Genomic DNA, 72,089 nt, shown 5'->3' with positions numbered 1-72,089 from the left:
CAGTTGGACTCAGAACGGACGACGACGAGAACCGGCAACTACTAACGAATGCAAGTTTTTGAAAACTGGCGGCAACGGGATGCCGATGCAATGCTGATGATGCACATGATGCGATGATGATGCAACCAAAGAAAATAGACACGCGACAAAAACGGAAAGAGAGGGGAATCTTCTGGAACGTCGGCATCGGGCTGTCACACTGGTGTAGCGATGAGGCGGAGCCATGGCAGGTTGGCTCACGCCTATCGGGAAGGCGCCTTGCCGGGTCTTGGTGAGGATGATTGCACCTTCGCCCCAGGAAGGTGCCATGGGTTCTTGGCGCATCTTGAGCTGTTTGGAGTTGGTGGTTTCTCTTGAGATTGGGGATGCTCTCAACGCCCGTGCATAAGTAAGTGGCACTAGGTACCCCATTATTAGTGCACCGTCACAAACCCTCAAGGACTATGGCATCAACATGAAGAATGTGCCTCCCTACTGCGACAATGAGAGTGCAATCAAGATTGCATACCACCCAGTACAACACTCGAAGACCAAGCACATCCAGATTCGTCATCGTTTTCTTCGTGATCATGTCCTCAAGGGAAACATCGTCATCGACAATGTGAAGATTGAAGGACAGCTAGCGGATATCTACACTAAGCCCTTGGATGAAAAGATATTTTGCAAGTTGCGGTGTGAGCTAATTATCTTAGAATCTTCGAATGTTGTGTGAAAAGGACACACATCCTAACAGTTATGCAAATTTGATGACTTAGATGTGCAACACACGAAGTAACGTTATTCTTCAATTCAATGAAGAATAACTCTCTGAGTGTGAAGAAATAAATGAAGAATTTGATTCTCAGGACCATACAACAATTGTACATGGTGCCTAAAATCATCATTCTTATACAGTGGGTCACGCCACCAACCCAATTTGAAATTCTTCAAACTTGAGATTTTTGCAAATTCTTCAAATCTTCAAAGTCTTCAGAATTTGAATTTCCTCAAAGTTTAAATTCTTCAAACTTTTCAAAATGTGTTCTTCATTGATTATATTTATTGGTGATATTTTAAGTCCCCAACAACATTAACTTATATCTAAGTCTTCATGCTATGTTTTTCTTCTAAGTGAATGTGATCGGACCCGATCCCCCTCTATGGTAAGCTCAACCTAGTCTGTTATCAAATACTTCATATGCGTTCTATTTGAAACTCATTCAAAGTCTTCATTGAATCCTTGTCAGTTGATGAATTTGCGAACAAAGTCCTCAAAAAATTATTTCGTTTTTAGCCCTTACTTCTCAAACCACACCCACTACCCACGATTCGATAAGCACGATCTCCACTAACTCCACTACTTAATACATTCGTGCCACGTGTCGAGCGAAGAGGAAGGGTCAGGGGCATTCTGGTCCGAAAAATTCGGGCCAAGACATTTCTCACCTGGGATATAAATACCCCCACTCTCACCCCCACGGTCACTTCTTCCTCTCGTTCCCACTTCTTACTGCTCGAAGCCATACCTAGAGCCACCACTAGAAATCATAGCCGTCGGTGAGGAAAATCTTCAGTGCCTCGACCTCATCGTCATCGTACTCACACCGGCCGTGGATCTTCTTCCTCCTCCGTCGTTGTAGCTATCTTGAGCCGCCAAGTTAGGGCGCTGAAGATCTGAACCGACGAGCTTCTCTTTTCATAGTCTACAGTTTGTCGTAGTCTACGTGTTCTTCAACCAGGGTAATTAAAATCTAATTTTACCACCCCTATTGATCTCCATGTTTCCATACAATCTTCCAAAAGTGTTATTCCTCAGCAAATTCATCAAATGGACACTTTCATGTCTAAGAACACGTGATAAATTTCACTAAGTTACTCAATTTTTCAAGAGATTCCTTAATTGTGTAAATTTTCGGATCTCCACAACTCTGGAACCCAAGTCAAGGACACTTAGCAAAATTCCTCAAAACACTATTGGTCAATTTCCTCAACTTGAGTCATTTTTGAAAATCTTCTAAGAACACATATGACCTCTTCAAATTCTTCGCACCTATACTCTGTTCACAGGTACAAATGTGTGCTGAAAATCTCTAGTTTCTCATCAACTTAACTTATTTGCAGCATTTCTTGTAGAAAATTTGCATACCTCATCAGAGTCCTCAAAATTACATATTCCTCAAGTGAAGAAAATGGTTAATGAGAAGAAACAGAAGGGTGGAAAGAAGGCAGATCTCAACACTGCTTTTGAGATTCCTGATGACATCTATGGTGAATATTGTAGTCCTGATGAAGCCGTTTGCGTAAAGGAAATAAAGGATAAGCACAAAAAGCGCTTGCAAAAAATTGAGTGGAGATGGGCCAAATAATGGCGGGAGTACATGTACGTGACTCCCAAATACATGAAGAATTCGCCCTTAAGCCTCCGTGCAAAAGGACTCCTCTGGGCACTCAACAGAACGCTGATCCAACAAGTCTTGCAACCATTCATGACATTTCTCTATGAAGAAATTCAATGAGGATTCTGCTGCTGCACCTGCTGCTGCCTCCTCCTCTACTGCTAAGGCCTTTGGTACTGAGACTGCTCCAAAGCGAACTATTCTAAAGAAGTTTGCTATCAAACCAAAGTCCTCAACAGCTCAAACTTCAGAGCAAAATCCTCAGACAGCTCCTAAGGTGGCAGCAAAATCCTCAACTGCTGCCACACAGTCTTCACCACCACTGAAGCTGACGACCAATCAGAATCCCTCAGGGCCATCTTCTTCAAGCTCTGCACATACTTCTTCAAGTGCTAAAGTGAAGAAAAAATGACTGTTGGGCGAAGAATAAGGCCCAGCCCTAGCAAAGTCCTCAATGTTGCTTTTGCGCCAGAAGAAGACGATGAAGTTGATGGTGAAGTACTTGAAGCATTCATCAGAAAAAAGCAACAAAGGGTCGCACAGGCCAAAGGCACCACCATTCCCCTCATGATGGATCCAAAGGTGATACTGGACTTCATAGACACGTGGTATGATAATCCTCAAACACCAATTGATGACTTGAAGCTTCCACCTAGACCAAGTCACATGTTGATAGCCTTCATCAATGAAGAAAACTGGAAGGTGTAGAAGGTCAAGCAAGCTAGAAAGGATCAAACTTAGAAAGAGAGATTTATGGAGAACAACATTCTCACTATGACCCCTGATCAGCTCCTTACTACTTAGACTGAGATCAAGAACCTCACTGAAGAATATAGTCACTTCAATGCTGACTAGAAGGGCGCAAAAGTCAGATCCGTCAACATTGCCAACAAAGTCATCACTGAGCACAACAAGCAGGTTGCCGTCGAAATGCAACCTCCACCTCCAAATCCTAAGGAAAACTACATAGTTGAGATGCCTGATGACTCTGATGAAGAAATTCCTCCACCTGATAAACCTGCTAGGGCAGCTGAAGAAATGGTTGCACCTAAAGAATCTGTTACAGCAAGGACGACTGCATCAGCTGTGCCTGAAGAAAATGCCCCTCCTGCTCCAAAATGTTCACAAGTGAAGAAAGTGAAGCTTCCTTCTACAACAAAGGTGAATAAAACTAAGGCTGTTGAAAAGGAAGCAACAAACAAGAGAAAGGCCTCAATGAGCTCAGAGTCCTCAAAAGCGAAATGCTTGAGGACTTTGACAAATTCTTGAACTACTCCAACTAATGCCGCGCCAATCAACACGGTACCCCCCTATGTCATGGTGCCATTTGGTTCCAAGCACGTCATCCAAGAAGGGGATGAAGAAATGGAAGACACTCACCCTGCTGCTTCCACACTGATTGATGAGGAAACTGAAGCTGATCCAAATACTGCAATTCCTCAAGCCTCATCTCCTCAGCCATAACAGAACACACATATGTGAGATGAAGACAAGGATGAAGATGTGGAGGTAGCACAACACCTGTGATCAATGACGACTATTGGGAAGAGGCTCATCCCAATTCACCATTGACCACTCCAATTCCTCAAGAGCCTTTGTGTCACGCCTAAGATGCGACCCTATCCTCAATTTGGCACGAAGGCCTCGTCAGGGATAGAAGCGCATCTCGTCATGTCGCAAGAATGGATATCGTTACAAGTACATGTGCTGAAAAGAAGATATATATATATAGAGAGAGTTGGCTTACACTCGCCACAAGCTACATCAGAGTCACAACAGTACATTACATAAACATCAAGAGTAAGAGCAGGGTCCGACTATGGACGTAAACAAACGAGAAAAGAAGAACGGCGTCCATCCTTGCTATCCTAGGCTGCCGGCCTGGAACCCATCCTAGATCGATGAAGCAGAAGAAGAAGAAGTAAATCCAAATGAACAATCAACGCACTCGCGTCAAGTAATCTTTACATGTACCTGCAACTGGTGTTGTAGTAATCAGTGAGCCACAGGGGACTCAGCAATCTCATTTCCAAAGGTATCAAGACTAGCAAAGCTTAATGGGTGAGGTAAGGTTAAGTGGTGAGGTTGCAGCAGCGGCTAAGCATATATTTGGTGGCTAACTTACGAGTACAAGAAATAAGAGGGGGAAGATCTACGCATAGCGGACGTGAACTACGGATGATCAAAAGAATGATCCTGAAGACCTACCTACGTTAGACATAACCCCACCGTGTCCTCAATCGGAGAAGGAACTCACGAAAGAGACAGTCACGGTTACTCACACAGTTGACAAGTTTTAATTAAGTTAACTTCAAGTTATCTAGAACCAGTGTTAAACAAAGTTTCCACGTTGCCACAAAACCGCGCGGGCACGTCTTTCCGAAAGATTTAACCCTGCAGAGGTGCTCCAACTAGTCCATCACAAATTACCACAAGCCGCATAGAAATCCTCAATCACGAAGCTCGCGATCTCGTCGGATTCCTAGTGGAAAACCTCAACTCTAAGATTGCCCAAAGCATCACCGGAATCCCGATGCACAAGATATCTCGTCAAAGATAAAACTAATCCAACAAGGCCACCCGGTGTGTCGACGATCCTGATAGGAGCCGCGTATATCATTCTCAGGACACGACGGCTAAGCTATGCATACGAGTGCCAAACCTCGAGTTTCCTCGCGGTGGCCCCGCACAGTGCTCTGTTTTGGACTAGCACCACGAGCACTGGCCCTCCCTGTATTATGTGAAAATACTCCTCGGGTTCATGACGCCCTATGCTTTCAGTATTAACAAGTTATTATGTTGGGCAAATGTAGTACCAATGTTGGGCCTTGCCAGACCAGCTTTAATCTAAAACGAATTATCAAGGGGGTCCCCATAACAACCCCGATCGTGCTAGGAGCACTCAATTATGGAACATAACACCGGTAGCCGAAACTAAGGGGGGCAAAGGTGGAACAAAACACCAGGCTAGAAAGGCCGAGCCTTCCACCTTTTACCAAGTATATAGGTGCATTAAATTAAATAGTATTAATATGGTCATATGACAAGGAACCCATGTTTTCACATGGAAGCAACTGCACCTACAACTAGCAATGGTAACAACATGGTTAAGCAAGCGGTAACATAGCCAATTAGTGGTTTGCTAGGTTGACCAGTTGAAGGTTATCATGGCATTGTTGAGAGGCTCATATATAACAAGTGGTAGGCAACGAGACGTACACGGTAGAAACGGTAAAACTAGCATGGCAATGATAGTAATGCTATCTGGGGAAATGGTCATCTTGCCTGAGATCCCGCTTGGAAGAAGAATGACTCCGTGAAGCAGATGAACCAACGTGGACGAACGGGTCCTCACATTCCGACACGCTTGCGGAACTCTATCGGAACGGAGCAAACCAGAAACAAAGATCAACACAAATATTCACCACACGTTGCACAACACGATGCATAACCTACTATGATGCATGAACAGATCAATGATGCAAGTTATGGCATGGCAATTCACCTCACACAATCTCTACACATTAAGTGAAGCTCGATATGCAACGGGTTGCATATCGATGAAACTCCACGTTTTATTATTTAATTCACTCCCGTTAATTTACACGGCAATATTAAATTGTTGTTAACATGGCAAGGGTGAAGCGAGTGATTCTACCTGACATCCTAGTCGGTTAACACGAGGGGCTTAGAACGGAGCTACGACACAAGAGGCATGCAACACAAGAAATATTATGCCATGAATGCGTCATGCATGCAAGATCATCAACACCACGGCAAGAAGAGAAAGAAACACATGTCGCCACGGCGAGCGAGAGGGAACCATGGCGGCAAGACGGAAACGATGCCACGACAACGCTCCTATCCCGATAACTCAACGGGGTATCGGAGCCAACGAACTGGGAACGCGTGCGGGAACGGTAAATAAGATGGGGTGATCCCGGTTACCGGGTTCCCATGTGTCGGGCACAACATAGAGGAACACAACGTGCAACGGTCCAACATACGGTGCATACATACATACAACTCATACATCACTTGTACACGATACACAACAACGTCTCGATGTTATACCTTTGAAGCGTGCACAACGGAGCGGTTCGGTTCGGTGAAGGGGAACAACGGTCGTCGTGGACGTCGTGGAAGTAGTCGTACACGGTCTCGTCGACGGTAGTCGTTATCTCGGCGTCGGTAGACGATCTTCGGTGTCGGGAGTCGAACACATTTCCGAAGAGGCCATCGAGGACGACGTGGTACTCATGAACTCGTCGAATCCACGGCGACGGGGATGGTGCACACGGCGACGTAGGCGGCAGCACGAGCAATAAACACGGCAAGCAGGGCAAGCAAACAACTAAACATATATGGCAGCTACATCAAGCACTATAGCAGGACACGGCAACCTACAGCTACAACAGCAAAACGGCAACAGCAATAGCAAGGGCACAGGCAGCAGGCAAGCAAGAAAGCTAGCGGCGCAACCGGCAAGCAGGGCAGCAGCAAAGCAACAGCTACACAACAGCAAGAGCTACATCTATGCTACAGCAGCAAAACTACAGGCAGCAACAAGCAACAGAATCAGCAGTGACAGGGGAACGGCGGCCATGGCGAGCACGAGGACGGAGGAGCTCGGCAGCGCGGCGACGCGGGGAACGCAGCTCGGCAGGGCTCCATGGGGAGGAGGAGGCCGGCCACCGGCGGATGACCTCGGGCCGAGGAGGGCCATGGCAGGGCGGCGCCGGTGGAGGGGCTGCTGCAGGCGAGGTGCGCGGGGCGCCATGGGGAGGCGAGCAGCGAGGCAGGGGAGGTCGGCGGCACGGACTCGAGGAGGAGGAGGGGCAGAGGGGCGAGGCGGCCGGCGGCGGCGGTCCAGAGGAGCGGCGCGGCGGTGGGAGCACGAGGGGGAGATGGGGAGGTGTAGCGCACGGGAGGGACAGAGGGACGAGGGAGATGAGGGTTGGGAAGGCCTGGGCCTGGGCCGGCTGGGCCTTGGCCTGGGGTCCTCCCCCTTTTTATTTAAAGAATAAAATAAAAGCCCTTTAAAAGAGAAAAGAAAATGAGATGGTTTTAAAATAAAACAAAAGGAGAAAATAAAGAAAACCCAAGGGTTGCCCCCACATTTAATAAAAGGGTTGTAAAAGAAGACGAATCTTTTGACGGGGTTAAAACGGAAACTTTAGCAAACCGCAAAACAAATAAAAGAGGGGTGAGAAGGTTTTAGGTCCGCGGTGCAACAGGGTTTAGCGGTGGCTCTCACGAAGCCTTTCTCAACACTCCAATAAAACAACGCCACTCACAAGGCACTAACACCCAACAACACGGCAACAAGCAACACCGACAAAACACAGTTGACATGATGCCATGCATGATGCCATGATGCGCAAGATGAATGCAACAAACAAAATATGACACTACGAAAACGGAAATGACAGGGGAATCTTCTGGGGCGTCGGCATCGGGCTGTCACACTTTGTCCCCTGCAACAACTGCAATTCAGATAGGTTCTGAAGAAAGGAGCACTCCGGTAAAGTCTATCCCGGAAACTGCATCAACTGCATCAGCTGAAGACGCTGCAAATCAAACAACTACTGAGGAAATTGTTTCGCCAAAAATTGATGAATCTCCACAACATATTCCTCAAACTGAGAAGAGTGTCGCTGAAGAACATGCTCCTCAGACTGAAGACACTGCCTCTGAACCTCATGTTGATAATCCTCAGTCGGCAGTACTCGTGGCTGAAATTCCTCAAACTGAAGATCTTCGAAGACTTGTGGGCCACTTCAAGCCAAATCTTCAACCCTAAGAGTCTTCAACCTTTCACTAGAACAAAAAGGCCAAAGTTTGACAAGGCAAAATTCTTTGATGAACATCACTATTTCATCGACGCAAATCCTTTTGACTCTCTAAGGATCAAGCGCAACAGATTCTGGACCCACAGTTAGATGAACTACTATTGTGTTGTACTCTTCAAGAATGGTAAGGTTTTTCATCACTCGCAAATTCATCACGTAGATATGGAGGATATTCCTTGCTTCACTCGAGTTCTTCAAGTTCTTCAAGAAGTTGGACTACTACAATTCTGCATGGACATCTGTGACCTGAATAATGAAATCATTCTTCAATTCTATGCTACATTACACATCTCAGGAGATGTCTGAGATGTCAACACTTGGGTTCTGAACTAGATGACTCAAAATACTCACTACACAACCCCTACCACAGAATTACTTTGGGCACTCCCAGTTCCACTTCATTCGGAAGGATCCAGATGCATCTATGAAGAAATTGAACTGCCCAATCACATGATACAAGTACTCATGAAGCCTTTGGGTCATGGAAAGCCTCCAAGAACCAAAATCCTCGTGAAGGAATTGATCTATGTGCCCACGACAATGTACCGCATTTTGGCCAAAACCTTCTGTCCAATCAAGGGTCATGACTCCAACGGTGAAGAAATTGTGGGCATCGTGAACAACTTTCTCTTTAATACCATCCATGGAATTCCCATCAATTTTCATGATTTATTCATGAGGATCCTGACCAATACATCTCTGTCACCTTTTGATCTGAAGCCTTATGTGCCATTGATCATAAGATTCATTTCACCACATCTAGAATCCCTTACAAGGCAAACATTCTGAATCATCATGCCTATCTGCCTCCACTTGACGTCGCCACGAAATATTTTGAGATGATTAAAGGCAAAGGGAAATCTGTAATTGATGAAGGATCTCGGCCACTTGATGGCCAATTTCGCAAAGGTGTGTCATACTCCACCAATGACGACACTATCTCACAAGACTCAGCTGCCATAGGCGAAGCCCCTCGTCCATCTGTACCGCGTGTGATGAATGACCGTGAGCGCTTGCTAAGTCTTCACCATAAGGTTTATCACAACCACAAATGGGTAAAGCGTTAGTTTTTTGCCATTGTGAAAGGCCTCAATGCTACTTAGAATGCAGTGAAGAAAAATCACTATTATCTTCATGAGATCCTTGATCGCACATGGGCCATTCTTTCTCACCTCAAGACTCCTGAGAACTCACTGAAATGGAGTTCTAGCAAGACTTCGACTGGTCCTGTCCACCAAAGAAGAAGTTCAAGAAGATTCCAGTTCTCAACTGGTGGCCAGCTCATTTTCCTCAACGCGCACAACTGATAACGCTGAAGACCTTGACGACACTGCTGCAACGAATGACCCCAATGCTCCTCCTCCACCAACGAAGTGATATTCTTCAAGGGTGTTAGTCCTTAATTTCGTCCATTTTCGTCACTTGATGACAATGGGGGATAAATATGAGTTAGTCTTGAAGTGCGTCTACTTTGTTACTGTATGGGCTTTTGAACTATGTTCTCTTTAAGTTACAACTCTCGTTCTTCTAAAGTGTTTGGTTGTATGAGTTGTAAACTTCTGCCCGGTGGTGGTCTGACACTTTCGAACCATTTTTCCTCGCATGCTTATTCCTCGTGTTAATTAATGCATGCATGCTGAAATTCGTCAGACTCCACTTTCCATCATGCATTTCAATTTCCTGAAGATATATGTCACATGCATGCATGGATTCCATGTTATATGGGGAGATCTCCATGGCATAAATCCTCAATGTGCATTTGCAGTCCAAAGCAAATTCCTCAAATATGCACATCTTCACGGGGAGTCTCTCTATATCTTGATTTCAAATTCCTTAAACTCTGTACTTCCACTTCATATTATTATCCCCGTTGAAAACTTAACCTATTTATCATCAATCACGAAAAAGAGGAATATTGTAAGTGAATCTAGTGCCCCTTAGTGATTGTGGTGTATTGAAGACTTATAGGTTAAGAGACTGGTATGTTTGTGAGTGTACACAAGCTCTATAAGTCGCTGAGGGAGTTTGAGTTATTCGATGAATATCGACCCCTACAAATGTATGTCTTCAGCTGAAGACTTTGGTATTTCCTCTAAAGACTTTGAAAGTGAGGAAATTGGTGTGTCCGTGAAGAAATTTCATAGTTTCATTTTCCGTATTATGTGTCATAGGACCACCGTACTGTTAAAGGAGGTAGAGGTAAAACTAAGGAAAAGTTTCCAAGTGATGCTCATCTCAAAGCCTACACATACAAACCTATCGGATGAAGCCTTTGGGAAACTACAACAACTTAGTCAAATTCTTCAGTGACAAAGACGAAGTTCTTCAGGTCTCTGAGGAATTTGCTCTAATTAGGGAGTTAGGTCTTCTTGAGTGTGAATCACCTATCTGTGAGGATCATGAGTGACATGAGAACTTTCATAGCTAAAATGTTCTGACCGAGGCTGTGTTGTGCGCCAGTTGTCCCCAACCTAATTCACCTAACAATCATATCACTGGGGCATTAATGTCAATTCATGTCAGGATTGCTCCCCGGCTATAAATAGCCGCCCCCATAACCACTAGTTGGTTGGCTGCTCAATGAGAGAAACTGACACTTGCCATTTGAGAGCAACCCAAACCTCAAAGACTTTGAGAGAAATTCATCAGTGAGGAAAAACACCAAACACCCAAACCAAAACCCAAAATCGAAAGTGATTGAGCATGGCTCAAGAGATTGTTCCTGTGTGGAACCAACGCTTGTTACCTTTGAAGATTTTGCATTCTCCACACGGTTAGGAGTCATGGTCCAAATCATTTGGCGTTGAATTGTGGATCACCGAGTGACCAAGTTTGTGAGGGTTTGGAAGTATGTCATGAACACTTACCACGAGTGTTGGGCGAGGACTGTGTGTCCTTAGCTCAAGGAGAATATGGTAAGGACTTAGTTTCCTGGGACTATGTGTCCTTTCGTTTAAATACCAAGCTGCTCCAAACCAGATGTATGACTGTCACACTAGTTGGAACTCGGTCACCACATCATTGTCTTCATCGAGCACCGGGTTCGAATTCCTCAACCCTTTGATTTCCTCAATTGTATCATGATGACTTTGTTATTTACTTTGTGAAGTATTTGACTGAAGACTTTCTCAAATTCCTCACCTCAATTTCTTCACTTAAGTAATACGTCACTTGCTTATCCTCATCAGGCTACTTGTGCAACATGAACGTTTCATTTTACTCTGACGACTAAGCTATCGTTGTTTTGCACATCTGTTTGAGTACTTATTCTGCTGCACTTAGTTCGTGATTGAGGATTTTCCTCACGAGGAATTTTCTCAGTGACGAATTCATAAAAATTTCCTATTCACCCCCCTCTAGTCGTTATAATGCACTTTCAATCTTGCTATCAAACAACTTGTTACCGCTCTTTCAGTGCTTGCAGAAATTACCTTGCTAAAAACCACTTGTCATTTCCTTCCGCTCCTCGTTGGGTTTGACACTCTTACTTATCGAAAGGACTATGATTGATCCCCTATACTTTTAGGTCATCAAGACTCTTTTCTGGCGCCATTTCCGGGGAGTGAAGTGCCTTTGGTAAGCGGAATTTGGTAAGGGAAAATTTATATTACGTGCTTAAATTTACTGTTACTTGTCACTATGGAAAGTAATCCTTTGAGGGTTTTGTTCGGGGTATCTCCACCTCGACCGGAAACACCAAGAATTGTCCCTCAACCAGCTGAACCTACTAAAAGTGTTTTTTATGAAATTCCTTATGGTATGATAGAGAAACTACTAGCTCATCCTTATGCAGGAAATGGAAGAAAACATCCCGATATGCACCTAATCTATGTGGATGAAGTTTGTGGATTATTTAAGCTTGCAGGTTTATATGGAGATGTAGTCAAGAAGAAGTTTTTCCCTTTATCTCTGGGGGGAAGCATTGACACGGTATAGGCTATGTGATGATAAAGGATCTTGGAACAGGAATCGATTACAATTGGAGTTTCACCAAGAAGTTTATCACATGCATCTTGTCATTGTGATCGGAATTTTATCTATAATTTTTGGCCTCGTGAAGGAGAAAGTATCTCTCTAGCTTGGGGGAGGCTGAATTCAGTCCTACATTCATGCCCCAATCATGAGCTCCTGAGAGAAATTATTATACATAATTTTTATGCTCGGCTTTCTCATAATGATCAAACCATGCTTGAGACTTCTTGTTCTGGCTCTTTTATGAAGAAGACTATTGAATTCAGGTGGGATCTTTTGGAAATAATTAAATGCAACTCAGAAGATTGGGAACTCGACGAAGGTAAGGAGTCAGGTATAAAAATTAAGTTTGTTTGTGTTAAATCTTTTATGAATACCGATGCTTTCCATAACTTTAGCACTAAATATGGAGTTGACTGTGAGATAGTAGCCTCATTCTGTGAAACCTTTGTTGGTTATGTTGATCTACCTAAAGAGAAATGGTTTAAATATCATCCACCTATTAAGTAAAAAAGTTGAATAACCAATTAAAGTTGAGGATAAAACTATCATTTACAATGCAGTTGTGCCTACTGCTTATATTGAGAAACCACATTTCCTTGTTAGGAGAAAGGAGCATGCTAAAGATTCAACCATGGTTAACAAAAGTTATGTTAGAATAGACAAACCCTCAAAGAAAATCAAGTTATAACCTAGTATTTATTTGGTTAAAGATCTCTTGGTCGATAATATTGATGGGCATGTTATTTATTTCTTTGATGAAGTTGCTAGAGTTGCCAAACCTGGTACTAAAGATAAAAATAGACCCGTTGTTGGCATGCCTATTGTCTCGGTCAAAATAAGAGATCATTGCTATCATGGTTTATGTGATATGGGTGCTAGTTTTAGTGCCATTCCTTTCACCTTATATCAAGAAATTATGCATGAGATAGCACCCGCTAAAATAGAAGACATAGATGTTACTATCAAACTTGCTAACACAGACACCATCACACCACTTGGGATTGTTAGAGATGTTGAAGTCTTGTGTGGAAAAGTAAAATACCCTATTGATTTTCTAGTACTTCGCGCACCACAAGATGATTTTTGTCCCATTATATTTGGTAGACACTTCTTGAACACTGTCAATGCTCAGATAAATTGCAAAAAAGGAAACCGCGAGTGTTAATTTTAGTGGTATGTCTCATGAGTTTCATTTCCACAAGTTTAGCAAGCAACCCCATGATAAAGAATTGCCTAGTAAAGATGAAGTAATTGGTCTTCCTTCTATTGCCATTCCTCCTACTGATATATTAGAATATTATTGCTAGACCATGAAAATGATATGCATATGCGTGAAAGAAATGAACTAGATAATGTGTTCTTTGTGCAGAATCCTATCCTTAAACACAACTTGCCTCTTGAAACTCTAGGAAGTCCTCCTCCACCCAAGGGTGATCCTGTGTTTGAATTAAAGCAATTACCTCACACTTTGAAATATGATTATCTTCATGAAAATAAGATATGTCCTGTTATTATCAGTTCTAACCTTACAGAGCATGAAGAATAAAGATTGTTAAAACTTTAAGAAAGCACCGAGCTGCTGTTGGGTATACTCTTAATGATCTTAAGGGCATTAGTCCCACTCTCTGTTAGCATAAGATTAATATGGAACCAGATGCTAAACCCGTTGTTGATCACCAACGAAGATTGAATCCCAAAATGAAAGAAGTGGTAAGAAATGAAATATTAAAGCTTCTGGAATTAGGTATAATTTATCCCATAGATGATAGTAGATAGGTAAGTCCCATTCAGTGTGTTCCTAAGAAAGGAGGTATTACTGTTGTTCCTAATGATAAAAAAGGACTTATTCCACAAAGAATTGTGACTGGCTATAGAATGGAAATTGATTTTCGAAAATTAAACAAAGATACTAGAAAAGATCATTATCCTTTACCTTTCATAGACCAAATTCTAGAAAGATTATCGAAGCACACACATTTTTTCTTTCTAGATGGTTATTCTCATTTCTCTCAAATACCTGTGTCACAACCTCATCAAGAGAAAACCACCTTTACTTGTCCAGTTGGAACTTATGCTTATAGATGTATGCCGTTTGGATTATGTAATGCACCTGCTACCTTTCAAAGATGTATGACTTCTATATTCTCTAATTTTTGTGAAAAGATTGTTGAGGTCTTCATGGATGATTTTTCCATTTATGGAACTTCTTTTGATGATTTCTTAAGCAACCTTGATTGAGTTTTGCATAGATATGAGAAAACTAACCTTGTCCTAAATTGGGAGAAGTGCCACCTTATGGTAAATGAAGGTATTGTCTTGGATCATAAAATTTCTGAACAAGGTATTGAGGTGGATTAGTCTAAAGTTGATGCAATTGAGAAGATGTCATGTCCTAAAGATATTAAAGGTATACGTAGTTTCCTTGGTCATGCTGGTTTCTATAGGAGCTTTATTAAAGACTCATCTAAAATTTATAGGCCTCTTCTATTTTATTACAAAAGGATGTTCCTTTCTTTTTGATGATGATTGTGTAGAAGCCTTTGAAACACTTAAGAAAGCCTTAACTTCTGCACCTATTGTTTAACCACCTGATTGGAACTTGCCTTTTGAAATTATGTGTGATGCTAGTGACTATGCAGTTGGTGATGTTCTAGGACAAAGAGTTGATAAGAAATTAAATGTTATTCATTATGCTAGTAAAACTCTAGATAGTGTCTAGAGAAATTATGCTACCATTGAAAAGGAATTTTTCGCAGTTGTATTTGCTTGTGATAAATTCAGATCTTACAATGTTGCTTCTAAAGTCATTGTTCACACTAATCGTGCTGCTATTAAATATCTTATGGAAAATAAAAATGCTAAGCCTATACTTATTAGGTGGGTTCTTTTGCTACAAGAAATTGATTTGCATATCATTGATAGGAAAGGAGCTGAGAACCTTGTAGCTCATAACTTGGCTTGGTTAGAAAATGTTCTTGATGACCCACTACCTATTGATGATAGCTTTCCTGATGAACAACTAGCTATGGTCAATGTTTCTCATAACACACCATAGTGTGCTGATTATGCTAATTATGTTGTTGCTAAATACATACAACCTAGTTTAACCTATCACCAAAAGAAAAAAATTCTTCTTTAATTTAAGACATTACTTTTGGGATGACCCACATCTTTATAAAGAGGGAGTAGATGGTATTATTAGACGTTGTATACCAGAGCATGAACAGGAACAAATCCTTAGGAAGTGTCACTTCGAGGCTTATGGAGGACACCATGCGGGGGATAGAACTGCACATAAGGTATTTGTGGATTTTATCGACCTACTCTTTTCGAAGATGCTCGTAAGTTTGTCCTCTCTTATGATGAATGTCAAAGAATTGGTAATGTTAGTAGACGTTAGGAAATGTCTATGAATTATTCACTTGTTATTGAACCATTTGATGTTTGGGGATTTGATTATATGGGGCCTTTTCCTTCCTCTAATGGGTATCCACATATTTTGGTTGTTGTTGATTATGTCACTAAATGGTTAGAAGCTATTCCAACCAATAGTGTTGATCATAACACCTCTATTAAAATGCTTAAGGAAGTTATTTTTCCATGTTTTGGAGTCCCTAGATACTTAATGACTGATGGTGGTTCACACTTTATTCATGGTGCTTTTCGCAAGATGCTTGCTAGATATGATGTTAACGATAGAACTACATCTCCCAATCGTCCTCAGTCTAGTGGTAAAGTAGAATTAACCAATAGATAAATAAAATTAATATTGCAAAAGACTGTAAATATGTCATGAAAGAATTGGACTAAGAAACTAGATGATGCATTGTGGGCCTACAGAATAGCTTATAAAAATCCTATGGGTATGTATCCTCATAAAAAGGTTTATGGGAAAGCATGCCATTTACCTCTTGAGTTAGAACATAAAGCTTATTGGGAAATTAAATAACTCAACTATGAATTCAAACTTGGTGGTGAAAAGAGGTTATTTGATATTAGCTCATTAGATGAATGGAGAACCCAAGCTTATGAAAATGCCAAACTATTCAAAGAAAAAGTTAAAATATGGCATGACAAAAGAATCCAAAAGCGAGAATTTAAAGTTGGTGAATATGTTCTATTGTAAAATTCTCATCTTAGATTTTTTGCAGGAAAACTTCTCTCCAAATGGGAAGGACCAAATATCATCGAAGAGGTTTATCGGTATGGAGCTATCAAGATCAACAAACCTGAAGGCACTAATCCGAAGGTGGTCAATGGACAAAGAATAAAGCACTATATTTGAGCTACACAAATTAATTTTGAAACAAATATTATCCAAACCATGACACTCGATGAGAACATTAAGGAGACCTTCCAGAACACTCCAGAACCCTTAAAAGGAAGAAGTATGTGATACGATAAGTAAACGGACTCAGAAAAATCCGCAAAAATATTTTCCGTCAGTTTTGGAATATTAAAAAGTAGGAAATTGAGAAACACACGGGAAGGCAACCCACGTGCCCTCTAGGCACCAGGGTGCGCCAGCCCCCCTCGAGCAGCCTCATGTCTAGTGGGCCCCTCGGGCATCTTCCTGGCTCTGTTTTCTTGTGGGACACGTATTTCCTTGTAACAAAATTCTCTCCATATATAGACCTCCCGATGATTTTACCCCATTACCACGAAGAAATCCTCTGTTCTTGTTTTGTGTTGCTTTCTGTCAGAACTATCAAGACGGGCATCATATGTTTTCCCTCTTCCAACCTCATAGAAGAGGATGCTTTGCTAAAGAAGATGGAACTGAAGGAGGAGGAACTAATAGGGCAAGGAATTCAAGGGGTCAAACTCTAGAAGGGCAGGTCATGCCACCAAAAGAAGAGGAAGAAGAAGATTACCTCCAACCCTACTATGAGCATCTCACCCCTATTGCAATCGAAGCCTTTAAAGCCTTCAAAATGGTCCGTGTTCAGAATAAATATCTTACTCGTGAAAATATTTTGTAAAAGTACCAAGTCATCAATGTTTGGAGCGTTATTGAACATCTCGAGAACCTCATGAGGCTACACTGTGATGCTACTTCATCATCCACACCATCACCACCTCCATCTTGATCACCAAAGAAGGAGACTTGAGTACACGGGTATGGGCACTCCCCTTGGCTTGTGCCAAGCTTGGGGGAGGTGCCCCGGTATCGTATCACCATCACTCTTATTGTCTTTATCCATCTTAGGTTGATATATAGTTATTTTGTGATTTAGTCAAATAAAAGTTTAGTTCGATCCTTTTCTTTTGAGTGCTAGTTTCATGATCTATCCATGTATCTATGTAATCGAGTGAGGGTTATATAATAAATTTTAGTTTGAGTTTTGCTTATTTACTCTCTTGCTCCAATCAAAATAAGGGAAAATAATGAAAAGATCATATGCCAATCTTATAGTAAGTAGTGACATCACATAAGGAAAAGTATAAGTGGTAAAAGAAATTGAAGGTTGACAAACATAGCATTGGTCTCTGATGCAACACATGAAGGAATTAATAAGGGAAGAGAAGATTTACATGCAAACACACTATCCTTTTCATCTTTTATGATTGTTAGCCCCCATTAATTATAATATGCCAAAATTGTTGACATTGGACAAGTAATACAAAGTATTGATTTATGCTTGTTCAAATTCACATAGAAGTTATATTGTTATAGATCCTCTAACATGTGGTTCTTGCCCAATATCTTTTCTAGTCAAAACTCCGCACTAAGTATAGATACTACTTGTGCATTCAAAACATTACACAAATCCATGTTTCAAGAGTCCGTCATACCTACCTATGGATTGAGTAAGATCCTTCAAGTAAGTTGTCATCGGAACACAAAGCAATAAAAATTGCTTCTAAACATGTTTGATCATTTAGTGTAAGGGAAATTAAGTGTTGTACAAACTTGTGATGGCGGTAATAAAAGTGACGGACTGCATAGTAAAGGTTGCCATCACAAGGGGCAATATAACGTAACGTTCCTTTGCACTAACGGATTTGGCATGAAACCAAAAAGCGCATGAAAACCTCTGCTTCTCTGTGCCAAGGGCCTATCTTTTACCTTTATGTATTTACTTTTGTGCAAGAGTCAAAGTATTCTCCTATATATTCTCTTTGGCAAGCATCATGTGGTTGGGAAATATCTAGACATATATATCCAGCTGAATGTGGGTGGTCATGAGTTATTACTGTTGACATCACCCTTGAGGTGAATACATTGGGAGGCGACTCTATAAGCCCCTATCTTTCTATGTGTCCGGTTGAAACCTTTTGCTCATATATATGCGGTGAGTGTTAGCAATCATAGAATACTAAATGATGGCTCAGTATGTAGACTTGCTTAACAGCTCTGATATGTGACCTTTCCTGAAAGTATGATGAATTGTGTTGCAAAGTTGACTGAAAACATAGTTTGTTAGTTTTCAATAAAGTTTGTGCTTCATACTTCGATGTTGTGATGAATTGCTACTTGTTTATAAGAAGCCTTTATGATGAAAGTTATCTGATGAAAATATAATTATGAAGTATTTTATAAAGTTCTATTTGTTGTTATAATAGAGCATGATGTTGTTATATCCATATTTTGTTTTCATCGACACCTCTCTCAAAGCATGTGGTCATGATTTTTGTTATCACCTTTCGCTTGAGGACAATCGAGGTCTAAGCTTGGGGGACTTGATACGTCCATTTTGCATAATTTTTTGTTACTATTATTTATAGTGTTTTTATGCATTTTTCCACTTGGTGGAGTAATTATAATGCCTTTTCTATCATAATATGCAAGGTTTACATCAAGAGGGGGAATGTTGGTAGATGAAATTCTAGACCTAAAAAAGCTACGTCGGAGATACCTATTCTGCACATATCCAATTGGGCTGAAACTTTATGGAGATTTATTTTGGAATAAATAAAAAAATACTAGAGCAAATAAGTACTAGATGACCTTCGGGACGAAGCGCAGCTGTCTCGAGGCAGAACCTGGACGGGAGCACTTTTGCCCTCCGGCAGAGTGATTCCGCTAGAGGAACTTCCCTCCCGGAGGGGGAAAAATAGGCCATAGTCATCACCAACAACCCTCTCATCTTGGGGAGGCCAATCTTCAGCAACATCTTCATCAACACCATCTCCTCTCAAAACCATAGTTCATCTCGTGTGCTCAATCTTGTACCCGAAATTCGGATTGGTACCTCGGGTGTGACTAATAGTGTTGATTATATCTTGTAGTTGATGCTTTATGGTTTATTTGGTGGAAGATCATATGTTCAGATCCAATATGCTATTTAATACCTCTCTGATCATGAGCATTTTTGTCACTTGTGAGTAGTTACTTTTGTTCTTGAGGCCACGGGAGAAGTCATGTTGCAAGTAGTCATGTGAAGTTGATATTCGTTCTATATTTTGATGACATGAATGTTGTGATTCCCTTAGTGGTGTTATGTGAACATCGACTACATAACAATTCACCATCTTTGGGCCTAAGGGAATGCACTGTGGAGTAGTAATTAAATGGTGGGTTGTGAGAGTGACAGAAACTTAAACCCGGTTTATGCGTTATTCCGTAAGGGGCTGATTGGAATCCCTATGTTTAGTGCTATGGTTAGAATTTATTCTTAATACTTTTCGCATAGTTGTGGATGCTTGCGGGAGGGTTAATCATAAGTGGGAGGTTTGTTCAAGTAAGAACAGAACCCAAGCATCGGTCCACCCACATATCAAATTATCAAAGTACCGAACGCGAATTAACTCAACATGATGAAAGTGACTAGATGAAATTCCCGTGTGACCTCAAAAATGCTTTGCCTATTATAAGAATATGTTTCGGGCCTATCCTTTGCCAAAAAAGGATTGGGCTACCTTGCTTCAACTATTGGTACTATTGCTACTTCTCACTTATTACAATTATCTTGCTATAAAACAACTTGTTACCACTATTTCAGTTCTTGCAGAAATTACCTTGGTGAAAACCGCTTGTCATTTCCTTCCGCCCCTTGTTGGGTTTGACACTCTTACTTATGAAAGGACTACGATTGATACCCTATACGTGTGGGTCATCAGTGTCCTGCGAGCTATGACCCCCCAACTTATATAGATGCGTGGAGTGTCAGGGTTCACACAAGGTCGGTTACAAAACTTAAGGAATATGTTGATTACTACATCTCCTTGGTTTACACGTCATGTCTTCAGAAGATTCCATCTTGAATCCAACACGTCTGCAAATGGTTGAACAGGCTAGAGAGTCCTGCCCATGAGGACAGGTAGGTGGCCCAAGGACCCCCTAATCCTGGACCCCCTCAGTAGCCCCCAAACTAGCCTCCAAGGCCTTAGTTTAGGTCCATCGCTTCCTCGTTTCTTCGGTCTTCAGCTTGCGAGGCGAGTTCTATGTTGTATCCAGTTGACCCCTTCTTTTGCATTATTTCTTCATCCGTAACTAACGAAACTCTATATGGCCCATAAAGAGCAGATATTTTCTTTACACAAAGTTAACCACCCCCTCGATTCCTATGCGCCACTGGTAAATGGGAAGTTCCTTCCCAAAAGAAAAGGAACCACACACCCTATAACACATGCGTGCCCCCCCCAAAATGCTCCCCATCCCTTACAACACGTCGAGAAGAACACCATAGACGCGAAGTCATCACGACCGCCGCTGGCCCCTCCTCATGTCCTCATGTCTCTCTCCCCGAAGATTGGGCCAGCTGCTCTGTCTTGCGCCTCCATCTCCACGAGCTCGAGGTGCGGGGGTATTTGCCCGACTCACATCTGGCTCGCTCCCGTCCTGGGTTATCCTTCGCCAATGGTGAGGCCTTTGCACAAAGGTTCCCTACACCCAATACAGCATAGAAGGTATGCTTTGTCCCCTACCTCTTACGAGGCCTAGGCTTCCCTATCCATCCCTTTCTACAGGGCTTGCTGGAATACTATGGAATCCAACTTCACCATCTCACCCCTGGATCTATACTCCATATTTCGGGATTTGTCGCTCTTTGCGAGATGTTCTTAGGTTGTGAAGGCATTTTGAATTGTGGAAGAAGTATTTCTGCCTCGTCCCCCAAACAGAGGGTGGGATTATTTATGAACTTGGGGGTGCCAAAGTATGGCGCATAGTCGGGCTCGGGTATCCGGTAGGTACCCTGAAAGAAGCTCCCGAAGTGTGGACCTCCGAATGGTTTTATATTGAAGATGTACCTTTTTTTGACCCCGTTCGACGGGGTCTGCCCAAATTCTGAACCGCTCCACTTAAGAAGCGGTTTAATTGGTGCCCAAGAAGCCCATATAAAGAAGACCACTCGGAGGTGAGGCAACTAGTCTCCAAAGTAAAGCTGCTGACACACTACTAGCTTACCATGATCGACGTTATGGCGGAAACCATAGGGTGATGCAGCCAGCCTCTGCAATAGAGATCCCATCCTCTCTAGCAATTCAACGGTGTGAACGACGCCACCTGATACAAGTGGGAGGGTCCGACGGATCAGACGACATTAGTTGTCGTGCTAGCCGGTCTTTATAATGGCGAGAAGGAAGTCTTTATCAGCCAAAACACCAAGGATGGTTATTCGAACCATAATCCTATCGAATGGGTTAGTTCAATTCAGTTCCCTTAATTCAGATCCCCATGTTGTCTCTAGGTTGACTAAGTTTATGAAATTTTGTTCTTCAAACATGATTGGAGGCGTGTGGTCGAAAAGATCAGCTGCCCTCCTCCTCAGCCAGAGAACTATGCTAAGGACGACGACCCAGATTCCATGATGATCCGGGTACATCAATATTTTTTGCAGACAGGTTCTTTTACAGAAGAGTATAAACGACACGGAGGTCACCCTTATCACCGACTATCCGAGGAAACCTCCTTCATCAAACAAGGAGAAAAACAAGAAAGCGCCTTCATGAAAAGGTCGTTCGGCTGTCCCAATAGCCCCTCATGTTTTAACAGACCGTTGCTCCATGCGTCGAACACCCATTGTTATAGGGTCAGCTGATTCTACACTGAATACTAGTCGGCGTTCCAAATGCGGAGCTCCCACCGCTCCCCTTGCTCCCAAGAGGTATCATTTTAAGAGTAAGTATTGTTTTTTCCAATAAATGACATGTATTTACACTTGTCACTATATTCGATAGGACTCGTAACATAGCCACCCCCTTTGACGGTGGTGGAATATGCAGAAAACCCTCCTGCAGGTCAAGCCATCGAGGATTATGACGATGTTTCACTTACAAACTCTGAAGTGGAGAGTGTAATGAACCAATGTCGAAGGAAAGAATCCATACACCATCCTGATTTAACAAAACAAGAGTTTAATGCCTTGAATTTGGTCGATCTGCACCTCAGAGCTGCCCGAGCATGAATGGAAGGAGTAGCCACCATATGTCAGCAAGCTTTAAGGTATGTATTCGGATTTTGCTGTTTTTGCATATAAATTCCCAGCTACCAGCCCTCGATCCTCGATTGGGTAGCATGACCGATCCGAGGGTCTAACCCTACATGTTGACATGCTTTGTAGGCTGCAAGGGCCAAAAACAAAGAACTATCCCAGGATATCGGTTCTTACCAATCACAACTCGGAGCTGCGAAAGCTTTGGTAGAACAAGTGCAAAGTTTCACGAGACAAGCACATGGTAAGACGTTTTATATTGACCTCATATGCATAGTTGTCTATTGTCCCCTTGTTTAAAATGAAAGCATATTTTGTAGCGGCTGAATCTCTAGGTCAATTGCAAAAAGATTTGGAAATGGCCTAAGAATTGCAAAGATATGCCGAATCTCAAAACGAGGCCAACTGCAAGTCCTTATTCCGAAGTGTAAACAGAAATAAGAAGCTTGAGGCAGAAAAGCAAGAATATGTAAACCAGATTGAAGGTTTAAAGGCTCAACTAGTAAAAGCTACCGATGAAAACAAGAAAGTGAAAGGTGGAATGTTTGGTAAGTAACATGCCAAATTGTGTGAATATATTGTTAGGACTTTTGAAATCTAATCAACAATCCCATTCCTTTGGCACAACACTCTTGACCGGGAGTCCTGAAGAAGAAGCCAGCTTGTTAGCGGCAATCTTTTAAAAGATTTGTCCCTGAGCTATGAGTGTTGCCGCAAGGCGATGAGAAGCATGCTAAAGTCCTTATGTCCGGCCGAGACACCCCCAGAAAGGATGTCGGAACTGGCCGAGCGCCTTAAAGGGGCTCAGAGCCAATTTTGAGTTGTGGAAGAATTCGGCCTGCCAAGAGGGTGCTCGAGAAGCGTGGGTGATGGTCAAGACAAGGTTTACAAGAGTCAATCCCAAAGAACTGGAACGAGTCGGGCCGACTAGGCCCGACGATAAAGAGGTGCCACTTCACCTGTTTTATGACCAAGTGATGCTCGACGCATGTTTGTCGCAGCAAGATTGTCGTCTAGATGCAATAATATATAAATTAGATCAGCAACCTAACGCATGATTGGATGCGACCGAGTGTTTGTAATTCTCCGTCCGATGTGTAAATGCTATCTTAACTCACCATCCCGAATAATCATCAGGAAGTGTTCCATACTGTATAATGTGTAAAATCAGTAAACAGTTCGGGGAACTAGGCAATTCGGCCAATTGGTGCTACCAGATAGACACTTATCGTGGAGTAGTGTTATATTACTTTTTTACATTAGCAAGAAGCACCTTCCCAAGAAAATAGTTCCTTTATAGGTTCCTTTCTTGAGGTTTTGTGAGGATCCTCTTTATACATATCTACTGTATGTTCGGGGATTTTAACCCTTGGTGTTAGCCACCAAATTTTTGTTATTTACCTTCCCTTGCCACACCAATTTTTCCTTTAAGAACCCTAGCTTTCGGCTTCACCCGTCCGAGGTACGTATCCGGATTACCCGGTTGTAACAATCATAGAGGTGCTCCCTTTATCCTCTAGCCGAACAATCGGGAACATAGAGGATAAACACAGGAGCCAGGCACCCAGCTTGGCAAAATCTTAAGTAAAATTTAGAGCATATTGAGGCTATATAGTAAAGGAAGAAAAGACACAGTATATAGAAATAATGCAAATAATGTATTATTATCGGCTTTACAAAGGCCCCAGGTGCCTATAGAAATTACATATTTCACGGACACAATTTGATTAATCCGAACATGAACTGGGATATGCTAAGCCCCTTTGACAGAGGAAAAAGGAAACAAATTTTTTTGTAAAAATACAACAAGAAAATCAATAAATATAACTGCGTTAGCTTAGCTGTAGAAACACCGAAGACGAGCCTCATTCTAGGGGTTTGGTTCAAGACGATTGTCCGACCCATTGCGCAAACGATATGCCCCTCCAATAAGTACATCGTCGATAATGAAGGGCCCCTCCCATTTGAGTGCAAGTTTGTTCTTTTTCTTCTCACAGAGGCGTAGCACAAGCTCGCCCACGTTGTAAGTCTTTGTCCGAACTTCCCTACTTTGATAGAGTCGAGCCTGCTGTTGATAGAAGGTGGACCATGCCAAGGCTATGTCATGCTCCTATTCTAACGTGTCCAAGTCACCCCATCGATCTAACTCAACTTCTTTTTCCTCGTAAATGCGCACTCTAGGTGCATCATGCGTAATGTCGTAGGGGAGGACTGCATCTGCCCCGTACACCATAAAATATGGTGTGTAACCAACACTCCTTTTCGGAGTTGTTCACAGGCCCCACAATACGGAGTCAAGCTCCTCTACCCAATGGCAATCATACTCTTTAAGAGACCAAACTAGACGAGGCTTAATGCCGCTCATAATGAGACCATTAGCCCGTTCGACCTGTCCATTTGTTTGTGGGTGGTAGACGGAGGCGTAGTAGAGCTTGATGCCCAAATTCGTGCACCAGTCCTTAACCTCCTGGGCTGTAAAATTGGACCCATTATCCGTGATTATACTATACGAAACGCAGTAACGGTGAACCACATCAGATATAAACTCAATGGCCAGCCCGGATTTGGCAGAAGTTACCGATTTGGCTTCGATCCACTTTGTGAATTTATCAACCATAACCAGTAAGTACTTTTTTTCTTCGATCCTCCTTTCAGAGGCCCCACCATATCCATCCCCGAGACCATGAACGGCCAAGTGATCGGTATTGTCCAAAGAGCCGTTGCAGGCATGTGGCTCTAGTTTGCAAAGAGTTGACAACCAACACAATGTTGGACAAGCGCATGAGCGTCCGCTCGAGCTGTTGGCCAAAAGAAACCAGCTCGAAACGTCTTGCTTACAAGGGCTCTAGCCGTCGCATGATGGCCACCCATACTTGCATGTATTTCAGCCAAGAGTTGTTTACCTTCCTCTTCGTATATGCATCGCTCGAGGACACCAGTAGTGCTTTTTCTATAAAGTTCCCATTCATGAACCTTGTAAGATTTGGATCGCGAACTACCCATCTTGCTTCATTCTAGCTATCGGGGAGTTCCTAACGATGGAAGTAAGCCAGAAAAGGTTCGGTCCATGGTGAAATTATAGCCCTGATCTTATGAGCTGAGAGTGTTTCCTCTAATGCGGATCCACCAACGGTGTCATCATCTGGCTCAAGTGTAGGGGGAGCACTATGCTCCTCCTTTGTGGTTTCAATATACCCATGCTCGTCGTGCCATACCACGGAAGGCTTAAGCATTCCAAGAAGGTATTTGTAGGGACAGGGTCACATTTGGCGCCCAAGCGAGCGAGGATATCAGCGGCATGATTATTGTCCCTAGGGATGTGATGGAACTTTAAGCCTTCGAGCCGAGCCGATATTTTGAGGACATCATTTTGATAAGCTGCCATCTTTGGATTTTTGGCATCAAATTCACCATTGATTTGGGAGATAGTGAGGTTCGAGTCTCCTCGTGCCTCCAACCTTTGTACACCCATTGAGGTTGCCATTCTTAATCCATGTAGTAGAGCTTCGTATTCGACCGCATTATTGGAATCGGTATACATGATTTGTAGAATGTATCAAATGTTGTTGCCAGTGGGGGATCTAAGTATAACACTAGCCCCCAGTCCAACTAGCGTCTTGGAGCTGTCAAAGCACATCGTCCAATGGGAGTATGTGCTATACTCTTTTAGGGATTTCGACTTCCGTCCATTCTACTAGAAAGTCAGCCAACACCTGAGATTTAATAGTTCGACGTGAGTTGTATACAATTTCAAAGGGTAATAGCTCTATGACCCATTTAGATATGCATCTAGTGGCGTCCTTATCGTTGATTATATCATTCAAGTTTATCTCACATGTTACCGTTACCGAACACTCTTGAAAGTAGTGTTGGAGCTTGTGTGATGCCATGAAGACGGTATAGGCTATATTTTGGTAGTGAGGGTAGAGAGTCTTGCACGGGGTGAGGGCTTCAGACACATAGTAGACTGGCTTCTGTACCTGTAATTTGTGGTATGCCGCTTCGCGTTTGACCATGAATACTGCGCTGACAACCTGGTTCGTAGCCGATATGTACAATAGCATTGGCTCCCCTGTTGTGGGTGCTATCAGTATTGGGTTGCTGGCCAACAATGTGTTGATTTCTTCTAGGGCCGTTGTTGCCTCTTTGGTCCACTCGAAGTTTTTGGTTCTTTAAGAAGGCGATCGAGTGACAATGCCTTTTCGCCGAGGTGGGAGATAAAGTGGCTTAACGCCGCCATGCAACCTGCCAGTTTTTGGACATGTTTCAACTCCGTTGGGGTCGCCAATTGGGATAGGGCTCAGATATTCGTCGGATTGGCCTCTATTCCCCTATGAGAGACGATGAATCCGAGAAGTTTACCTACAGGGACACCGAATACACACTTCTCTTGGTTGATTCGTATGTCGTATTGTCGGAGATTGTTGAAAGTTTGCCAGTGGTCGTCCAGTAGTTGGCTAATGTGTTTGGTTTTGATGACCACATCGTCCATATATGCCTCAACTGTCTTGCCAATTTGTGTTTCTAAACATGTTTGAATCATGCGTTGATATGTGGCACCAGTTTTTTTAAACCCAAATGACATTGTGTTGAAGCAGAATGGCCCATAAGGAGTGATGAAAGCGGTTGCCGCCTGATCAAATTCCTTCATCTTTATTTGATAGTATCCGGAGTAAGCGTCTAGGAACTCCAAGTTCCCAACCGAAACTCATAACTAGGACGAAACTCCCGACCTGGGGATCGGCAACGAACTCCAAGTTCCTGAAACGAATCTCACAATTGGGGCGAAACTCCCGACCTGGTCCAGGGGACCAGCGGGATCGGCATGCAACACAAATTTATCCATATGTGGTTTTGGTAATTGATGACAATCCCTATGGACTAATGGTTGCCTTGAGTTATATTTGAAGGATTTGTCCATAGGCACTTCTTGAAGTCCATTTGTTGGTTTCAAGGAGTTTATATGATGACCAAGGTGGTATTCAAGGTTTTATCAAAAGATTGGTCTTAAAGACACAAGGTTGATCAAGACTAAGTCAAAGAGTGAATCAAGTTGATCAACACACAAAGAGTACAAGATGTATCGAGGATCAAGTGATCCCATGGTATGGTAAGCATTGTACATTACGCTTTGTGTACTAACCCGTGGTCTTCGTGAGAGTTGTTTGTGGGGTTAGGTGTGTTTCCATGGGCTTGCCTCAAGAGGAAGATCTCATACAACCCATGGAGGATGACGTCAAGTGGTGATCGTCATCAAGATTGCGGTGTGCAAGTTCAAGTGGAGCATCACGAAGAAATCATGCTTGAAGCTTGTCTTCCATTGTGGTGGCAATGGACTTGTGAAGGTGTGCTGAAGAGTGGCTCACCCATAGTGGAGTATGAGGGAGCAATCAACTAGTCTTCATCGAGCCTACGCAACCAAGAAAGGTGGTCCATCTTGAGGAAGTCAAGAGGGTCATCATCCAACTCAAGTGTACTATGTGCAAGGTATAGGTTTTCCCCTTGATAGGTTTTCAATTTTAATAGTCTCATGGTGGTAGTTGGGAGACTGGATTATAGGATAGATTACCGTACTATCAAGGGGGGCTATCAAGTGAGTAGCTTGATCATATCGTTCCTTGAGAGCTCAAACCATTTGCATCCTTGCATCATCTTTCTTGGTTCTTGTTGTTGGAAATATGCCCTAGAGGCAATAATAAATTAGTTATTATTATATTTCTTAGTTCATGATAATCGTTTATTATCCATGCTATAATTGTATTGATTGGAAACACAATACTTGTGTGGATACATAGACAAAACACTGTCCCTAGTAAGCCTCTAGTTGACTAGCTCGTTGATCAAAGATGGTCAAGGTTTCCTGGCCATAGGCAAGTGTTGTCACTTGATAACGGGATCACATCATTAGGAGAATCATGTGATGGACTAGACCCAAACTAATAGACGTAGCATGTTGATCGTGTCATTTTGTTGCTACTGTTTTCTGCGTGTCAAGTATTTGTTCCTATGACCATGAGATCATATAACTCACGGACACCGGAGGAATGCTTTGTGTGTATCAAACGTCGCAACGTAACTGGTTGACTATAAAGATGCTCTACAGGTATCTCCAAAGGTGTTCATTGAGTTAGTATGGATCGAGACTGGGATTTGTCACTCCGTGTGACGGAGAGGTATCTCGGGGCCCACTCGGTAATACAACATCACACACAAGCCTTGCAAGCAATGTGACTTAGTGTAAGTTACGGGATCTTGTATTACGGAACGAGTAAAGAGACTTGCCGGTAAACGAGATTGAAATAGGTATGCGGATACTGACGATCGAATCTCGGGCAAGTAACATACCGAAGGACAAAGGGAATGACATACGGGATTATATGAATCCTTGGCACTGAGGTTCAAACGATAAGGTCTTCGTAGAATATGTAGGATCCAATATGGGCATCCAGGTCCCGCTATTGGATATTGACCGAGGAGTCTCTCGGGTCATGTCTACATAGTTCTCGAACCCGCAGGGTCTGCACACTTAAGGTTCGACGTTGTTTTATGCGTATTTGAGTTATATGGTTGGTTACCGAATGTTGTTCGGAGTCCCGGATGAGATCACAGACGTCACGAGGGTTTCCGGAATAGTCCGGAAACGAAGATTGATATATAGGATGACCTCATTTGATTACCGGAAGGTTTTCGGAGTTACCGGGAATGTACCGGGAATGACGAATGGGTTCCGGGAGTTCACCGGGGGGGGGGGCAACCCACCCCGGGGAAGCCCATAGGCCTTGAGGGTGGCACACCAGCCCTTAGTGGGCTGGTGGGACAGCCCAAAAGGGCTCTATGCGCCAAAAAGAGAAAATCAAGAGAAAAGATAAAAAAGGGGGAGGAGGTGGGAAGGAAGGGGGACTCCCTCCCACCAAACCAAGTCCAACTCGGTTTGGGGGGGGGGAGTCCTCCCCCCATGGAGTCGGCCGACCCCCTTGGGGCTCCTTGAGCCCCAAGGAAAGGTCCCCTCCCTCCCACCTATATATACGGAGGTTTTAGGGCTGATTTGAGACGACTTTTCCACGGTTTTTCCTCTAGATCGTGTTTCTGCGGAGCTCGGGCGGAGCCCTGCTGAGACAAGGTCATCACCAACCTCCGAAGCGCCGTCACGCTGCCGGAGAACTCTTCTACCTCTCCGTCTCTCTTGCTGGATCAAGAAGGCCGAGATCATCGTCGAGCTGTACGTGTGCTGAACGCGGAGGTGCCGTCCGTTCGGTACTAGATCGTGGGACTGATCGCGGGATTGTTCGCGGGGCGGATCGAGGGACGTGAGGACGTTCCACTACATCAACCGCGTTCACTAACGCTTCTTCTGTACGATCTACAAGGGTACGTAGATCACTCATCCCCTCTCGTAGATGGACATCACCATGATAGGTCTTCGTGCGCGTAGGAAATTTTTTGTTTCCCATGCGACGTTCCCCAACAATGGCATCATGAGCTAGGTTCATGCGTAGATGTCTTCTCGAGTAGAACACAAAAGTTTTTGTGGACGGTGATGTGCGTTTTGCTGCCCTCCTTAGTCTTTTCTTGATTCCGCGGTATTGTTGGATCGAAGCGGCTCGAACCCACATTACTCGTACGCTTACGAGAGACTGGTTTCATCGCTACGAGTAACTCCGTTGCTCAAAGATGACTGGCGGGTGTCAGTTTCTCCAACTTTAGTTGAATCGGAATTGACCGAGGAGGTCCTTGGATGAGGTTAAATAGCAATTCATATATCTCCGTTGTGGTGTTTGCGTAAGTAAGATGCGATCCTACTAGATACCCATGGTCACCACGTAAAACATGCAAACAACAAAATTAGAGGACGTCTAACTTGTTTTTGCAGGGTATGCTTGTGATGTGATATGGCCAATGATGTGATGTGATATATTGGATGTATGAGATGATCATGTTGTAATAGTTAATATCGACTTGCACGTCGATGGTACGGCAACCGGCAGGAGCCATAGGGTTGTCTTTATAACTAACGTTTGTGCTTGCAGATGCGTTTACTATTTTGCTAGGACGTAGCTTTAGTAGTAATATCATGAGTAGCACGACAACCCCGATGGCGACACGTTGATGGAGATCATGATGATGGAGATCATGGTGTGACGCCGGTGACAAGAAGATCGTGCCGGTGCTTTGGTGATGGAGATCAAGAAGCACGTGATGATGGCCATATCATGTCACTTATGAATTGCATGTGATGTTAATCCTTTTATGCACCTTATTTTTCTTAGAACGACGGTAGCATTATGAGGTGATCTCTCACTAAAATATCAAGACGAAATTGTGTTCTCCCCGACTGTGCACCGTTGCTACAGTTCGTCGTTTCGAGACACCACGTGATGATCGGGTGTGATAGACTCAACGTTCACCTACAACGGGTGCAAAACAGTTGTGCACGCGGAACACTCGGGTTAAGAATGACGAGCCTAGCATGTGCAGACATGGCCTCGGAACACATGAGATCGAAAGGTCGAGCATGAATCGTATAGTTGATATGATTGGCATAGAGATGCTTACCACTGAAACTATTCTCGACTCACGTGATGATCGGACTTGAGATAGTGGATTTGGATCATGTACCACTCTAGAGAGATGTACTTTTTGAGTGGGAGTTCTTAAGTAATATGATTAATCGAACTAATTGTCATGAACATAGTCTAATGGTCTTTGCGAATTACGATGTAGCTTGCGCTATAGCTCTACTGTTTTTATATGTTCCTAGAGAAAATTTAGTTGAAAATTGATAGTAGCAAAACTTTGCAGACTGGGTCTGTAAAACCGAGGATTGTCCTCGTTGCTGCGCAGAAGGATCATGTCCTTAATGCACCACTCGGTGTGCTGCACCTCGAACGTCGTCTGTGGATGCTATGAACATCCGACATACACGTTTCTGATGACTACACGATAGTTCAGTGCAAAATACTTAATGGCTTAGAAGCAAGGCGCCGAAAACATTGTAAAACGTCACGGAACATAAGTGATGTTCTAAAGAGATGAAATTGTGATTTCATGCTTGTGCCCTTGTTAAGAGGTACGAGACCTCCGACAAGATTCTTTGTCCACAAAGTAAAGGAGAAAGGCTCAATCGTTGAGCGTGTGCTCAGATTGTCTGAGTATGACAATCGCTTGAATCAAGTGGGAGTTAATCTTCCAGATGAGATAGTGATAGTTCTCCAAAGTCACTGCCACCAAGTTGTGAGAGCTTCGTGATGAACTATAACATATCAAGGATACATACAATGATCCTTGAGCGATTCGCGATGTTTGACACTACGAAAGTAGAAATCAAGAAGGAGCATCAATAGTTGATGGTTTGTAAAACCACTAAGTTTCAAGAAAGGCAAGGGCTAGAAGGGATACTTCGTGAAACGGCAAAACAGTTGCTGCACTAATGAAGAGACCCAAGATTAAACCCAAACCCGAGACTAAGTGCTTCTGTAATGAGGGGAACAGTCACTGAGGCGGAGCAACTCTAGATACTTGGTAGATAAGAAGGCTGGCAAAAGTCAAGAGAAGTATATTAGATATACATGATGTTGATGTGTACTTTACTAGTACTCCTAGTAGCATGAGGGTATTGGATACCGGTTCGGTTGCTAAGTGATTAGTAACACGAAATGAAAGCTACGACATAAACGGAGACTAGCTAAAGGCGAGGTGACGATACGTGTTGGAAGTGTTTCCAAGGTTGATATGATCAAACGTCGCACACTCCCTCTACCATCGGGATTGGTGTTAAACCTAACTAATTGTTATTTGGTGCTTGCGTTAAACATGAACATGATTGGATCGTGTTTATTGCAATACGATTATTCATTTAAAGAGAATAATGGTTACTCTATTTTCTTGAATATTCACCTTCAATGGTTTATTGAATCTCGATTGTAGTGTTACACATGTTCATGATATTGGTGCCAAAAGATACGAGTTGATGATGATAGTACCACTTACTTGTGGCACTGCCGCTTGAGTCATGTTAGTATAAATTGCATGAAGAGGCTCCATGCTGATGGATCTTTGTACTCACCTGATTTCGAATCACTAGTGACATGCAAATCATACCACATGAGCAAGGCCTTGTTTTCATTGAGATGAGATTAGATAGTAACTTGTTGGAAGTAATACATTTTGATGTATGCAGTCCAATGGGTGCTAAGGCACGCAGTGGATATCATTATGTTCTTACTTCACTGACGATTTGAGTAGATACAGGAGTATTTACTTAATGAATCACAAGTCTGAAATGTTGAAAAGTTCAATTCCGTTTCAGAGTGAAGTTCGTCGTAACAAGAGGATAAACTGTCTACGATATGATCATGAAAATGAATATCTGAGTTACGAGTTTGGTACGCAGTTAAGACAATGTGGAAATTGTTTCGCAGTTCATGCCACCTCGAACATCATAGTGTGATGATGTGTCTGAACGTCATAGCCACGCACTATTTGGTATGGTGCATACTATGATGTCTCTTATCGAATTACCACTATCGTTTATGGGTTATGCATTAGAGACAACCGCACTCACTTTAAATAGGGCACCGCGTATTTCCGTTGAGATGACACAGTATAGACTGAGGTTTAGAGAAATCTAAATTGTCGTTTCTTGAAAGTTTGGGGTTTCGACACTTATGTGAAAAAGTTTCAGTCTGATAAGCTCGAACCCAAAGCGGATAAATGCTTCTTCATAGGGTATCCAAAACAGTTGGGTACATCTCCTATCTCAGATCCGAAAGCAAAGTGTTTGTTTCTAGAAACGGATCCTTTCTCGAGGAAAGGATTCTCTCGAAAGAATTGAGTGGGAGGGTAGTAGAACTTGATGAGGTTATTGAACCATCACTTCAACCAGTGTGTAGCAGGGCGCAGGAAGTTGTTCCTGTGGCGCCTACACCAATTGAAGTGGAAGCTGATGATGGTGATCATTGAGCTTCGAATCAAGTTACTACAAACCTCGTAGGTCGACAAGGTCGCGTACTGCTGCAGAGTAGTACGATAACCCTGTCTTGGAGGTCATGTTGTTGAGCAACAGTGAACCTACGTGTTATGGAGAAAGCGATGGTGGGCCCAGATTCCGACAAATGGCTGGAAGCCATGAAATCCGAGAGAGGATCCATGTGTGAAAACAAAGTATATACTTTGGGAAGAATTACTTGATGGTCATAGGACTATTGAGTAAAGATGGATCTTTAAAGGAAAACAGACGATGATGGTGATAAGTCACTATTAAGAAAAGCTCGACTTGTCGCAGAGATGTTTTCGACAAGATCAAACAGTTGACTATGATGAGACTTTCTCACTCGTAGCGATGCTAATGGTCTGTTAGAATTATGTTAGTTGTTGATGCATTATTTATGAAATATTGCACGTAGGATGTCAAAACATTGTTTCCTCGACGGTTTCCTTGAGCAAACATTGTATGTGATACAACCAGGAGGTTTTGTCGATCCTAAAGATACTAGCAAGTATGCAAGCTCCAGTGATCCTTCAATGGACTGGTGCAAGCATCTCGGAGTTGGAATATACACTTTGATGAGATGATCAAAGATTTTGGGTTTGTACAAGGTTTATGAGAAACTTGTATTTCCAAAGAAGTGAGTGGGAGCACTATAGAATTTCTGATAGGTATATGTGGTTGACATATTGTGGACCAGAAGTAATGTAGAATTTCTGTAAAGCATACAAGGTTGTTTGAAAGAAGTTTTCAAAGGAGTACCTGGATTACGCTACTTGAACGTTGAGCATCAAAGATCTATGGAGATAGATCGAAAGTGCTTAATAGAAGTTTCAACAAGATGCATGCCTTGACAAGTTTTTGGAAGAGTTCAAAATAGATCAGCAAAGAAGGAGTTCTTGGTTGCGTTGTGAGGTGTGAATTTGAGTAAGACTCAAAACCTGACCACGGCAGAATAAAGAGAAAATAGACGAAGGTCGTCTTCTATGCCTTAGCCGTAGAATCTAAAGTATGCCATGCTGTGTACCGCACCTGATGTGTGCCTTGACTCAAAGTATGTTGAGAGGTACAGAGAGTGATCCATGATTGAATCACTAGCAGCGGTCGAAATTTATCCTTAGTAACTAATGGACTAAGGAATTTTTTTCGATTATGGAGGTGGTTAAAGAGTTCGTCGTAAAGGGTTACGTCGATGCAAGCTTTGACACTAATCCGAATAACTATGAGTAGTGAAACGGATTCATATAATAGAGTAGATATTTGGAGCATTTCCGAATAGCACGTAGTAGCAGCATCTATAAGATGACATAAAGATTTGTAAAGAACGCACGGATCTGAAAGTTTCAGAACCGTTGACTAAAACCTCTCTCACGAGCAAGACGTGATCAGACCCCATAACTATATGGGTGTTGGATTCGTTGGAATCACATGGTGATGTGAACTAGATTATTGACTCTAGTGCAAGTGGGAGACTGTTGGAAATATGCCCTAGAGGCAATAATAAATTAGTTATTATTATATTTCTTAGTTCATGATAATCGTTTATTATCCATGCTATAATTGTATTGATTGGAAACACAATACTTGTGTGGATACATAGACAAAACACTGTCCCTAGTAAGCCTCTAGTTGACTAGCTCGTTGATCAAAGATGGTCAAGGTTTCCTGGCCATAGGCAAGTGTTGTCACTTGATAACGGGATCACATCATTAGGAGAATCATGTGATGGACTAGACCCAAACTAATAGACGTAGCCTGTTGATCGTGTCATTTTGTTGCTACTGTTTTCTGCGTGTCAAGTATTTTTTCCTATGACCATGAGATCATATAACTCACGGACACCGGAGGAATGCTTTGTGTGTATCAAACGTCGCAACGTAACTGGGTGACTATAAAGATGCTCTACAGGTATCTCCAAAGGTGTTCGTTGAGTTAGTATGGATCGAGACTGGGATTTGTCACTCCGTGTGACGGAGAGGTATCTCGGGGCCCACTCGGTAATACAACATCACACACAAGCCTTGCAAGCAATGTGATTTGGTGTAAGTTACGGGATCTTGTATTACGGAACGAGTAAAGAGACTTGCCGGTAAACGAGATTGAAATAGGTATGCGGATACTGACGATCGAATCTCGAGCAAGTAACATACCGAAGGACAAAGGGAATGACATACGGGATTATATGAATCCTTGGCACTGAGGTTCAAACAATAAGGTCTTCGTAGAATATGTAGGATCCAATATGGGCATCCAGGTCCCGCTATTGGATATTGACCGAGGAGTCTCTCGGGTCATGTCTACATAGTTCTCGAACCCGCAGGGTCTGCACACTTAAGGTTCGACGTTGTTTTATGCGTATTTGAGTTATATGGTTGGTTACCGAATGTTGTTCGGATTCGGAGTCCCGGATGAGATCACGGACGTCACGAGGGTTTCCGGAATAGTCCGGAAACGAAGATTGATATATAGGATGACCTCATTTGATTACCGGAAGGTTTTCGGAGTTACCGGGAATGTACCGGGAATGACGAATGGGTTCCGGGAGTTCACCGGGGGGGGGGGGGGGGCAACCCACCCCGGGGAATCCCATAGGCCTTGAGGGTGGCACACCAGCCCTTAGTGGGCTGGTGGGACAGCCCAAAAGGGCTCTATGCGCCAAAAAGAGAAAATCAAGAGAAAAGAAAAAAAAAAGGGGAGGAGGTGGGAAGGAAGGGGGACTCCCTCCCACCAAACCAAGTCCAACTCGGTTTGGGGGGGAGTCCTCCCCCCTTGGACTCGGCTGACCCCCTTGGGGCTCCTTGAGCCCCAAGGCAAGGTCCCCTCCCTCCCACCTATATATACGGAGGTTTTAGGGCTGATTTGAGACGACTTTTCCACGGTTTTTCCTCTAGATCGCGTTTCTGTGAAGCTCGGGCGAAGCCCTGCTGAGACAAGGTCATCACCAACCTCCAAAGCGCCGTCACGCTGCCGGAGAACTCTTCTACCTCTCCGTCTCTCTTGCTGGATCAAGAAGGCCGAGATCATCGTCGAGCTGTACGTGTGCTGAACGCGGAGGTGCCGTCCGTTCGGTACTAGATCGTGGGACTGATCGCGGGATTGTTCGCGGGGCGGATCGAGGGACGTGAGGATGTTCCACTACATCAACCGCGTTCACTAACGCTTCTGCTGTGCGATCTACAAGGGTACGTAGATCACTCATCCCGTCTCGTAGATGGACATCACCATGATAGGTCTTCGTGCGCGTAGGAAAATTTTTGTTTCCCATGCGATATTCCCCAACACTTGTATGGTGATTCTCTTTTGTGATTTCTTGAGCTTATGGTCATCTTCATGACAAGCCCGAGTTCATCGAAAATGGAGTTCATGTGCATCTTCTATGATGTTTTTGATGTTGGAGTTTTTGCCGGTTCTTCATTCATAGAGGTTTCACATCTCTATATCATTGGCATTTTCATAACTGCATGCTCTTAAGATAACATGTCGAGTTCATCTCTATATCATTGGATAGTACTTGTCGTGTTCTTTTCAACAAGCTTGAGTTTGCTCAATTCGGAGCTCATACGCGAAAGTTATGGCAGCTTTAGTGACACGACAGGTTTTCTCTCTCAAAGAGGAAGTACCGCGCTGAAGAGCAGTAGTACACCTCAGCAGTACTACCGCCCTCCAGGTCCGGCCTCACTTCCGCTTGTATTTTCTTCTGGCTTCTTTGATGCTTTTTCTAATTTGAGCGGAAGTACCGCTTGGGGAGGAGTGGTAGTACCACTCCAATGATACTGCCGCCCTCCCCTTCTGTCCTCACTTTTGCTTAGTTTTTTCTTCTGGCGTCTACGGTCCCTTTGTCCTTGTTGAGAGGAAGTATCGCTCTCTGCATGGCGGTAGTACCGTTGCGAGCGGAAGTACCGCTCCCCTGCGCGGTACAACCGCTTGTGCGCGGACTTAGTGCATAACGGTTGGATTTCGAGGGACCTATTAAGGGGGTCTTCTTCCCCAATGGTCTCTTATCGATTGAGCTCATGTTCTTCCCCCATTGTTAACCTTCTTTGAGCTTGCTAACTCTCAATCCCTCCAATGATTCTTGCTAGTTATTGAGGGAAAATAGAGAGGAGATCTAGATTCACATTTCCACCAATCACTTTCTCCTCTATGTGAGGTGAACCCCTTGGATCTTGATCTTGGAGTTCTTTGTGAGCTCCTTGTTCTTCCTCTCATATTCCTCCATAGATTTCGTTGTTGTGGAGGGATTTGAGTGTGAGGGACTTGACCACTTCATGTGTTCTTGCCATTGCATTAGTTGCATCGGTTTGAGTTCTCCACGGTGATACGTGGAAGTGAAGTTTGAGAAGCTTATTACTCTTGGGTGCTTAGTACCCTAGAGCGTTTTCTTCTTGGGTGCTTTGGCGTCCTAGTTCCCTGGTGGTGCCTCGGAGCTCAGTCATTGTGGTGTAAAGCTCCGGGCAAGCGTCGTGGTCTCCAATTAGGTTGTGGAGATTGCCCTGGGAATTTGAAATCATCTCGGAGCCACAATCCATTATGGTGAAGCTTCGTGGTGTTGTTGGGAGCCTCCAATTAAGTTGTGGAGATTGCCCAAACCTTATTTGTACGGGTTCGGTGACCACCCTCAAGGGTCCCTTAGTGGAATGATGACATCTTGCATTGTGCAAGGGAGTGAGGAGATTACGGTGGCCTTAGTTGCTTCTTGGGGAGCATTGTGCCTCCACACCCCTCCAAACGGAGATTAGGACCCGCAAGGGTGTGAACTTCAGGATACATCATCGGCTCTGCGTTCCTCGGTTATTTCTTACCCGAGACCTTTACTTATGCACTTTACTTTCTGATAGCCATATTGTTTCTCGTTATATATCTTGCTATAACTTAGTTTTCTATATTGCTTAGCATAAGTTGTTGGTGCACATAGGTGAGCCTAGTTATTTTAGGTTTTGTTCTTGAAAAATTAAACGTTAGTTCTATTCCGCATTTGTTCAAGCCTAAACCATAACTATTTTAAAGCTCCTATTCACCCCCCTCTAGATGACATCCACGCCCTTTCAACAACGCTGCTGAATGCGAAGATCTGCCCAGGGACAAAGATATCCCCGGTGCGGATTTTGTTGCCGACGATGATGCGAGCCATCGATCCTTCTCGTGATCCTACAACGGAGATCTCAATGAAAGCACCAATGTCAGTGTCAAAACCAGTCGATGTTGAGTAGGGAACTGTGGATCTAGGGTCGATGGGTAACAAGAGACAACGGGGACAGTATTTTATCCAGATTCGGGCCCTCTTGATGGAGGTAAAACCCTACGTCCTTCTCTTGTTGTTATTGATGAGATAGTACAGAGTACAGAGTTGATCTACTGCGAGATCGATTTTGTGGTCTAACCCTAATCGTAATGAATTGGATGTGTCCTACGAGCTACGACCCCCAAGCTTATATAGATGCCTGGGGTGTCGGGGTTAACACAAGGTCGGTTACAACACAGAAGGAATATGTCGATTACTACATCTCCTTTGTTTACACGTCAAGTCTTTGAAAGAGTCCATCTTGAATCCAACACGTCTGCCAATGGTCGAACATGCCATAGAGTCCGGCCCAAGGACCCCCTAATCATGGATTCCCTGAGAGGCGGCGGGCGCGTGCTAGGTCTTTCTCTTCGGCACCTTTTCATTGGCTGCATGTATGGCGGCTCCCTACCATGGTCGCCCGAGGATTGGCGCCCTCGTGACTGGGCGAGACGGGTTTGGGCTCCCCTCTGCGGTGACTACGGTACGCCAATTTGGTGGGATAAATGTGCTCTAGCGAGTCATGCTTCTAGCTCTTTGTTTGGTGCTATTTCTTCGTGCAGGTCCTTGCTTCCGTGACCTCGGCCGACTGCTCTCGTTCAACGGTGTGGCGAAGCCAGAGACTATGATGGTGCTCCTGAGTATTGTGGTCTGGGCTTGTTGATGTTGTTCCAGTTTCTTCTCATTGGCAACTTGGGTGCCATTTATCTGGGTTCTAGGGAGAACCGATATGTCGTTTGCTAGTGTGACACCCTCTGAACCAGGGTGAGAGGGTAGAGTCTTTCTGCGGCGACGGATCCAGATGATGTTTTTGCCCATGTCTAGTCATTCGAGGGCGGCCGCGACATCTATTCAAGTGTGGATGTGCATTCCTCGATAGCCCTTAATCCTTCTTGCAGGTGTAGGTTGTACCATAGGGCGATAGCCGTAGCATTGCTGGCGTTCATTGATAATAGCAGAAAGCAACAGAAAACAATAAGATGGTAACGTCCTAGAACCAAAAGATCCAAAGATCAAAGAAAAATAAAAATAGTAGCCCTAATAGCTGCATCCCAACACTCCAAACAAACCATACTAGGCATCGCAACTCCGACTCCAACGGTGAACAACGATGGAAAACAAGGCAAGGTTGCCTTCAGGACGGGTCACCGAACGAACCGTCTGTCACGTGTCATCGTATACCACCGACCCCTCACTGCGGCTTCGACTTCACAGCAACACATAGTCGAGGCACTCCCAGGACACGTCGGAGAAGAAGAGTCGGCTACCAGGACCAAGGCCACGCCTCCGATATTGCTCACCACCATCATTGTTGCCACATAAGCCACCGTGCACGTCCAGTCGTAGGAAGCACCAAAGTACTTGCTCACCACCATCATCGTTGCCACAAAAGTCTTCAAGACGGTGCCCTAAAGAGGAGAACGACTTTGAAGACGACGCCACCGCCCGACCCTACAGCAGGATCTGGGCTTTCACCCAAAGGACTTGATCCGTAAGAACACATTGTTAGATTCCCAATGACGCCTCCAAGGAGGATAGTGACGCCCGTAGGCGTCGTTGTCGTCGACCGGTCAGCACCAGCCAGGCTTCCACCCAAGCAGCCACTCCCGCGCAGCAGGCCGAGGTCGACTCGCACCTCCATTGGACCGCGCACCCCCACATAGCAAGCACACCACCGCTGTGAAGGGCCACTAGCAAGCCTTTCGAGTACGGGCCTGCAGAGACCAGATCGGGTCCTGCACCCCGCATCCAGCCGCAGCTGGAGCCTCCCTGCTCCAACAAGCGGCGTTCGGGCACGACCAGCAGCCGGCAGTTCCCCTCCCGGGCCGCCAGCACCAGTAGATCTGGCATATCCAGGTCTCCCTACACCAGACTGCCCCCTTGCACCCCTGACGCGCGTGTAGAACCTCCCTGCAGCGAGCCTCGCGCGTCGCAGCACTTGCGTGCCACCACACTCCCTCCAACGTCGGCCCCCGGGCCGTCGCCGCGTAGCCACCCTCCTCGGAGCCACCAGATCTGCCGCTTCCCCGACAAAGCCTTGCTGCGCCGCGTATGCGCGCCTCCATGCGCTTGAGCACAACCACCCTGGCCCATGCGCGCGCCGACGCGTGTGGGGTGTCCTGGATCCCGCCGAGATGAGCAGCCCGCCGGAGCTTCGACAGGAGGAAGAAATGCCCCCCCCCCCCCCCCCCGTCGCCGAACTGGGCGGGCTTTGCCCGACGAGCTCCCCGACGGCGTCGAGGGGAGAGGGCCGATGGATCTGCGCTAGCGGCGGCTAGGTTTCTCCCCCCTTGCCGCCCACACGAGCGACCCGAGGAAAAATGTTGCATACAAGTCACGTAAATATTTGCTACAACCGGCGTTTGACTTTTGCTACCACGTACCATTAGCTTCGTTTTTTTCTACGATCACGCAAATATTTTTTTTCTACAAATTTTGTTTTTTGTTGCAACCGTTGAAAAAAATTGGTGCATATGAGGAAAAATGTTGCATGCGGATCCAACGGTGCGGACACGCGGGGTTGGTAGATCCTGCGGCCCGCGCGCGGCCAGGCCGAAAGTTTGGGCCGGCGCATATCACTCCCTAAAAAAAAGATAAAAGGGTACGGCGAGTCCGGGACACTCGGGTGGCATCACACATTTTTTTCGTTTGTCAATAGTACCGCGTTTGTGTCGGGATCGGAATCATCGCATCATGAAGGATGGAGTAGTTTGTTTCCATATACACCACGTACTCACTCCCATACTACAGTAGTATATATAGGTAGCCAACATCCGCCTTCCCATACGCATGGCCCGCTGACCTAGCTTCCTTTCCTTGCTCCAAATCGCTGATCGCCCAGCAGCCGGCGAAACCTGAGGAACAATGACGGACCCCTACCATGCGCTAAGCTTGGGTATGCGCTTCAACCCGACGGAGGAGCAGGCGATTGCTGCGTACCTGGTGCCATGGCTCCTCGGCCAGCCGCTGCCTGACACCGCCGGAATCATCCATCACGCCGAGGTTTACAAGTCGGAGCCAAAGGATCTCGCCGCCGCGTGGCCCCGCCTTCCCAACACCCACCACCGGTTCTTCTTCACCACCTGCAGGCGGCAGAAAGCCGGGACGGGCTTCAGGATGAAGCGCACCGCCGGCGCCGGTAGCTGGGTCACGAGTACCAAGACGGAGGTCAAGAACAGCGCCGGCGAGACGATCGGGTACCACGAGAAGCTTCGCTACGCGTACAAGGGCCAGAGCGGCAAGTCCGAGTGGCTCATGGACGAGTACCACTGCCGCGGATTCGACCAATACGCCCTCCTCGATGACGGCAAGGAGGAGCGCATCCTGTGCAGGCTCTACGTCTCTCCCAGCGTCAAGCCGGGATCCGTCGCGCTTCAACAATCTGCTGCAGCGGATCACCTGCTTGTCCGTGGAACTCAAAGATCCGCCATGGCCGTCGCCGTGCCGCAGCAGCCGCGCCGTCCACAGGAACAGGTTCCCGCGACCACCCAGGCGCCGGCCGGGATGAAGAAGCCTCCTGCACCAATGTGGTCCTCTGCGACTGCAACAGGAGACCATCGCATCAGAGACAGAGTTCAAGAACCCGGCATCATGATCATGGCCGCGCCACCGCGTCCACAAGCACGACCGCAGCAAGTGATCGAGAAGCCAGCGACGCCGCGCTTCCTTGATCTTTCGTCGGGGCAACAGCAACGTCGCGTCACGGTCCCTCCGCCCGTCACCACGCAGCAGCAGGCGCCCAAGAGGCCAGCCCCTCCCATCGCCGAGCCGCCGCACCCCAAGAGGATGCGTGCTGCTGCTCTCGCTCCGGCTCACACACGTCCCGCGGTGAAGCCGGCGTCCATCCTGTCGTGGGAGCCGGCAAAGCGACCGTCCTGGTGTCCTCCGCAGCAGCCGAACTTCTTGCCGGCGCCGCTGCCTCAGCGCCAGGCGACCAAGGACAAGGCGGCCGATCTTGGATCAATGGCAGAGGGCCAGAGCCAGACCACGATCCAGCAAGGAGTCCACAAGAGGACGATCCAACAAAAGGCCTGCAATGACTACACGGACGACAAGGTGTTGCCAGAGAAGACGGAAGGCGTAGGCGGCAAGATCATCCAAAAAGATGGCGACGAGGAGGAGGACGAGGACTTCATGAGGTTCTTGGATGACGTGATTGAAATAGCGCCAGAGGAGACGGAAGACGCAGAAGGCAAGGCCATCCAAGAAGATGGCGATGAGGAGGAGGACATGAGCACCTTGTGGTGATGGAGACGGTTGGAAGAGCTGAGATGAACAAGAAGGCTTCCCTCCTGTCCTGTGATGAGTAGCTTCCTTTGGTTGGTAATGGTAGACTCTTCACTCTAACTGCAGTCTGAGACTGAAGCTTGTACTGTACTGTAATAGACACAGTGTCGTGGCTCCTAGCTTGCTAATATATAAGCTGGAGAGTGGGTGGTTGGGTGGCACGACATACTCCCTCCCTTCCTAAATATAAAGGCATTTTAGATATTTTTCTATAGACTACGTTCAAAAAGAATGAGTAAATCTATGCTTTAAAACACGTCTTGTCCATATGTAGTTTATAGTGAAATCTCTAAAATGTCTTATATTTAGAAACAGATGAAGTATATATGAACAACTTTATTTTCTTTTTCTTTTTTGTTTTTGCGCTCACATATTCAGTTAACTTCAGGGACCATGCTGGAAAACAAAGAAATTACAGTAAAACTCAATATCTGATCTTGATAAACTAGCAGCCTGGCTCACACAGTACTTTTTGGGGGTTTCTCTCGTACAATCAAACAATTCTATTTGCCAGCATTCATGGACTTCCGTGGTAGAATCTACCGTTCAGGGACAAACATTTAGGGTCTTGAGGGACAGATTTCTGGAAACACATGAGATGCTGGCAAAGACAACACGGATGCTAGTTTTATTCGTGAACAGCTGACATAATAAACTATCTTTTAGCTAGGACGGATAGATCACATATATGCCCAATTCTTTTTCTTTCACTCTCAGCAATGGTGGACGTCTCCTCTCATAGATCAGGCATACCAATTCCAGCTTTGGCATCATAGGTCTTCTCCAGCACATCCTCAATTGGTGTATCCTTTGGGCCATCTGCATCAGTCAAAGAAAATTAGTCCAATTACAAAATAGACGTGTATTCATGAGCAGATGCTCATATAGCAATGCAATACATCGCATGCCAACTAGTGGGTAGGTACTCCCCACACAAAAGTACAGGAAATTTCTACGGCATTTCGTTTGTTATTCACAAAACCGACTTGTTCTTTTTCTCCAACCGTTGTCAACGAACAGCATGAAACATCACAATTTATTCTGCACTCTTTACTATTGTTGAACTAATTTTATCATGCCTGTCAAAGTCTTTATAAAATATAGAATGCAGCAAACAAGTCAAACATCATTAGCAGAAGCACCTACAGTAGACTATCGCAGATCCGGAACATAAAACATAGTCTTCCAGAACAAGAAAATTCCAGCAACACGAGACGAAATTATGAAAAAAAAAGTCGTATTAAGTGGAGATTGGCATCATGAAGAATTCAGATGTCCACAAACAATTGCAGTATAACAAGTCAGTTAATTCTTCTCTAAACAGTATAATCATGCACTTCAAAAGCAACTAATAATGAGCAAAAAGGATCTGGTTATGGAACATGAACATACGAGATGTGGGTCTCGGCTTTTTTCTCTCCTTCAAAATTTCTGGCCGAGGTATGACAGCACCAGACGCATACATTCCCCTAGAGACCCTTACTTTAGTCCCATCTTCCAAATACTTGTATGTAGTCTTGCATGGCTTCCTGCAGACAAATAGATATTTTAGAATGTAGACAAATAAAAGATGTATCTCTAGAAAATAACGGTATCAAAAGATAAGTATCCTACCCGGTGACTGGATCAATTACTTGTACATTTGAAACATGAAGTGGAGCTTCAACTGAGAAGATCCCGCCTATATGCCCTTCTCCTTGCTTAATATGTTTCTTAACCTGAAAATATGTGAGCACACAATTACTAAGTGACTTTTCAATGCAAGAGAAACACATAAACATGCAACTAAGTACCCAGTATCCACAATTACTAAGTTTGTTGGTTGCAGTTGTCCAGTTACCCAGTATCCCCCATAAACATGCAACATCTTACAGTATATATACAAAGATTTAGAAAGACAAACATTGTGCAGTTCACAATTCCTGTTCAATATTCACTACAGCCACTTCCTCACCATATTCAAATTAATCTGCATTTATCTAACTGAGGCATTCAGCATTTGTTTGTTATGGGTTTAGGACATGTAAAAATCCAGCAAAACATCGCACGAACTTATTGTCAGTTTTTTATGGTATCTCATCGTCATTGACAATTAACTAAAAGTAAAGCATGTGACGAGGTGAGGAACATTGTAGCATAAGTACGTATAGCACTGCAACGACTTGGTAGACACCAACATGCCCAGGAAAGGAAAATATATGGTACTGTATATGCTAACCACTCAAAGGTAGATAGGCACAGACAATATTGCAACAGATCTTGCCGGGGTTGTTTTGGTCCCCTTTCCCTACCATTTTAATGAATTAGGCCTAACCTCCAGGCTTTCAAACACGCCTTAGGTGACACTTGTATTGCCTGACTTGTCCAAGATTTGACCATAAAGCCGATCTCCATCATACATATGATGATGCACTTAGGCAAACATCCTACGAGTAATATGTGCTCATTTTGTACTTCTGGTATTCTTATGTCGTTATGGATGCACAGTATGCGATGGGAAGAGTTAGATTCTCATTTACTATTTATTACAGACTTATATTAATACAGATATTATAATTATATTTTGTGGGCAGTATAGTTTTATCTCATCATTCATAAAAATTGAAGGGAAACAAAAATCCTCTGCTGCAGTAATCACCAAATAACATCTGTGCAGGCGCAGCATAGCAGCTACAACACTAGCCTTAGCCCTGAAGAATTAGCGTGCGGAATTAAGACAGACAAGTTCCCCATTCACTTTGAGTGCAGTGGGAATTTCGACAAACACCTGTAGTGCGTGCAGCACCCAGAGCACGTATCATCACATTGCATACAGCTTGTCAAAGATACGCAAATTGACACTCCCATGACACCAAAGAGTAGCACTGAATCCGAAGCAATCGCGAGAGGAGGAAGGAAGAGTGGATAGCTGTGCAGACGATTATACTATTACCAGATTCTTTCCCTCGACGATGACGCGATTCTGCGAGCGGATGACCCGCTTGATCAGCCCGCTCTCCCCCTTGTCCTTGCCCCTTATGATCATCACCTGGCGCCAAATTCAGAGAGAGAGAGAAAAGGAGATTTCAGGAGATCTCTCGAGAGCAAGGAGAGCAGCAAGAGGAGGATCTCTCGAGATGTCGCGTACGTTGTCGCCGCGGAGGATCTTCCAGTGCCTGATGAGCTTCTCCGCGGCCTTCCACCCCATTCCTGCCTCTCAGCTCAGGCTGCGGCTTGGCTTGGCTTGGCTCGATTAGGCTGGGAGGGGAGGGGAGCGAGAGTGGATGGAGAGAGACGGCGGCGCTCGCGGGAGAGGGCGGCCGGAGGAAGAAAACCACCTAGGATGGGCCTCAAAACGGGCCGGCAGAAACTGGCATGACCCACGCAGCTAGGCCGCAGGCCCGTGGCTCTCCGGTCCGGAGGCAGGCAGATCAACGGTGCTGGCCCAGTCAGCGCAGGATCGGACGGTTCGCGAGATCTCAGGGATGAGAGTGTGATGACGGAAAAGAGTGAGGGCCAGACTGCAAGTTCCTCTCTAAATGAGCCGCCACCTCGCCCTGCTCTTCTTCCTCCTCCTCCTCTAGCTAGGGCTAAGCTGACCTCCCCCACCCACCCTTCGCCGGCGGCTCCACCCCCTGCCAGATTCCGTTCACCGATATAGGAGGTAAACTCGCCAAGAGATCTGTCTATTTCTCCGGTTCCTCGCGGCCACTTTCTTCCCATGCGCCATCTCTCGTAAGCCCCGTCGCGCTAGCTTGTCCCGGCCTCCGATTCGGTCGCGATTTCGGTTCTCTGCTGCGGCAGAGGCGCCAAGTCGCCGACGACTGTCTATAGGAATACCTCGTGAAATCCCCTTGTTGCGGTTGGTTCAACTGGTAAAAGGCGTGGGCTTGCTGCTTCGATTTCTCTGCTTGTGTTTGTCCAGCTTGGGCAGACGCCCTAGTGGCATGAACCTGGGCGAAAAGGACGTGTCCTTTTGCGTCGATTGCTTTATCCAATCTGTATGGCCACTCGCTTTACTTGCGATAATGGACATCCTAGCATATCCCGCTGCAGTGTACCCCCCCCCCCCCCCCCCCCACACACATGCTTTTGCCCAATCATTTGCAGAATTAACTAGTCTCTGTAGAAGAATTACATTCGAATCTACGTATTTATCTTTCTAACTGGTCAGATTCTTGACCAGCTCCATGCTATATTTACTAGAGTTTGGTTTACCCTAGATGCTACTATTATATACGTTGTTATCTACTTCTCATAGTGTTTTTTTTCCTGTCTTTTTTCTTCTTTTCCTTCCATCCATTTCATGGATTTCAATTAAACCATCAGCCCGTTGGTTACACTTCCAATTGCATCGTCTTGGCCATCATTTGTATACTCTTTGTTTTCTTCTCTGTGCTTGTTCGGGACCGTGTTCTTGAGAACCTCCCGGTATCATCCTGGCCATACGCAATTTCTTCGTTTGTCCCTTAAGCAATTCCATGCTATCCCGTTTGGCACCTATGGATACATCCAAGTTGATATCATTGCATACCAATTGTTCTAGTTGTTTCTGTTGTTTTTCGTCCTATCCACATGTCCTCAATTTGCTCTCCCAATATTTTTGGCTCCTCTGCTCTTTCCAAAGTTGCCTTGGAACTTTGAGCTCTTCGAGATGCCTAGAAGAACAGAGGATGCTGAACCAGCTCAACCAAAAGAGTGCTTGGAGTTTGATGATAATGAAGAGGAGGAGGTAGAAGAGGAAGAAATTGAGTATGAAGAAATTGAGGAGGAGGTAGAGGAGGAGGTGGAGGAGGATGAGGATATTTTAGAGGAAGTAGAGGAGGTAGAGGAGGAGGAGGAGGAAGACCCTGAAGAAAGAGAAGTTCTTGATGAAACTGATGCTAGTCATGACAGTGACAGTAAATCGGAAGGTGTTCCTCTTCCTCGGCAGGATGGTGCCAAAGATGGGAGCGATCGAGAGAAGCATGCTGAACTTCTTGCTCTTCCTCCTCATGGATCTGAAGTATATGTTGGGGGCATCTCCAGCGATGCATCTTCTGAAGATCTCAAGAAACTATGTGAACCAATTGGCGAAGTTGTGGAAGTGAGTACCGTCTACTCTTAGGGTTAGCATTCTGATGTGTTTTTTCTGCATTCATATTCTCTTTTTTCCTGCAGGTAAGAATAATGCTGGGCAAGAAAGATAGTAGGGGATATGCTTTTGTTACTTTCAGAACTAACGATCTGGCTTTGAAGGCCATCGAGAAATTGAACAATGCAACTTTCAAGGTTTGTTTCCGTTGATCATAAAAGTTGACTATCATGTTCTCAAGTCAATGGATCATAATATACCCCTATTTATGCACTTAAGTCTTGATTTCATAGATATCGCCATATCAGCATAGTACATTACAAGCTTAAATAATTACACGTCATTTTCTGTACTCCATGCCTCCCTGGATAGCCAGGTGTAGAATACAGTTTTGTTTAAAAGAATGAAAAACGGTTAACTTCTCTACACCAGGGCACAAGCTCTTTGTACACTTGAAAACTAAACGTATAGTTTTGTTAAGAAGTAACTTTGAAGTGCCATATCTTGCTGTTGATTGTAAATTTTTATTCATTTAAATTACAGTTTTGTGGATGACTGTCACTATGATTATACTGATATTTAAAACTACATGTATGTGGAGCATATATATCGGTTCCAGTTGCATCTGTAAGCCTTTTCATTTTGAATTGTTATGCTAACTAAACTTTGTCATGTGCTTCTCGTAACAGGGAAAGAGGCTAAAAGTTTCTTCCTCCCAGGCTAAGAACAAGCTGTTTGTTGGAAATGTACCTCACAGTTGGTCACATGATGATTTCACAAAAGCAGTGAAAGAAGTTGGTCCTGGAGTATTAAAAGTTGATCTCATTAAGGTAAAGATTTTGATAATCATAACTAGGCTAGTTCCACAACTATATCGTGCACCCACACAGATAGCCTTTTAACCCTTAAAAGAGATTCTGTTTTTATAGGGCTCACATACAGATCGCAATCGGGGTTATGGTTTCGTTGAATACTATAATAATGCATGCGCTGAGTATTCAAGGCAGAAGATGACTGCGCCAAATTTCAAACTAGATACAAATGCTCCTAATGTCAGCTGGGCAGATCCTAAGAATGGTGATTCTACCTCTACAGGCTCTACTTCACAGGTTCCTGAAACATCTGATGTACAAATGTTACCCTTTTTTTCTTGTTAAATTCTCATTATATCTTATATGAACTTCCAATTTCATGGTTTTAGGTCAAATCTGTATATGTCAAAAACCTGCCCAAGAATGTTACTCAAGGGCAGCTGAAAAAGCTGTTTGAGCGTCATGGTGAAATTATAAAAATTGTTCTCCCCCCTTCAAAAGATGGTCATGATAATAGGTATGGTTTTGTTCACTTCAAGGACCGTCACATGGCCATGAAGGCTGTGAAGAGCACAGAGAAATATGAGCTTGACGGTGAGCTTTACCCTTTGGTTGGAATGTTGTACTATGTCTTGTTTGTTTTGTTTGGTGCATTTAAGGTCATAAATACTTCTCTAACAGGTCAGCTCCTGGACTGCTCACTTGCAAAACCTCCTGCCGATAAAAAGGATGATACAGTATCAGTGCCTAGTGCCAAAGGAGGTCCGCTGCTCCATGCTCCACTTGGATATGGTATGCCACGGCCAGATCCTTATGGCGCGCCTCCTGCTTACGGTGCACCTCCTGCTTATGGTGGACAGGTATATCACATCTTCTGATGCCTGCTTCATGTGGTAAATTGGTAATACATAGATACATGGAAGGGAGAAAACTTGCTAAATGTTACATGTGTTGGAACTTTTGCAGCCTCTACTATATGCTCCCGGTGCTCCTCCAGGTGCAGCAATGGTTCCAATGCTTCTACCGGATGGCCGTCTTGTATATGTTGTGTAAGTACTGCCATCTATTCTTCTGAAAACCATATGATATACACTCTTTCATTAGCTGATATAGGGAGTAGATGACTCCCTACTGCATCAGGGACTGATATTTTTATCGTGACTTGTTTATGCAAGTCCTGTGAAATAAAAAAAATCTAAGGTGCTCTCCTGTTTGTGCATGCATGCTTGCACTCTTTACATTTAACTATGCAGTACACATTAAAAGTAGTAACAAAGATATGCATAGGAAGAGAACATCAGTAAAGCATATGCCTCTCTCTTGGTGGAGGAATGGGAAGAGAAATTTCCGTTTGCCTAGTTATGGCTTCTTGCCATTTTACGGCAAACAGAGACTTGTACACCCTCTGTTTCTAAATATTAAACTGCCAGAACATCTTCTATCTAGGAACGGAGGTTGTATCATTTTGTTCAATGGTGCTGATGAAACTAGACATGTATGTCCATCTGCTATGGTGACTGGCTGATATTTCCAATGCTGAACACATATTCCATTCCTCTTTGGCAGACAACAGCCTGGGGCACAGCAACATTTTGCTTCCCCTCCACCCCAGGCGCGGCAGCATCAGCATTTCGTATCTCCTCCGCCACAGGCACGGCAAAGTGGACGCCATGGCGGCAGCGGTGGCGGTGGAGGCAGTGGTGGATCAAGTAGGTCTGGGTCCGGTACGAAGCGCCCGAGGGGGGATGACAACAACAGCAGCAGTCGCAACCGACAACGCCGGTATTGATGGTAGGAGGTGTAGGGGGTGCTTGGGTTCTAGCGCCAGCTAATCCTCTATTCTTAAATAGTTGCAGCCCACTATCTATTTTTCCTCTTCATGCAACTATGCCACATCATCAAGTCATGCATGTAGTCATGAGTTATAATTTATGTACTAATCTATTCATGCAGCCAACCATGCATGTTAATTTGTCTCACTTATTTTTATGCGGGCATATACGGTCATGTTACACTTTTGTAGCATGACCTATATATATTTGTATGTTATACATTTGGAGCGAGCAAACATATGTAGGTCATATGTTACACATTTTGGTTAAATATGGCACAACCCATTTGACTTCAATCCAATAGATTTTGCTTTTGACACAATATTTTGTCACATGCTTCATATACTTTACTGTTTTCGAAATATATCCCGAGGGTATTCTTAAATTTAGTTTTGTAATAGTTTTAGTTTTCTAGCATCTATTTATGCATATGTTTTACCAAGGTTCCTGCAGCAACGCGCAGGGCATTGTGTAATAAGTACACGTCGCCCTGGTCGGATTTTCCCTACAAACAAACCTGCTTAACCCCGGGAACTGTGAAACCATTTTCTGCATCACCATTCGTTGGAAACTGTGTTTGGAACACCTGGAGGTAGTTTTGGTTTGTCTAGCGTAATTTCTTGTTGTGTGGGTCAAGTTTAGAAATGGCAAGAACAGCATCCATGTTGGATATCCAGTATCCATAGGCTGCAATGTCAAGAAGAATCCAGAGCTGATTGCAGAAATAACAGCAAATGGCACCTTCTGCTGAGGTTCAGTCCATTTAAATGTTGCCCCGGTTAATTTTTCTTCGGGATGCAGGAAAACACGAACTACCCAAAGAAATAAAAACTGCACGCACAAAGCGACCTGGTCAAAACTATTTGACATACCACATGAGGGATAAAAAGTTCTTTTCAGGTGTCATTTAGGTTTAAAATAAACAGAAATGTCATAAAAGACATACTCCCTTTGTACCTAGTTTTTCCAACTATAATTATTTAGGTACAGAGGGAGTAAAATTTAAACTTGTTCTTAGTATCAAATAGAACATAAAATATAAACAATGTTAAATAAGGAATTCTTTCCACAATTGGCCCTCGCCATAAACCAATTGTGTGCAGTACAATTACAATTAGCTTGGAATGTGCCCTTCCTTGTTGCTACAGGCAACATTTAGCAATTTCATCGACGAATTCAGTGCAGAATTACTTTCCATATTTGAATGAATTCTTTCCATAGTTGAATGTCCATGCATTACGACAAAATGTATATTACCGTGATGACGAAAGGCGCAAAGAAGACGAAAATCAAGCATAACCAAATATTTCTCCAAGAATTGCAAAAAAGCAATGCTTGCAACTTATAAATTAAAGAAACTGGCACCATGATTTCGAACTTAGTTCCTGAACACATGCATGATTTAACCTTTGATTTGAAGTATGCTAAGTATAATGCGTAAAATTTATTACCTCCTGAGATCAACATATTCCGAGACATCAGACAACTCTGGGTGATATGAAATTAACACAACCTAAAATGACATAAAGCATTGTTCAACCAATTCTAGCTCGGTCTAAACTGAAAATAGACAAATATCACCTTGTTAGAAATGTTAGCCTTTGAGTAATTCCTTTACAAATAGACAAATATCAAGAGAAATCGGTGTGACTTCTTTGAAACAAACTACATAAAAATAGGCACTACAACATAACCTTGCTCGTTTACCGCGCGAAGCTGCCCTCCTATCCTAAAATCCACAGGAAAAAATTTGAAATAAGAGACTATCTCATGAAATATGCACCTAATTCAATGGGAAGCAAAGTTGAAAAGATCCATCACGCACATACTCTCGACGGAAGTCCAAGTTATTTTAATATTTGCCAAGAAAAAGCCTTGTTGGAGCAATCCTTTCACCATGAGATCTCTTGACTGATTGTGTGTATAGCAATTGCTATAAGAAACTAAATTGGCATGTGGATATTTTGCAAAGAGACCTTGGTGGCATGAGGCTCCTGAACACCTTCTCGCTCTTCATCTCCCCAGCGCACTACCGCCTCGCCGTGTCCCTATACACATTCTCGCTGCCGACGGTCATCCTCTTGATGGCCACTAGTACCAGCTTCGCGTTGGACGACGAGGAGGAGGCCTTCAACGCCGCAGTGGCGGCGGCATTGGTGAGGATATCGACCTCAAGGGAATACAGAGGTTGATGCGGTCGCGGTGGCACCCACAGTCTCGTCCACCGTGGGTGCCACCTCAAGACCGAACGTGGTGGAGGCCCAAGCGTGGGTTAGCCGGGGCACATGGCTGGCTATGACGACGTCGAGATCCTTGGCGGCGCGGTGTTGCAGACATGAGTGTGGCATTAGGAGGAGGAGATTGTCGAGGACGGAAAGGAACACTAGGACGTGGAGCAACGCCAACCCGTTCTAGACGTGATAGGAGACCCAGGACCGGAGTTCGCAGAGCTAATCGTCGATGTGGGTGAGCAACATGTGCCTCTCACTCCACATGAAGCCATGTCAGCGTAGGGTTAGGACATAGGAGATGGGAGGAGGGATGGCCGGTGTGGTAAGCGATCAAGATTGTTTCTAAGGAAAGGATAAAAAATGTTCGGTCTAGTTATGCTGATTATTTTCGAGAAATGGAAAGTTATAATGTGTTTCTATTTTTAGCCATATAATTTGATTTCATTATGCGGAGGCAAGCTAATGTTTGTGATTCTGATTCACTAAAGGGAACCGTGTGAAGAGTTTTGGAAGGAAATATGATAAAACTACTATAAAAATCGGTGGGAAGAGACGTCTCTTATGGAAGAGGATTAACTAGAGTGGAGGTGCCGGAACCAAAGCTGCCAACGACTGGAAAGTTCACCGGGAGTCCAATCCAAGTGACAACTTAACTAAATAGGATGGTGGATACCGAGCAACCTACATAAAGATGATCAACAACTTTAGGATCAAATAGAGCAAAAGACACATTTGTCCTTTTTTGTAAAAAGGTTGGATCTAGTATCAAAGTTCATCGAAAAGTACAAAGCATATCAATCATAATAAAAAATCGAGCCGAGATCATCGACCGGCCACTACCATTGCTAAAATGAGCCGCTGATGCACCGTTGTCATCACTCTCCTATTGGAGCCGGCTTGACCTTATCAATGACAGTTATAAAGTCTTTGTGCACGTGCCTCAAGGACCAATGCCTTGGAACTGCAATCATCGTTGTCGAACCCTTGAATAGATCTGAAGCATGTGATAGAAAATCTCACCATATGATGAGAAATCCTAACCTCACCGTCCCAAGAAGAAGGCAGGAATCTACACCGAAGCTCCATCGAGTATGTGCAGATGGAAGAATTCGAGGAGGATCAGAACCCGAAAGACAAACTCGAAGAATAAGCACCACCATCTATCCCAGCGCCACACGTGTGAGGACTAAAAACCCTAACCTAAACTACTAGCTAGAGTGGAGGCACCGACATTCTCCTCCCTTCCATTGGGCATTGGAGCGGCAATCAGAGGGGACACGAATCAATGGGAAGTTTAGAGGCGAGAGTTTGCCCTATTCATCATGGGATAATGGAGTAATGTAAGTGCATCTAGTGCCCCTTAGTGATTTTGGCGGATTGAAGACTTATAGGTTAACAGACTGATGCGTTTGTGAGTGTACACGGGCTCTATAAGTCGCTGAGGACTTTGAGTTATTCGATGAATATCGACCCCTAAAAGTGTATGTCTTCGGGTGAAGACTTTGGTCATTACTTGAAGACTTTGATCACGAAGAAATTGTGAAGAAATTGGTATTCCTCATGAAGACATTGAAGATGAGGAATTCGGTGTGTCTCAAAGAAAATACTCTGAAGACTTTGAAGCTTGAAGATTTACTCTTGCTGTTTCATTTTCTTTATTGAGTCATAAGAACATCGTACTATTAAAGGGGGTCGAGGTAAAACTATGGAAATAATTTTCTCATGATGCTCAACTCAAACCTACACCTACGAGATCCTCAAAATGAGGAGCATGAGAGACATGAGAACTTTCACAGTTGAAAGTTCCGACCGTTGCCGCGCCACGCGCCACCTGTCCCAAATCTTATCCACCCAACTGTCATATCATTAAGGGCATTAATGTCAAATCATGTCGGGATGCTCCCATGCTATAAATAGCCGCCCCCCACAACCACTAGCTGGCTGGCTACTCCGAGAGAAACTGACACTTGTCATTTAGAGCAACCCAATTCCTCGGCGACTTTGAGAGAAAATCATCAAGTGAGGAAATACCCCAAACACACAAACACAAAACCAAAGTGATTAAGCATCACTCAAGAGATTGTTCCTGTGTGGAACCGATGCTTGTTACATTTGAGGATTGTGCATCCTCCAGACGGTTAGGCGTCATGGTCTAGAGCATCCAACAGTCAATTGTGGATCGCCGAGTAACCGGGTTTGTGAGGGTTTGGAAGTCTGCCCTGAAGACTTACCACGAGTGTTGGGCGAGGACTGTGTGTCCTTAGCTCAAGGAGAATATGGTACGGACTGTGTGTCCCGGGACTGTGTGTCCTTTGATTTCAATACCAAGCCGGTCCAAACCAGATGTACAACTGTCACAACAGTGGGAACTGGGTCATCGACCACTGTCTTCATCAAGCTACTGGTTCTATTTCCTCAATTCTTTCCATTTCCTCAATTGCATGTTGAAGACTTTCATCTGGAATTTGACTGAAGACTTTCTCCAAATTCTTCACCTCAAACTCTTCACCTGTGTTATTCATCACCTGCTTATTCTGTATACGTGTCCTGTGCAAACCGAACCTATCAATTCACGCTGAGTACTTTGCTATAGTCGCTTTCATACTTCTGTCTGTGTACTATTTCCGCTGCACTCGGTTCATGACTAAGAAATTTTCTCACTAGGAATTTCCTCAGTGATGAATTTTTAAAAATCGCCTATTCATCCACCCTCTAGTCGATATAACGCACTTTCAATTGGTATCAGAGCAAGGTACTCCCTTGTTCTATGTGATTTTGGTTTAACCGCCTGGAGTTTTAGTTATCTCGGCCGCAGGTATGATCAAGGTTACTGTAGGTTGTCCTACCTTCGAAGGAAAGGACTTCCCCTACTAGAAGACGAAGATGCAAATGCATCTTCAAGCAATTGACAACGATCTCTGGTACATTGTGGAAAATGGTGTTCCCTCCATCATTGCAACTATCTCTGTCGCTGATGTGAAGAAGTTCAAGCAACTCGACTCGCAAGCGAAGAATATCATCTGTGGCCATCTGAGCAAAGGTCAGTATGGCAGAGTTTGTGCTTTGGGCTCAGCGAAGCTTATCTGGGATAGGCTGTCCAAAGTCAACGAGGGAGTTCCACACAACGAGATTCTTGTGTTGATGTTCTTCGCAATCTCTTCAACTGTTTCAAGAGGCTTGATAATGAAAGCTGCCAAGATACTTTTGATCGTCTCACTGACATCTCAAATGAATTGCAAAGCTCTAGGAGCGGGAGACATATTGACCATCAAGTTGTAAAGAAACTGCTACGATATCTTGACCCATCGTTTGACACACTCGTTCTAATAATCCAAGAACGGAAACACTACAAGATGCTTTATCCTGCTGACATACTTGAGAGACTCAATACTCATGAATTCCAACAAGAAGAAAAGAGAGACATACATGGACCAAGCTATTCAAGACCTCATGCGCTGAAGGCAAAGGCTGTTTCCATATCTAAAGAAGAAGAATATGACTGCAGTCTTGGTGATCCTCAAGAACTTGGGCAGGAACTTGCTATGCTCGTGAGGAAATTCCAGAAGTTCACAAAGCGTGGCCAGTTTGGAAAGTCTTCAAGAAAAGATATGAGGAAATCAGAATGTTCATCTGAGGACTACAAGAAAAGAACGTGCCACAAATGCAAGAAATATGGTCACTACATTGCTGACTGTCCTCGCTGGGTGAAGGAGTCAAGAAAGAAGAAATACAAGGATGAAAGTTCCGACGACTCGAAGAAAAAGAAGAAATCTTTAAAGTCCTCAGCGCATAAGAAGACCAGTTTCAGAAAGGCTCAGGCACTCATAGGCAAGGAAATGGATTATAAAGAAGAATGTGAGGAATGTGATGAAGAGGAAGGTTCTGAAGTGGAATCAGGATCTGGTGTGGCAAGTCTTGCACTTGCTACCACATTCGTGAGCAGGTCCATCTTCAACCTTGAAGAAAATGACAACGCGAACAACACTGATGAATATGGTGATGACTTCGCTCCCACCTATTGCCTCATGGCAAAAGGTTCAAAGGTACCAAGCCACACATCCTCTTCTGATTTTAGTGACTGTGAACCTGATGATTATCAAAAACCCAGTTACTATAAACTTGCCAACATTTCCACTAAGCAACAAAGTGATGTTGAAAAGCTTCAGAAACTACTAGACAAAAAGCGATGATCTGTTGAATGATGAAATGAATCGAACTCAAATCCTCACTAAAGATGTTCAAAGTCTTCAATCTAGATTTGATAGTCTTCAAGATCGTTATAGTACACTCTCGGTTGATCATGAGAAGCTTTCCTATGAATTTATTCAAAGGAAGCTTGATCTTGAGAAGTTGGAAATGTCCTATGATGATCTTCGAACAAAAATGATTCATTGCTTGCTCAACAGATCAATACCTCTCAGGAAGAATTCATTCCACCATGTCTGAAATGCATCGAACGTGAAACTGCTAATTGTTCACTGATACGTCCATTTTGCATCATGTTTTCATGTTGATATTTATCGCTTTTTTGGCTGTTATTTCACTTCACGGTACAATACTTTTGCCTTTTCTCTCTTATTTTGCAAGGTTTACATGAAGAGGGAGAATGCCGGCAGCTGGAATTCTGGCCTGAAAGTGGAGCAAGTTTGAGATACCTATTCTGTGCAACTCCAAACGGCGTAAAAATTAACGAGGATTTTTTTCGGGATTTACAAAAAATACTCGAGAGAAGAAGTGCCAGAGGGGCGCCAGCAGGTGGCCACAAAGCCTGCTAGGCGCGGCCACCCCCTCCCCGCGCCTAGGGGACTTGTGGGCACCCAGCTGGCCCTCTGGCTCCCCCCTTTTGCTACAAGAAGGGTTTCGTCCGGAAAAAAAATCAGGAGGAGGCTTTTCGGAGGATTCGCCGTCGCCACGAGGCGGAACTTGAGCAGAAGCAATCTAGAGCTCCAGCGGGACGATCCTGCCGGGGAAACTTCCCTCCCGGAGGGGGAAATCGTCGCCATCGTCATCACCAACACTCCTCTCATCGGAGGGGACTCATCACCATCAACATCTTCATCAGCACCATCTCATCTCCAAACCCTAGTTCATCACTTGTAACCAATCTCCGTCTCGCGACTCCGATTGGTACTTGTAAGGTTGCTAGTAGTGTTAATTACTCTTTGTAGTTGATGCTAGTTGGATTACTTGGTGGAAGAGTTTATGTTCAGATCCTTGATGCTACTCATTACCTCTCTGGTCATGAATATGATTATGCTTTGTGAGTAGTTACTTTTGTCCCCGAGGACATGGGATAAGTCATGCTAATAGTAGTCATGTGAATTTGGTATTCGTTTGGTAATTTGATGTGTTGTATGTTGTTTTTCCTCTAGTGGTGTTATGTGAACGTCAACTACATAACACTTCACCATTATTTGGGCCTAGAGGAAGGCATTGGGAAGTAGTAAGTAGATGATGGGTTGCTAGAGTGACAGAAGCTAAAACCCTAGTTTATGCGTTGCTTCATAAGGTGCTGATTTGGATCCACTAGTTTAATGCTATGGTTAGACTTTGTCTTAATTCTTTTTTCGTAGTTGCGGATGCTTGCGAGAGGGGTGAATCATAAGTGGGATGGTTGTCCAAGTAAGGGCAGTACCCAAGCGCCGGTCCACCCACATATCAAACTATCAAAGTAACGAACGCGAATCATATGAACATGATGAAAACTAGCATGACAGAAATTCCCGTGTGTCCTCGGGAGAGTTTTTTCTCCTATAAGACTTTGTCTAGGCTTGTACCTTTCTACAAAAGGGATTGGGCCACTTTTCTGGACCGTTGTTAATTTTGTTACTTGCTACTTGCTACGAATCATCTCACCACACAACCACTTGTTACCGATAATTTCAGTGCTTGCAGATATTACCTTGCTGAAAACCACTTGTCAGATCCTTCTGCTCCTCGTTGGGTTCGACACTCTTACTTATCGAAAGGACTAAGATTGATCCCCTATACTTGTGGGTCATCAAGACTCTTTTCTAGCACCGTTTCCGGGGAGTGAAGCGCCTTTGGTAAGTGGAAATTGGTAAGGAAACATTCATATAGTGTGCTGAAATTTATTTTCACTTGTCACTATGGAAACTAATCCTTTGAGGGGCTTGTTTGGGGTATCTTCACCTCGAATGGAAGCACAAAGAGTTGCTCCTCAACCTGCTGCACCTACTGAAAATATTTGCTTTGAATTCCCTTCGGGCATGCTTGAGAAACTGCTGGCTAATCCTTTTACAGGAGATGGGACATCACATCCAGACTTGCATCTAATCTATGTAGATGAAGTTTGTGGTTTTTTAAGGTTGCAGGTTTGCCCGAGGATGAGGTCAAGAAGAAGGTCTTTCCTTTATCTTTGAAGGATAAGGTGTTGACATGGTATAGGCTATGTGATGATACTGGATCATGGGACTACAATCGGTTGAAATTGGAATTTCATCAAAAGTTCTATCCTATGCATTTAGTACATCGTGATCGGAATTATATTTATAATTTTTGGCCTCGTGACAGAGAAAGCATGGCTCAAGCTTGGGGGAGGCTTAAATCAATGTTATATTCATGCCCCAATCATGAGCTCTCGAGAGAAATTATCATTCAGAACTTCTATGCTCGGCTTTCTCATGATGATCGCACCATGCTTGACACTTATTGTACCGGTTCTTTTATGAAGAGAGATATTGACTTCAGATGGAATTTATTGGAGAGAATTAAACACAACTCTGAAGATTGGGAGCTTGAAGAAGGTAAGGAGTCAGGTATGAATTTCAAGTTTGATTGCGTTAAATCCTTTGTTGAAACAAATACTTTTTGTGACTTTAGCGCTAAGTATGGACTTGACTCTGAGATAGTAGCTTCATTGTGTGAATCCTTTGCTGCTCATATTGATCTCTCCAAAGAGAAGTGGTTTAAATATCATCCTCCTTTAGAAGTCAATGTAGTTAAACCCAATCCAGTTGAAGAGAAAGTCATTGCCTATAATGATCCTATTGTTCCCAGTGTTTACATTGAGAAACCACCTTTCCCTGTTAGGATAAAGGATCATTCTAAAGCTTCAACTGTGATACGTAGAGGCTACATTAGAACACCTACACCCCCTGAGAAAATTAGAGTTGAACCTAGCATTGCTATTATCAACGATCTTCTATCCGACGATGTTGAGGGACATAATATTCACTTCTATGAATATGTTGCTAGAATTGCTAAACCTCACGCTAGAGACAAACATAGGCCTGTTGTTGGCACGCCTGTTGTTTCTGTTAAGATAGGGGATCATTTCTATCATGGTTTATGTGACGTGGGTGCTAGTGTTAGTGCAATACCTCAATCCTTATATGATGAAATCAAAGATGAGATTGCACCTATTGAGATAGAACCTATTGATGTCACTATTCAGCTTGCTATTAGAGATACTATCTGCCCTGTGGGAATTGTTAGGGATGTTGAAGTCTTGTGTGGTAAAACGAAATATCCTTCTGATTTTCTCGTTCTTGCTACCGCTCAAGATAGCTTTTGTCCCATCATATTTGGCAGACCCTTCCTTAATACGTAAATGTTCATATTGACTGTGAGAAGCAAATTGTCACTGCTGGCTTTGATGGTGCGTCACATGAGTTCAGTTTCTCCAAGTTTGGTAGACAACCTCATGAAAAGGAGTTTCCTAGTAAGTATGAAACTATTGCCTTAGCTTCTATTGCCGTGCCTCCTACTGATCCCTTAGAGCAATACTTGCTTGAGCATGAAAATGATATGCATATGGATGAAAGGGATGAGATAGATAGAGTTGTCTTAGAACAATATCCTATTCTTAAGAATAACTTGCCTGTTGAACTGCTTGGGGATCCACCCCCACCAAAGGGAAATCCTGTGTTCGAGCTTAAATAGTTGCCAGATACTCTTAAGTATGCTTATCTTGATGAAAAAGAGATATATCCTGTCATAATTAGTGCTAGCCTCTCAGAACATGAAGAAAAGAAGTTACTAAAAACTCTGAGGAAGCACCGTGCTGCTATTGGATATACTCTTGATGATCTTAAGGGCATTAGTCCCACTCTATGCCAACACAAGATTAAAACTGATCCTTATTCCAAACCAGTTGCTGATCATCAAAGGAGATTAAATCCTAAGATGAAAGAGGTAGTAAGAAAAGAAATACTAAAGCTCCTGGAAGCAGGTATTATCTATCTTGTTGCTCATAGTGATTGGGTGAGTCCGGTGCATTGCGTTCCTAAGAAGGGAGGCATTACCGTTGTCCCTAATCATAAGGATGAATTGATTCCATAGAGGATTATTACTGGCTATAGGATGGTGATCGGTTTTAGGAAATTGAATAAAGCCACTAGGAAAGATCATTACCCTTTGCCTTCTATCGACCAAATGCTAGAAAGACTGTCTAAACACACACACTTCTGCTTTCTAGATGGTTATTTTGGTTTCCCCAAATACCAGTTGCACAATCTGATCAGGAGAAAACCACTTTCACCTGCCCTTTCGGTACCTTTGCTTATAGTCGTATGCCTTTTGGCTTATGTAATGCACCTGCCACCTTTCAAAGATGTATGATGGCTATATTCTCTGACTTTCGTGAAAAAATGTTTGAGGTTTTCATGGATGACTTCTCCGTTTACGGGTCTTCTTTTGATGATTTCCTCAGCAACCTTGATCGAGTCTTGCAGAGATGTAAAGACACCAATCTTGTCTTGAATTGGGAGAAGTGCCACTTTATGGTTAATGAAGGCATCATCTTAGGACATAAAATTTCTAAAAGAGGTATTGAAGTCGATAAGGCTAAGGTTGATGCAATCGAGAAATTGCCATACCCCACATATATCAAAGGTATAAGAAGTTTCCTTGGTCATGCTGGTTTCTATAGAAGGTTCATTAAAGACTTCTCTAAGATTTCTAGGCCTCTTACCAATCTCTTGCAAAAGGATATTCCTTTTGTTTTTGACGATGATTGTGAAGAAGCCTTCGAAATACTTAAGAAGGCTTTGATAAACTGCACCTATTGTTCAACCACCTGATTGGAACTTACCTTTTGAAATCATGTGTGATGCTAGTGATTATGCTGTTGGTGCTGTCCTAGGGCAAAGAGTTGATAAGAAGTTGAATGTTATTCACTATGCTAGTAAAACTCTAGACAGTGCCCAAAGGAACTATGCTACTACAAAAAAGGAATTTTTAGCAGTTGTGTTTGCATGTGAAAAGTTCAGGTCTTACATAGTTGATTCGAAAGTCACTATTCACACTGATCACGCTCTATTAAGTACCTCATGGAGAAGAAATACGCTAAACCTAGACTTATCACATGGGTTCTCTTGCTACAAGAATTTGATTTGCACGTTGTCGACAGGAAGGGTGCTGATAACCCTGTAGCAGATAACTTGTCTAGGTTGGAGAATGTTCTTGATGACCCACAACCTATTGATGATAGCTTTCCCGATGAGCAATTGAATGTCATCAATGCTTCACGTAGTGCATCGTGGTATGCTGATTATGCAAACTATATTGTTGCCAAATATATACCACCTAGTTTCACATACCAGCAAAAGAAGAAATTCTTCTTTGACTTGAGACATTACTTTTGTGATGATCCTCACCTTTATAAGGAAGGAGTAGATGGTGTTATTAGACGTTGTGTACCTGAACATGAACATGGACAGATCCTATAGAAGTGTCACTCCGAGGCCTACGAAGGACACCATGCGGGAGATAGAACTGCACACAAGGTATTGCAATCAGGTTTCTATTGGCCCACTCTCTTCAAGGATGCCCGTAAGTTTGTCTTGTCTTGTGACGAATGTCAAAGAATAGGTAATATCGATAAACGTCAGGAAATGCCTATGAACTATTCACTTGTCATTGAACCATTTGATGTCTGGGGCTTTGATTATATGGGACCTTTTCCAAAATCCAACGAGTATACTCATATCCTAGCTGCTGTTGATTACATCACTAAGTGGGTAGAAGCTATCCCCACTAGTAGTGTTGATCACAACACCTCTACCAGGATGCTTAAAGAAGTTATTTTCCCTAGATTTGGAGTCCCTAGATATCTAATGACCGACGGTGGTTCACACTTCATTCATGGTGCTTTCCGTAAAACGCTTGCTAAGTAAGATGTCAACCATAGAATTGCGTGTCCCTATCACCCTCAGTCCACTGGTCAAGTAGAGCTAAGCAATAGAGAGATTAAACTGATTCTGCAAAAGACTGTCAATAGGTCTAGAAAGAATTGGTCTAAGAAGCTCGATGATGCACTGTGGGCTTATAGAACTGCCTATAAGAATCCCATGGGCTTGTCTCCGTACAAAATGGTGTATGGTAAAGCATGTCATTTACCTCTTGAGCTAGAGCATAAAGCTTATTGGGCAATCAAAGAGCTCAACTTCGATTTCAAACTTGCTGGTGAGAAGAGGTTATTTGATATTAGCTCGCTTGATGAATGGAGAACTCAGGCATATGAGAATGCCAAGTTGTTCAAAGAAAAGGTTAAGAGGTGGCATGATAAGAGGATACAAAAGCATGAGTTCAATGTAGGTGATTATGTCTTGCTATATAATTCTCGTTTAAGATTTTTTGCAGGCAAGCTTCTCTCTAAATGGGAAGGTCCCTATATTGTTGAGGAAGTATATCGTTCTGGTGCTATCAAGATCAACAACACGGAAGGTAATTGTCCGAGAGTTGTAAATGGGAAGAGAATCAAGCATTATATCTCAGGTACTCCCATAAATGTTGAAAGCAATATTATCAATACCATAACTCCGGAAGAATACCTAAGGGATATTTATCAGCCTGTTTCAGACTCCGAAAACGAAGAGGTATGTGATTCGGTAAGAAAGCAGACTCCAAAACTTTTCCAGTATGAATTTTTCTCCGTTTTAGAATATTTGAGAAAATAGAAAAATTGGAAGTAGTTCGGAAAGCGAGCGAGGAGGCGACAAGCCTGCCAGGCGCGGGCCCACCCCCTAGCCACGCCTGGGGGGCTTGTGGCCACCTCGTGTGCCTCCCGGACTCTGTTTTCGTGCGGAGTACTCCTTCTGGTCTGGAAAAAATCATTATATATTCTCCCGTAAGGTCTGACCCTCGTATCACGCAGATTTCCTCTGTTTTCGTTTCGAGCCTGTTTCTGTTGCGGATCTAGATCGCTATGACGTCCCCAAAAGCTCTGAAGGACAAGATCTTCGAGAAGGTCATCAATCCCTACCTCTCGGGAGTGCTGCAACACCCTCAATCTGTCGAGATGTGTGAGGGGATGTTGCACATCCGTGATGTTGAGGGGCCCAAGAAGACCGAAAGCGTGGAGATGAGGCTCGAAGCAATGGAGCAACAAGTCTTCAAGTGCCAAGGGATGGTGGAGCGTGGACTCAACGCCAACCACATGATGATCACGGAGTTCACCAACAAGCACATGATTGATGCCAATGACATTGAGAAGCACCTCTCCAGGCTCTATGACAGGATTGATCACCTCCAGGTCCAGATCTATGACCTGCAGAACCAAAACTGTGAGTATGAGTATGGATTTAAATCAATACGATTGGCTGCAGATCTGAGGATTCCTGAGACTCGTTCATCTTTCCATGATGGAGTACCTATGCCTTGGAAGACGGAGGATCAAACTCATGTTGCAACAACTCCTCCACCATCACCTCCAAAGGAAGACAACTAAACATGGGTATGGGCAATCCCCTTGGCTTGTGCCAAGCTTGGGGGAGTTGCCCCGGTATCGTATCACCATCACATCTTTTGCCTTTACCTTTGTTTTAGTTTCTTCCTTTTCATTTTTCTCTTTCTCTAGTAGAATAAAAGTCTTAGTGTTTTAGGCTTGAGTTTTGCTTTGTGTCACCCCCAATGTATTCAAGTTCGTGAGCCATATAATAAAGAGTGTCTTAGTTGAAGGGCTTTGCCTCATGCCATGATCAAAAGTTTGAGAAGAGAACAAAAGCATGAAAGATCATGTAATGATCTTATGGGAAGTGATGGCTTCACATATAAAAAGAATGTTGATTGAAACTTGTTGAGGGTAGACAAACGTAGACCTTGGTAATTGTTGCAATTAATAGGAAGTGATAGAGAAGGAGAGGTTCACATATAAATATATCATCTTTGACACCATCTATGATTGTGAACACTCACTAAACTATTGCATGCCTAGAAGTAGATGTTGGACAAGCAAGACAACATAATGAATTGTGTTTGCTTGGTTCCGAACAATGTTATATGATTAGAGATCCCTTAGCATGTGACGATTGCTTCCACCTCATATTAGCCAGAACTCCCGCACCAAGTAGAGATACTACTTGTGCATCCATAAACCTTCAACCTAGTTTTGCCATGAGAGTCCACCATACCTACCTATGGATTGAATACGATCCCTCAAGTAAGTTGTCATCGGTGCAAGCAATAAAAATTGCTCTCTAATATGTATGATTGCTACTGCAACAAAATACCTTCCAATGACGCCAGAAATAGGCACGTCGACGGGAGAATACTTGGCTTGATCCTTCTGCTGCGGCTACGCCTTAAGGGACTTCCTAGGTAAGTATGCAAAGGATTTCCCTCGTGGCCTTGGAGCCTTGCGTTGGTGTTCCCTCGAAGCGGAAAGGGTGATGTTGCATAGCGGTGGTAAGTATTTCCCTCAATTTGAGAACCAAGGTATCAATCAAGTGGAGGAGTATCTCAAGATTTTGGGAATATATAGGCAAAGGATCTAGGTCAGGGGCGGCCAGGGAGGCCACAAGCCCTGCCACCGCCGCCTCCCCCTGGTGGCGGAGTGCGGGCTTGTGGGCTCCCTGGAGCCTACCTGGCTTGGCCCAGAGCCCCCCTGGTCTTCTTCCGTTCGGGAAAAATCATTTCGGGGTTTTTATTCCGTTTGGACTCCGTTCCAAAATCAGATTTGAAAAGAGTCAAAAACACAGAAAAAACAGGAACTGGCACTTGGCACTGAATTAATAAGTTAGTCCCAAAAAAGATATAAAAGGTACACAAAACATCCAAAGAAGACAAGATAACAGCGTGAAACCATAAAAAATTATAGATACGTTTGAGACGTATCAAGCATCCCCAAGCTTAACTCCTGCTCGTCCTCGAGTAGGGAAGTGATAAAGAATGAATTTTTGATGCTTTCATGCTACCTAGCATAGATGTCCTTTGTAATTCCTCTTATGTGACGTGAATGTTCAGATCCATTAGATTCAAAACAATAGTTTGCTATTGACGGGAAAAAATAATAATTCAAGCAAACTAGCAAAGTAATCATGAACTTTCAAAATAACAAGGCCAAAAGAAAGTTATCCCTACAAAATCATATAGTCTGGCTATGCTCTATCATCATTGCACAACGAATTTAAATCATGCACAACCCCGATATTGGCCAAGTAATTGTTTTCACACCTTCACTTTCTCAAACCTTTTCAACTCTCACGCAATACATGAGCGTGAGCCATGGTTATAGCACTATAGATGGTGTGGAATGTGGTGGAGGTTGCAAGACAAAAAAAGGAGAAGATAGTCACATTAACTAGGCATATCAATGAGCTGTGGAGATGCTCATCAATATATATCAATGTGAATGAGTAGGGACAACCATACAAAAGATGCACTAGAGCTACGAGTATGTGAAAGCTCTTAAAGAAAACTAGTGGGTGTGCATCCAACTTGCTTGCTCACGAAGACCTAAGGCAATTTTGAGGAAGCCTATCATTGGAATATACAAGCCAAGTTATATAATGAAAATTTCCCACTAGCTATATGGTGGTGACAAAACGAGAGACTCTCAATCATGAAGATCATGGTGCTTAATATGCACAAGTGTGGAAAAAGTGGTAGCATTGTCCCTTCTCTCTTTTTCTCTCATTTTATTTTTATTTTTTATTTTGGTGGGTTCTTTGGCCTCTTTTTTTATTTTTATTTTTATTTTGGTGGGCATCTTTGGCCTATTTTATTTCCTCACATGGGACAATGCTCCATTAATGATGATCATCACACTTTCAACTCAAAACTTAGAGCAACTATGACTCTATATGGAATGCCTTCGGTAGTGTACCGTGGCAATGATCTAGCATGGCATAGACATCAATGGAAACATCATGCTAGCTATCTTACGATCATGCAATGGTAATGTAGACGTGGTGGCACATGTCATGGTGGTAGTTGCATGGCAATATATCTCGGAATGACTTTGAAAAAGCCATAGTAGGTAGGTATGGTGGCTGTTTTGAGGGAGGCTAATGGTGGGTTTTGTGCACCGGCGAAAGTTGCACGACACTAAGAAGATGGTGATGGTGGAAGGTGAAAGTGCATCTAAACCATGGACTCAACATTAGTCATGAAGAACTCATATACTTGTTGCAAAAGTTTATTAGTAATCGAAACAAAGCATTCAACGCATACTCCTAGGGGAAGGTTGGTAGGTATAAACCATCGCGCGATCCCGACCGCCACGCAAAGGATGACAATCAATAGACTAATCATGCTCAGATTTCATCACATAGAGGTTCACCATACGTGCATGCTACGGGAATCACTAACTTCAACACAGGTATTTCTAGATCCACAACACTTTACTAGCATGACTTCAATATTACCATAACCACAACTCAAAACTAATTGAGATGAATCAAACTTCTTTAACTATTCAATGCACATGAAGACGGAAGTTTTTCGTATCCCTTTGGATAACTACCCCTTTTGAGACTACTTTCAAAGCATAGATCAACTACCAACCTACGCACCGCTTTGCTCTAAAAGATATAAGTGAAGCACAAAGAGCAAACGTATCTAGCTCAAAAGATATAAGTGAAGCACATGTGAGCTAAATTGTCTACCAAAAGATATAAGTGAAGCTCGACAAAATCACGGTGTGTGCATGTCTCTCTCTCTAGGTGTGCAGCAAGGATGATTGTGACACAAAAAAAGACTCCTACGATACAAGACGCTCCAAGCAAAAACACATAACATGTGGTGAATAAAAATATAGCCCCAAGTAACGTTACCGATGGATTGAAGACGAAAGAGGGGATGCCTTCCCGGGGCATCCCCAAGATTAGGCTTTTATGGCATCCTTGAATCTCTTGGGGTGCCTTGGGCATCCCCAAGCTTCAGCTCTTGCCACTCTTTATCTCTTTGTCCATAAGAACTTCACCCAAAACTTTAAAACTTCACAACACGAAACTTAAATAGAAACTCGTGATATCATTAGTACAAGAAAGCAAACCACCACTTCCTTAGGTACTATAGAAAACTTAAATTCTACTTGTGCTGATGTTGGGTTACTCTAATTTCAATCTTCCATGGCTAATACCCCCCGATACTATCCATAGTTTCATCAAAATAAGCAACCAACACAACAAAAACAGAATCTGTTAACAGCAGACCAGTGTGTAGCAATCTGTATATTTCGTATACCTCTAGTACTTAAAACAATTCTGACAAATTGCGACAGTCTAAAGAATTTGTGTAGCCATCATCAGAAAAAAGAATCAACTAAAAAGCTCTTACATAAAAAAATGAAAATTCTTTTCGTGAGAAGAAAGTTTCTGTCTTTTCCAGCATGACCAAACGATCATCCCCAAGACTAATCATAACGGTTTTGCTTGGCACAAACGCAAAAAAAAACACAAAAAACACAGTCATAACAGAATTATGGAAGTGTGGAAAACACAAAACAGAAAGAAAAAGGATAGATTCGTTGGGTTGGCTCCCAACAAGCGCTTTTGTTTAACGCCCTTAGCTAGGCAAAAAGTGATGGAATCACGTATAGTCATCTTTGGTGCTCAAACCATAAGTAGCCCTCATCATAGATTCATAAGGCAATCTTATTTTCTTTCTAGGAAAGTGCTCCATGCCCTTCTTTAAAGGAAATTGAAATCTAATATTCCCTTCCTTCATATCGATGATAGCACCAATAGTCCTTAGGAAAGGTCTACCAAGAATAATGGGACATGAAGGATTGCAATCTATGTCAAGTACAATGAAATCCACGGGTACACAGTTCTTATTTGCAACAATAAGAACACCATCGATCCTCCCCATGGGTTTCTTGTCAGTAGAATCCGCAAGATGCAAATTAAGAGAACACTCTTCAATCTCATGAAAATCAAGAATATCACATAAAGACTTTGGAATCGCGAAAACACTAGCACCCAAATCACACAAAGCATTGCACTCATAGTTTTTGATCTTGATTTTGATAGTAGGGTCCCACTCATCATGAAGTTTTCTAGGTATAGAGACTTCTAGTTCGAGCTTCTCTTGAAGAGATTTCATCATAGCATCTACGATATGCGCGGTAAAGGTTTTGTTTTGGCTATAAGCGTGTGGAGAGTTTGCAATAGATTGCATCAAAGAAATGCATTAAAACAAGGAGAAATTATCATAATTGAATTCCTTGAAATCCAAAGTGGGAGTTTCATTATTACCCAAAATTTTGACTTTTTCTACTCCACTCTCCACACCTTTATCATCAAGATAGGTGGACTCAGAATCATTGGGGCGTTTTTCAACCAAAGTGGATTCATATCCAGCCCCTCCATAAGTAGGTTTGACATGCGAAAACAAAGATGCAAGAGGAGACACCAAGCACTTTAAGATCTTCGTGATTTGCATCACTAGAACGCACCCTTTTAAACCATTCATGTCTAGCGCGAATTTGGGCGGTTCTTTCTTTGCTCTCATTCATGGAGATACGCATAGCTTTCAAAGTTTCATCCAAGTTGACCTTGGGAGGAGCGCATCTAACTTTCAAAGCATAAATATCACAAGACATCCTATCAACGCTCTTAGCCAAATTGTCTATTTTGAGTAGTTTTTCCTCTATGGACGCATTGAAAATCTTTTGAGAGTTGATGAACTCTTTGATATTACTCTCTAGATCAGAGGGTAATTTTTTGTGATTTACATACGTGTTGCCGTAGGAATTGCCATAAGTGTTATAGGAGTTACTAGGAAAAGGCCTAGGAACATAGTTTGCTCTAAAAGCATTATTGTTGCCAAAATTGTTCCTACCAACAAAATTCACGTCCAAACTAGCATTGCTACTATCAATCAAGAAAATAGTGGCATGTCATTAGGATCTACGGTAGCGTTTCTACTAGCAACCAAATTCATCAACTCGTCCATCTTAGCACTAAGCGAGTTAATCTCTTCTATAGCGTGCACCTTTTTGCTAGCAGGCGACCTTTCAGTGTGCCACTGGGAGTAGTTGGTCATGATATTGTCTGGGAGTTTTGTAGCGTCTCCTAACGTGATTTCCATGAACGTTCCACCTGAGGTGGAGTCCAAGATATTGCGAGAAGCGAAATTCAAGCCAGCGTAAAAGATTTGTATAATCATCCACAAACTCAAGCCATGAGCGGGACAATTTCTAATCATAAGCTTCATCCTCTCCCAAGATTGTGCAACGTGTTCATGATCAAGTTGCTTGAAATTCATGATATCGTTACGTAAGGAGATGATCTTAGCCGGCGGAAAATACTTGGATATATAAGCGTCTTTGCACTTATCCCAAGAATCGATACTATTTTTAGGCAAAGAAGAAAACCAAGTTTTTGCGCGATCTCGCAACGAGAAAGGAAAAAGTTTCAACTTAATCACGTCATTATCCACATCTCTTTTATTTTGCATATCACAAAGCTCAATGAAGGTATTGAGATGGGATGCATCATCTTCACTAGGAAGGCTAGAGAATTGCTCTTTCATAACAAGATTCAGCAAAGCTGCGTTGATTTCATACGATTCCGCACTAGTGGCGGGAGCAATCGAAGTACTAATAAAATCATTATTATTAGTGCTCGAGAAGTCGCAAAGTTTGGTGTTTTCAGCCATGATGACTTCAACAAACAAACAAGCACACAAGCAAGCGAGAAAACTGGCAAAGGCAAAAGAAAACGGCGAAGGAGAAAGGCGAATGAAAACGGCAAACGTGAAGTGGGGGAGAGGAAAACGAGAGGCAACTGGCAAAAAAAGGAAATGCAAGAGAAGAGTTTGTGAGACCTACTTGGATAGATCTTGATTTCTCCTCCCAGGCAACGGCGCCAGAAATACTTCTGCTACTGCAACAAAAGACCTTCCAATGGCGCCAGAAATAGGCAAGTCGACGGGAGAATACTTGGCTTGATCCTTCTGCTGCGGCTACGCCTTAAGGGACTTCCTGGGCAAGTATGCAAAGGATTTCCCCCGTGGCCTTGGAGCCTTGCCTTGGTGTTCCCTCAAAGCGGAAAGGGTGATGTAGCGTAGCGGTGGTAAGTATTTCCCTCAGTTTGAGAACCAAGGTATCAATCCAGTGGAGGAGTATCTCAAGATCTTGCACAAACACAAAAGCTTGCTCCCAACGCTATGAAGGGGTTGTCAATCCCTTATAGATAGTTTGCCAAGTGAGAACTGAAAGCAACAAAGTAACAAAGCAAAGTAAAAGCGGAGGTGTAAACGATCGATGTGAATAGACCCGGGGTCCGTAGTGTTTACTAGTGGCTTCTCTCATGAAAGCAAGTAGACGGTGGGTGAACAAATTACTGTCGAGCAATTGATAGAACCGCGCAAAGTCATGATGATATCTATGCAATGATTATTTCTATAGGCATCACGCCCAAAACAAGCAGACCGATACTGTCTGCATCTGCTACTATTACTCCACACGTCGACCGCTATCCAGCATGCATCTAGTGTATTAAGTCCATAAGAACAGAGTAACGCCTTAAGCAAGATGACATGATGTAGAGGGATAATCTCAAACCAATGATAAAACCCCCCATCTTTTTACCCTTTATGGCAACTACTTGATGTGTGGCTTGCTGCTCCTACTGTCACTGGGAGAGGTCACCACATGGTAGAACCCAAAACCAAGCACTTCTCCCATTGCAAGAATCATAGATCTAGTTGGCCAAACAAAACCCAAGACTCGGAGAGACTTACAAGGATATCAAATCATGCATATAAGAAATCAGCAAAGACTCAAATATATATCATAGATAATCTGATCACAAATCCACAATTCATCGGATCTCGAC

General features: G+C 43.5%; 2 protein-coding genes across 3 annotated transcripts; one reads left to right on the top strand and one right to left on the bottom strand.

Annotated features, from left to right (window-relative positions):
- Positions 1 to 43,545: 43,545 nt before the first annotated feature.
- LOC123448185 (50S ribosomal protein L24) lies at positions 43,546 to 46,464 on the bottom strand. The gene is made up of 5 exons (XM_045124997.1): positions 46,261 to 46,464; positions 46,066 to 46,161; positions 44,748 to 44,851; positions 44,526 to 44,662; positions 43,546 to 43,952 (listed from the first exon to the last, which is right to left on the bottom strand). Exons 1-5 carry the CDS (start codon positions 46,318 to 46,320, stop codon positions 43,870 to 43,872), a joined length of 480 nt encoding a protein of 159 aa, XP_044980932.1. The 5' UTR covers positions 46,321 to 46,464; the 3' UTR covers positions 43,546 to 43,869.
- A 229-nt stretch (positions 46,465 to 46,693) lies between these two features.
- Positions 46,694 to 51,126, top strand: LOC123448184 (heterogeneous nuclear ribonucleoprotein Q-like). 2 transcript variants are annotated; one of them, XM_045124995.1, is made up of 10 exons: positions 46,694 to 46,776; positions 47,442 to 47,543; positions 47,740 to 48,198; positions 48,273 to 48,383; positions 48,876 to 49,016; positions 49,116 to 49,295; positions 49,388 to 49,592; positions 49,680 to 49,858; positions 49,965 to 50,047; positions 50,565 to 51,126. In XM_045124995.1, the coding sequence occupies exons 3-10, from the start codon at positions 47,767 to 47,769 to the stop codon at positions 50,785 to 50,787; spliced, it is 1,554 nt and encodes a 517-aa protein (XP_044980930.1). In that variant the 5' UTR covers positions 46,694 to 46,776; positions 47,442 to 47,543; positions 47,740 to 47,766; the 3' UTR covers positions 50,788 to 51,126. The 2 variants fall into 2 exon arrangements, with proteins under 2 accessions (XP_044980930.1, XP_044980929.1); XM_045124994.1 differs by lacking the exons at positions 46,694 to 46,776; positions 47,442 to 47,543 and having other exon boundaries at positions 49,388 to 49,858.
- The last annotated feature ends 20,963 nt before the right edge of the window (positions 51,127 to 72,089 follow it).

Source organism: Hordeum vulgare, chromosome 4H (genome assembly GCF_904849725.1).
Source record: "Hordeum vulgare subsp. vulgare chromosome 4H, MorexV3_pseudomolecules_assembly, whole genome shotgun sequence".
In the NCBI taxonomy this organism is placed as follows: domain Eukaryota; kingdom Viridiplantae; phylum Streptophyta; class Magnoliopsida; order Poales; family Poaceae; genus Hordeum; species Hordeum vulgare.
The sequence above is the reverse complement of the archived record's forward strand: the minus strand, read 5'-3'. Positions and strand labels throughout refer to the sequence as shown.

Coding starts and splice junctions, on each gene's coding strand:
- LOC123448185 (XM_045124997.1), bottom strand. CDS start 46,320: ATGGGGTGGAAGGCCGCGGAGAAGCTCATCAGGCACTGGAAGATCCTC. Junction 46,162..46,260: donor AGATCCTCCGCGGCGACAAC/GTACGCGACATC, acceptor ATTTGGCGCCAG/GTGATGATCATAAGGGGCAA. Junction 44,852..46,065: donor TCGTCGAGGGAAAGAATCTG/GTAATAGTATAA, acceptor ACATATTTTCAG/GTTAAGAAACATATTAAGCA.
- LOC123448184 (XM_045124994.1), top strand. CDS start 47,767: ATGCCTAGAAGAACAGAGGATGCTGAACCAGCTCAACCAAAAGAGTGC. Junction 49,017..49,115: donor TAAAAGTTGATCTCATTAAG/GTAAAGATTTTG, acceptor CTGTTTTTATAG/GGCTCACATACAGATCGCAA. Junction 50,048..50,564: donor GGCCGTCTTGTATATGTTGT/GTAAGTACTGCC, acceptor CCTCTTTGGCAG/ACAACAGCCTGGGGCACAGC.